Raw genomic sequence first — 61843 nt, 5'->3', positions numbered from 1 at the left:
ATTGTTTGCAGAAACAAAGAGGAACAAGTATTGCAAGTAGATTGTATTCGACAAGAATGGACCGGGGTCCAAGGCCACTATAGGTGTTCCTCCATAGTAGATGAATATGAAGTTGGTGAAATAATCATACGGTAATTGACAAATAAAGAGAGAAAGATATAAAAATATACATATGATGAATATTGAGATTAAATGGTAATAATAAAGTATTATAACGTTTATCCAAGATGCATCTATATTTGTACCTTCAAAGGTCATCCCCAACCTTCCGCATTAAGTTGCAAACAGACAATTGCATTGGCAGGTGCGTAATGTAATCAATAACTACATCCTGGACACCACGCCGTCGTGCTGTCGGATTCAAGAGGAGCTACTACTTCCGCTGCCCGCCTGGAACGGGGAGGTGGACGTCGTCTTCATCAACAACCGAACGTGTGACCGAGTACGGAGGTGCTGCCCGTTCGTGGCGCCGGAACCGATCGTGATCAAGATCTTCTACGCGCTTTGCAAGCGGCAAGTGAACGTCTACCGCAGCAACAAGAGCCTCATCTTGTAGGCTTTGGAATCTCTTCAAAGGTGAGACTCGATACCCCCTCGTTGCTACCGTCTTCTAGATTGCATCTTGGCTTGGATTGCGTGTTCGCGGTACGAAATTTTTGTTTTCTATGCAACGTTATCCTACAGGGATTGGCGGCGGCGTCTCAGTAAGGTTTTCCGTATCGTGGCTCTCGGTACTGGGGGTTTCGCGACGAAGGCTTTAAGTAGGCGGAAGGGCAACGCGGGGGGCCACACGAGGGCCCCACACGCCAAGGCCGCGCGGCCAGGGGCTGGGCCGCGCCGCCCTGTTGTGGCGGCGCCTCGTGGCCCCACTTCCTTTCCCCCTCGGTCTTCTAGAAGCTTCGTGCAAAAATAGGACCCTGGGCGTTGATTTCGTCCAATTCCGAGAATATTTCCTTTGTAGGATTTCTGAAACCAAAAACAACAGAAAACAACAACTGGCTCTTCGGCATCTCGTTAATAGGTTAGTGCCGGAAAATGCATAAATACGACATATAATGTGTATAAAACATGTAGATATCATCAATAATGTGGCATGGAACATAAGAAATTATCGATACGTCGGAGACGTATCAGCATCCCTAGCTTAGTTCCTCGCTCGTCCCGAGCAGTGTAAACGATAACAAAGATAATTTCCGGAGTGACATGCCATCATAACCTTGATCATACTATTGTAAGCATATGTAATGAATGCAGCGATCAAAACAATGGTAATGACATGAGTAAACAAATGAATCATAAAGCAAAGACTTTTCATGAATAGTACTTTCAAGACAAGCATCAATAAGTCTTGCATAAGAGTTAAATCATAAAGCAATAAATCAAAGTAAAGGTATTGAAGCAACACAAAGGAAGATTAAGTTTCAGCGGTTGCTTTCAACTTATAACATATATATCTCATGGATAATTGTCAACATAGAGAAATATAACAAGTGCAATATGCAAGTATGTAGGAATCAATGCACAGTTCACACAAGTGTTTGCTTCTTGAGGTGGAGAGAAATAGGTGAACTGACTCAACATAAAAGTAAATGAAAGGTCCTTCAAAGAGGAAAGCATCGATTGCTATATTTGTGCTAGACCTTTTATTTTGAAAACATGAAACAATTTTGTCAACGGTAGTAATAAAGCATATGTATCATGTAAATTATATCTTACAAGTTGCAAGCCTCATGCATAGTATACCAATAGTGCCCGCACCTTGTCCTAATTAGCTTGGACTACCGGGATCATCGCAATACACATGTTTTAACCAAGTGTCACAAAGGGGTACCTCTATGCCGCCTGTACAAAGGTCTAAGGAGAAAGCTCGCATTTTGGATTTCTCGCTTTTGATTATTCTCAACTTAGACATCCATACCGGGACAACATAGACAACAGATAATGGACTCCTCTTTAATGCATAAGCATGTAGCAACAATTAGTGTTCTCATATGAGATTGAGGATATATGTCCAAAACTCGAAACTTCCACCATGATTCATGGCTTTAGTTAGCGGCCCAATGTTCTTCTCTAACAATATGCATGCTCTAACCATTAAAGTGGTAGATCTCCCTTACTTCGGACAAGACGGACATGCATAGCAAATCACATGATATTCAACAAAGAGTAGTTGATGGCGTCCCTGAAAACATGGTTATCGCACAACAAGCAACTTAATAAGAGATAAAGTGCATAAGTACATATTCAATACCACAATAGTTTTTAAGCTATTTGTCCCATGAGCTATATATTGCAAAGGTAAAGAATGGAAATTTTAAAGGTAGCACTCAAGAAATTTACTTTGGAATGGCGGAGAAATACCATGTAGTAGGTAGGTATGGTGGACACAAATGGCATAGTGGTTGGCTCAAGGATTTTGGATGCATGAGAAGTATTCCCTCTCGATACAAGGTTTAGGCTAGCAAGGTTATTTGAAACAAACACAAGGATGAACCGGTGCAGCAAAACTCACATAAAAGACATATTGTAAACATTATAAGACTCTACACCGTCTTCCTTGTTGTTCAAACTCAATACTAGAAATTATCTAGACTTCAGAGAGACCAAATATGCAAACCAAATTTAGCAAGCTCTAGGTGTTTCTTCATTAATAGGTGCAAAGTATATGATGCAAGACCTTAAACATGAGCACAACAATTGCCAAGTATCAAATTATTCAAGACATTTTAGAATTACTACATGTAGCATTTCCCGATTCCAACCATATAACAATTTAACGAAGAAGATTCAACCTTCGCCATGAATACTATGAGTAAAGCCTAAGGACATATTTGTCCATATGCAACAGCGGAGCGTGTCTCTCTCCCACACAATGAATGCTAGGATCCATTTTATTCAAACAAAACAAAAAACAAAAACAAACCGACGCTCCAAGCAAAGTACATAAGATGTGATGGAATAAAAATATAGTTTCAGGGGAGGAACCTGATAATGTTGTCGATGAAGGAGGGTATGCCTTGGGCATCCCCAAGCTTAGACGCTTGAGTCTTCTTAGAATATGCAGGGGTGAACCACCGGGGCATCCCCAAGCTTAGAGCTTTCACTCTCCTTGATCATATTGCATCATTTCCCTCTCTTGATCCTTGAAAACTTCCTCCACACCAACCTCGAAACAACTCATTAGAGGGTTAGTGCACAATAAAAATTAACATATTCAGAGGTGACACAATCATTCTTAACACTTCTGGACATTGCATAAAGCTACTGGACATTAATGGAACAAAGAAATTCATCCACCATAGCAAAAGAGGCAATGCGAAATAAAAGGCAGAATCTGTCAAAACAAGCAATCACCGTAAAGACGGATTTTATTGAGGCACCAGACTTGCTCAAATGAAAATGCCCAAATTGAATGAAAGTTGCGTACATATCTGAGGATCAAGCACGTAAATTGGCATATTTTTCTGAGCTAGCTACAGAGAGGCAGGTCGAAATTCGTGACAGCAAAGAAATGCATGCTATCGCGCAGCAATCCAAATCTAGTATGAACCTTACTATCAACGACTTTACTTGGCACAACAATGCACAAAACTAAGATAAGGAGAGGTTGCTACAGTAGTAAACAACTTCCAAGACTCAAATATAAAACAAAAATACTTTACTAAAAACATGGGTTGTCTCCCATAAGCGCTTTTCTTTAACGCCTTTCAGCTAGGCGCAGAAAGTGTATATCAAGTATTATCAAGAGACGAAGTATCGACATTACCTTGGGCTTTACCCTTACCTTTCTTGTTCTTTTTCTTACTCTTTGTCTTAGGGAATATATGTCTACCTCCGGGTGTAGAGATGAATTTTAAGGTGCCTTCTCCCATGTCTATGACTGCTCCCAATAGTTTCAGCAGGGATCTTTCGAGTGTGATTTGTCATGTTCCTGCACATTCAATAACAAGATAATCAATGGATATTGTTCTCCCAAGAATGGTTGTATGCACACCCGCAGCTATTCCTTTAGGAATTATAACAGAGTTATCAATAAGAGTTATTCCTTCTCCCCTTCAACAAATCCCCAAAGTTTCAAAGATTCATGAATACTCTTAGGCATTAGGCAAAATTCAGACATAATATCACAATTAGCATGAAGAGTTCGGTCACCGATAGCAATTTTAATAGTAGGATCCCATAATGAAGGTTCAGAGTTCATTAAAGCTTGATCAAGACGGTTACGAACATATCCATAATTTTCATTCAAGCGAGATGCACTTGTCTCAAGAGTGTTTAATCTATTATAAATGCTAATAAGGACTGAATCAAAGTTATTAGCTGAATCATGTGATGCAACCAACTTCTTTATGGCATTAAAAGCTTGATCCCCATTGCAATGAAGGAAATCTCCTCCCACTACAACATCCAAGGCATATCTATAGCGAATCGTAAGACCAAAATAAAAATTACTAAGGAGCAAACTTAGAGTCATTTGAGGTTCAGTTTTACGATAAGAAGTAAAAATTCTGGACCAAGCATCTTTAAAACTCTCCTCATCCCCTTGTTTAAAAGTGAAGACTAATTCCTCAGGTGAAGAAGTAACAGGTGCAGAACTAGACATGGTAACAAAAGTAAAATGCAAGTAACTAATTTTTTTTGTGTTTTTGATATAGAGTGCAAGACAGTAAATAAAGTAAAGCTAGCAACTAATTTTTTTGTGTTTTGATATAATGCAGCAAACAAAGTAGTAAATAATATAAAGCAAGACAAAAACAAAGTAAAGAGATTGGATTGTGGAGACTCCCCTTGCAGCGTGTCTTGATCTCCCCGGCAACGGCGCCAGAAAAAGAGCTTGATACGCGTACAGCACGCGTCCGTTGGGAACCCCAAGAGGAAGGTGTGATGCGTACGTGATGGCGTGTATTTCACACGTTCGTTGGGCAACCCCAAGAGGAAGGTATGATGCGCACAGCAGCAAGTTTTCCCTCAGAAAGAAACCAAGGTTTATCGAACCAGGAGGAGCCAAGAAGCACGTTGAAGGTTGATGGCGGCGGGATGTAGTGCGGCGCAACACCAGGGATTCCGGCGCCAACGTGGAACCTGCACAACACAACCAAAGTACTTTGCCCCAACGAAACAGTGAGGTTGTCAATCTCACCGGCTTGCTCTAACAAAGGATTAACCGTATTGTGTGGAAGATGATTGTTTGCGAGAGAAAACGAGTAAAACAAGTATTGCAGCAGATTTGTATTTCAAGTATTAAAGAATGGACCGGGGTCCACAGTTCACTAGAGGTGTCTCTCCCATAAGATAAAAGCATGTTGGGTGAACAAATTACAGTCGGGCAATTGACAAATAGAGAGGGCATAACAATGCACATACATGTCATGATAAATATAGTGAGATTTAATTGGGCATTACGACAAAGTACATAGACCGCCATCCAACCGCATCTATGCCTAAAAAGTCCACCTTCGAGGTTATTGTCCGAACCCCTTCCAGTATTAAGTTGCAAAGCAACAGCACAATTGCATTAAGTATGGTGCGTAATGTAATCAACAACTACATCCTCGGACATAGCGCCAATGTTTTATCCCTAGTGGCAACAAGCACAACACAACCTTAGAACTTTCCGTCACTGTCCCGGTGTCAATGCGGGCATGAACCCACTATCGAGCATAAATACTCCCTCTTGGAGTTAAAAGCAAAAACTTGGCCAGAGCCTCTACTAGTAACGGAGAGCATGCAAGATCATAAACAACACATATGTAATAACTTGATAATTAACATAACATGGTATTCTCTATCCATCGGATCCCGACAAACACAACATAGAGTATTACGGATAGATGATCTTGATCATGTTAGGCAGCTCACAAGATCCAACAATGAAGCACAATGAGGAGAAGACAACCATCTAGCTACCGCTATGGACCCATAGTCCGAGGGTGAACTACTCACTCATCACTCCGGAGGCGACCATGGCGGTGTAGAGTCCTCCGGGAGATGAATCCCTCTCCGGCAGGGTGCCGGAGGAGATCTCCGGAATCCCCCAAGATGGGATCGGCGGCGGCGGCGTCTCGAGTAAGGTTTTCCGTATCGTGGTTTTTCGCATCGGGGTTTCGCGACGGAGGCTTTAAGTAGGCGGAAGGGCAGAGTCGGGGGCTAACGAGGGCCCACACCACAGGGCGGCGCGGGCCCCCTTGGCCGCGCCGCCATGTGGTCCGGCCACCTCGTGGCCCCACTTCGTATGCTCTTCGGTCTTCCGGAAGGTTCGTGGCGAAATAGGCCCCCGGGTCTTCGTTTCGTCCAATTCCGAGAATATTTCGTTACTAGGATTTCGAAACCAAAAACAGCAGTAAAACAGGAACTAGCACTTCGGCATCTTGTTAATAGGTTAGTTCCGGAAAATGCACGAATATGACATAAAGTGTGCATAAAACATGTAGGTATCATCAATAATATGGCATAGAACATAAGAAATTATCGATACGTCGGAGACGTATCAAGCATCCCCAAGCTTAGTTCTCGCTCGTCCCGAGCGGGTAAAACGATAACAAAGATAATTTCTGAAGTGACATGCCATCATAACCTTGATCATACTATTTGTAAACATATGTAGTGAATGCAGCGATCAAAACAATAGTAATGACATGAGTAAACAAGTGAATCATAAAGCAAAGACTTTTCATGAATAGTACTTCAAGACAAGTATTAATAAGTCTTGCATAAGAGTTAACTCATAAAGCAATAAATCAAAGTAAAGGCATTGAAGCAACACAAAGGAAGATTAAGTTTCAGCGGTTGCTTTCAACTTATAACATGTATATCTCATGGATAATTGTCAACATAGAGTAATATAACAAGTACAATATGCAAGTATGTAGGAATCAATGCACAGTTCACACAAGTGTTTGCTTCTTGAGGTGGAGAGAGATAGGTGAACTGACTCAACATAAAAGTAAAGAGAATGGTCCTTCAAAGAGGAAAGCATCGATTGCTATATTTGTGCTAGAGCTTTTATTTTGAAAACATGAAACAATTTTGTCAACGGTAGTAATAAAGCATATGAGTTATGAAAGTTATATCTTACAAGTTGCAAGTCTCATGCATAGTATACTAATAGTACCCTCACCTTGTCCTAATTAGCTTGGACTACCGGATCTTTGCAATGCACAATGTTTAACCAAGTGTCACAATGGGGTACCTCCATGCCGCCTGTACAAAGGTCTAAGGAGAAAGCTCGCATTTTGGATTTCTCGCTTTTGATTATTCTCAACTTAGACATCCATACCGGGACAACATGGATAACGGATAATGGACTCCTCTTTAATGCATAAGCATGTGGCAACAATTATTATTCTCATATGAGATTGAGGATATATGTCCAAAACTGAAACTTCCACCATGAATCATGGCTTTAGTTAGCGGCCCAATGTTCTTCTCTAACAATATGCATGCTCCAACCATAAAGGTGGTAGATCTCTCTTACTTCGGACAAGACGGACATGCATAGCAACTCACATGATATTCAACAAAGAATAGTTGATGGCGTCCCCTGAAACATGGTTATCGCACAACAAGCAACTTAATAAGAGATAAAGTGCATAAGTACATATTCAATACCACAATAGTTTTTAAGCTATTTGTCCCATGAGCTATATATTGCAAAGGTGAATGATGGAATTTTAAAGGTAGCACTCAAGCAATTGACTTTGGAATGGCGGATAAATACCATGTAGTATGTAGGTATGGTGGACACAAATGGCATAGTGGTTGGCTCAAGGTTTTTGGATGCATGAGAAGTATTCCCTCTCGATACAAGGTTTAGGCTAGCAAGGTTATTTGAAACAAACACAAGGATGAACGGTACAGCAAAACTCACATAAAAGACATATTGTAAACATTATAAGACTCCATACCGTCTTCCTTGTTGTTCAAAACTCAATACTAGATGTTATCTAGACTCTAGAGAAACCAAATATGCAAACCAAATTAGCAAGCTCTAAGTATTTCTTCTTTAATGGGTGCAAAGTATATGATGCAAGAGCTTAAACATGAGCACAACAATTGCCAAGTATCAAATTATCCAAGACATTTTAGAATTACTACATGTAGCATTTTCCAATTCCAACCATATAACAATTTAACGAGAAGAAACTTCGCCATGAATACTATGAGTAGAGCCTAAGGACATATTTGTCCATATGCTACAGCGGAGCGTGTCTCTCTCCCACAAAGTGAATGCTAGGATCCATTTTATTCAAACAAAACAAAAAACAAAAACAAACCGATGCTCCAAGCAAAGTGCATAAGATGTGACGGAATAAAAATATAGTTTCAGGGGAGGAACCTGATAATGTTGTCGATGAAGAAGGGGATGCCTTGGGCATCCCCAAGCTTAGACGCTTGAGTCTTCTTAGAATATGCAGGGGTGAACCACCGGGGCATCCCCAAGCTTAGAGCTTTCACTCTCCTTGATCATATTGCATCATACTCCTCTCTTGATCCTTGAAAACTTCCTCCACACCAAACTCGAAACAACTCATTAGAGGGTTAGTGCATAATAAAAATTAACATGTTCAGAGGTGACACAATCATTCTTAACACTTCTGGACATTGCATAAGGCTACTGGACGTTAATGGATCAAAGAAATTCATCCAACATAGCAAAAGAGGCAATGCAAAATAAAAGGCAGAATCTGTCAAAACAGAACAGTCCGTAAAGATGGATTTTATTAGGCCACCAGACTTTCTCAAATGAAAATGCTCAAATTGAATGAAAGTTGCGTACATATCTGAGGATCATGCACGTAAATTGGCTTAATTTTTTGAGCTACCTACAGGGAGGCAGACCCAGATTCGTGACAGCAAAGAAATCTGGAACTGCGCAGTAATCCAAATCTAGTACTTACTTTACTATCAAAGACTTTACTTGGCACAACAAAACTCAAAACTAAGATAAGGAGAGGTTGCTACAGTAGTAAACAACTTCCAAGACACAAATATAAAACAAAAATACTGGAGTAAAAACATGGGTTGTCTCCCATAAGCGCTTTCTTTAACGCCTTTCAGCCTAGGCGCGAAAGTGTAACTCAAGTATTATCAAAGGGTGGTGCACCTACAGCGGGGTTTGGAGTTTTCTCAACCATGCATAGTATATTAGATACATAAGTTTCAGCGTCTCCCTTTTCATTAGTCTTGGGCTTGCTACTCTCATCAAACAAATTTTCAGGAACAAGCCAAGCATAGTTATTTTCTAGTGCATCATTCATAGCTAGGAGTTTACATGGTATTGGTGCTTTGATCTCCCCACCATCATTAGCATTATTAGTGTACCTTATTCTATCCATATCCATTTTTTCAAGGAGACCAACAAAATTAGTATGAGAACCAAGCATATTAAATTTAGCGAAGACCTTTCTAGCCTCTCTTGCTAGACCACCAAATTCTCTAAGAAGGGTTTCTAAAACAGAATCTTTCTTTTCCCCCTCTTCCATATCACCAAGTGTAAGAAACATGTGTTGGATTATAGGATTGAGATTAACAAATTTAGTTTCCAACAAGCGAAATAAATGCGCAGCAGCAATTTCATAAGTAGGAGCAAGTTCTACCAAGTGTCTATCTTCAAAATCTTCAACGGTGCTAACATGGGTGAAAAATTCTTCTATATTGTTCCTCCCAATTATAGACCCGCGTCCTACCGGTATGTTTTTTGTGGTAAAATTAAAAGGAAACATGATGAAATAAGTAAAGCAAATGCAAGTAACTAATTTTTTTGTGTTTTTGATATAGAGTGCAAGACAGTAAATAAAGTAAAACTAGCAACTAATTTTTTTTGTGTTTTGATATAAGTGCAGCAAACAAAGTAGTAAATAAAATAAAGCAAGACAAAAACAAAGTAAAGAGATTGAGAAGTGGAGACTCCCCTTGCAGCGTGTCTTGATCTCCCCGGCAACGGCGCCGAAAAAGAGCTTGATGGCGTGTATTTCACACGTTCGTTGGGCAACCCCAAGAGGAAGGTATGATGCGCACAGCAGCAAGTTTTCCTCGTAAAGAAACCAAGGTTTATCGAACCAGGAGGAGCCAAGAAGCACGTTGAAGGTTGATGGCGGCGGGATGTAGTGCGGCGCAACACCAGGGATTCCGGCGCCAACGTGGAACCTGCACAACACAACCAAAGTACTTTGCCCCAACGAAACAGGGAGGTTGTCAATCTCACCGGCTTGCCGTAACAAAGGATTAACCGTATTGTGTGGAAGATGATTGTTTGCAGAGAAAACAGTAAAACAAGTATTGAAGCAGATTTGTATTTCAGTATTAAAGAATGGACCGGGGTCCACAGTTCACTAGAGGTGTCTCTCCCATAAGATAAAAGCATGTTGGGTGAACAAATTACAGTCGGGCAATTGACAAATAGAGAGGGCATAACAATGCACATACATGGCATGATAAGTATAGTGAGATTTAATTGGGCATTACGACAAAGTACATAGACCGCCATCCAACCGCATCTATGCCTAAAAAGTCCACCTTCAGGTTATCGTCCGAACCCCTTCCAGTATTAAGTTGCAAAGCAACATGACAATTGCATTAAGTATGGTGCGTAATATAATCAACAACTACATCCTCGGACATAGCGCCAATGTTTTATCCCTAGTGGCAACAGAGACAACACAACCTTAGAACTTTCTCGTCATCGTCCCAGTGTCAATGCAGGCATGAACCCACTATCGAGCATAAATACTCCCTCTTGGAGTTAAAAGCAAAAACTTGGCCAGAGCCTCTACTAGTAACGGAGAGCATGCAAGATCATAAACAACACATATGTAATAACTTGATAATTAACATAACATGGTATTCTCTATCCATCGGATCCCGACAAACACAACATAGAGTATTACGGATAGATGATCTTGATCATGTTAGGCAGCTCACAAGATCCAACAATGAAGCACAATGAGGAGAAGACAACCATCTAGCTACTGCTATGGACCCATAGTCCAGGGGTGAACTACTCACTCATCACTCCGGAGGCGACCATGGCGGTGTAGAGTCCTCCGGGAGATGAATCCCCTCTCCGGCAGTGGTTCCGGAGGAGATCTCCGTAATCCCCCGAGATGGGATCGGCGGCGGCGGCGTCTTAGTAAGGTTTTCCGTATCGTGGTTTTTCGCATCGGGGGTTTCGCGACGGAGGCTTTAAGTAGGCGGAAGGGCAGAGTCGGGGGCTAACGAGGGCCCACACCACGGGCGGCGCGGGCCCCCTTGGCCGCGCTGCCATGTGGTCCGGCCACCTCGTGGCCCCACTTCGTATGCTCTTCGGTCTTCTCGGAAGGTTCGTGGCGAAATAGGCCCCGGGTCTTCGTTTCGTCCAATTCCGAGAATATTTCGTTACTAGGATTTCTGAAACCAAAAACAGCAGAAAACGAGAACCGGCACTTCGGCATCTTGTTAATAGGTTAGTTCCAGAAAATGCACGAATATGACATAAAGTGTGCATAAAACATGTAGGTATCATCAATAATATGGCATAGAACATAAGAAATTATCGATACGTCGGAGACGTATCAGTACGGCGGCAAGTTTTCCCTCAGAAAGAAACCAAGGTTTATCGAACCAGGATGAGCCAAGAAGCACGTTGAAGGTTGATGGCGGCGAGATGTAGTGCGGCGCAACACCAGAGATTCCGGCGCCAACGTGGAACGTGCACAACACAACCAAAGTACTTTGCCCCAACGAAACAGTGAGATTGTCAATCTCACCGGCTTGCTGTAACAAAGGATTAGATGTATAGTGTGGATGATGATTGTTTGCAGAAAACAGTAGAACAAGTATTGCAGTAGATTTGTATTTCAGATGTAAAGAATGGACTGGGGTCCACAGTTCACTAGAGGTGTCTCTCCCATAAGATAAATAGCATGTTGGGTGAACAAATTACAGTCGGGCAATTGACAAATAAAGAGAGCATGACAATGCACATACATGATATGATGAATATTGTGAGATTTAATTGGGCATTACGACAAAGTACATAGACCGCTATCCAGCATGCATCTATGCCTAAAAAGTCCACCTTCAGAGTTATCATCCGAACCCCTTCCAGTATTAAGTTGCAAAACAACAGACAATTGCATTAAGTATGGTGCGTAATGTAATCAATAACTACATCCTCGGACATAGCATCAATGTTTTATCCCTAGTGGCAACAAGCACATCCACAACCTTAGAACTTTCTCGTCACCGTCCCAGATTTAATGGAGGCATGAACCCACTATCGATCATAAATACTCCCTCTTGGAGTTAAGAGCAAAAACTTGGCTCTAGCCTCTACTAATAACGGAGAGCATGCAAGATCATAAACAACACATAGGTAATAGATTGATAATCAACATAACATAGTATTCTCTATCCATCGGATCCCGACAAACACAACATATAGTATTACAGATAGATGATCTTGATCAAGTTAGGCAGCTCACAAGATCCGACAATGAAGCACATGAGGAGAAGACAACCATCTAGCTACTGCTATGGACCCATAGTCCAGGGGTGAACTACTCACTCATCACTCCGGAGGCGACCATGGCGGTGAAGAGTCCTCCGGGAGATGATTCCCCTCTCCGGCAGGGTGCCGGAGGTGATCTCCGAATCCCCCGAGATGGGACTTGGCGGCGGCGGCCTCTCGCAAGGTTTTCCGTATCGTGGCTCTCGGTACTCGGGGGTTTTGCGACGAAGGCTTTAAGTAGGCGGAAGGGCAACGAGGGGGCCACACGAGGACCCCACACGCCGAGGCCGCGCGGCCGGGGCTGGGCCGCGCCGCCCTGTTGTGGCGGCGCCTCGTGGCCCCACTTCCTTTCCCCTCGGTCTTCCGGAAGCTTCATGCAAAAATAGGACCCCGGGCGTTGATTTCGTCCAATTCCGAGAATATTTCCTTTGTAGGATTTCTGAAACCAAAAACAGCAGAAAACAGCAACTGGCTCTTCGGCATCTCGTTAATAGGTTAGTGCCGGAAAATGCATAAATACGACATATAATGTGTATAAAACATGTAGATATCATCAATAATGTGGCATGGAACATAAGAAATTATCGATACTTCAGAGACGTATCATGCGTAATGCAATCAACACAAATATCCTTAGACAAAGCATCGATGTTTTATCCCTAGTGGCAACAGCACATCCACAACCTTAGAACTTTCTGTCACTGTCCGAGATTTAATGGAGGCATGAACCCACTATCGAGCATAAATACCCCCTCTTGGAGTCACAAGTATCAACTTGGCCAGAGCCTCTACTAGCAACGGAGAGCATGCAAGAACATAAATAACATATATGATAGATTGATAATCAACTTGACATAGTATTCAATATTCATCGGATCCCAACAAACACAACATGTAGGATTACAAATAGATGATCTTGATCATGATAGGCAGCTCACAAGATCTAACATGATAGCACAATGAGGAGAAGACGACCATCTAGCTACCGCTATGGACCCATAGTCCAGGGGTGAACTACTCACACATCGATCCGGAGGCGATCATGGCGATGAAGAGACCTCCGGAGATGATTCCCCTCTCCGGCAGGGTGCCGGAGGCGATCTCCCGAATCCCCCGAGATGGGATTGGCGGCGGCGGCGTCTCTGGAAGGTTTTCCGTATCGTGGCTCTCGGTACTGGGGGTTTCGCGACGAAGGCTTTAAGTAGGCGGAAGGGCAGGTCAGGAGGCGCCACGGGGGCCCCACACAACAGGCTGGCGCGGCCAGGGCCTGGGTCGCGCCGCCCTGTTGTCTGGCCACCTCGTGGCCCCACTTCGTCTCTCCCTCGGACTTCTGGAAGCTTCGTGCAAAAATAGGACCCTGGGCGTTGATTTCGTCCAATTCCGAGAATATTTCCTTACTAGGATTTCTGAAACCAAAAACAGCAGAAAACATCAACTGGCTCTTCGGCATCTCGTCAATAGGTTAGTGCCGGAAAATGCATAAATATGACATATAATGTGTATAAAACATGTGAGTATCATCATAAAAGTAGCATGGAACATAAGAAATTATAGATACATTTGAGACGTATCACCCGCCCGCCCCGAGCCCGCCCGGTATGCTCCTTGTTGTTTAATTTTTGCTAATTTTTCTTTTAGCTTCATTGTTGGAAACTCATATATTAGTTTTTGTTGTATTATGTAGATGTACACCGACGATACGGCGTCATTGTCCGATTATTCCGGTTGGTCATCGTCGGATAATTCGGATATTGAGGAGTTGCTTCAAGACGACGATGTCGAGATGGTGAGCCTCCTCATCGACGTGCAAGAGTTTGAAGACCGCAAGAAACTGATGGATCAGAGGAGAGGGTCGAAGATGGGGCGAGTCACCATCTACCGGAACCGCGCTCTCGGCCACGAGAAATTGATGCACGACTACTTCGCGGAGGTACCGACATACCCACCACGCCTCTTCCGGAGAAGGTACCGAATGTGCCGTAGTTTGTTCGTGAAGATTGTCAACGATTGTGCGGTCGCCTCAGATTACTTCAAGCGTCGTAGACCCGGTTTAGTGGGTTCCAAAAGATATCGGCGGCAATGCGGGTGCTCGCCTATGGCATACCCGCGGACTACACTGACGAGTATCTTCGCATTGGACAAGATACAACCACGGAGTCCGTCCGTAGGTTTGCAAAATTGGTCATCCGGTTGTATGGTGATGTGTAACTTCGAGCACCCAACGAAGAAGATACAAAGAGATTGATGGAGATGAATGAAAAAAGGGGATGGTCGGGGATGCTTGGTAGTCTTTATTGCATGCATTAGACATGGAAAAATTGTCCAAAGGCATGGCAAGGCATGTATTGCGGTAAAAGTCGTGATGCAACCATTGTGCTTGAGGCCGTGGCATCGGAGGACACATGGATTTGGCATGCATTTTTTTGGTTTGCCGGGCACACTCAATGATATCAATGTGCTCAATAGGTCTCCTTTGTTTGCAAGATTAGTTTCCGGGGATGCTCCTACTTGCAACTACAAGGTCATGAACAATGAGTACTCAATGGGATACTATCTCACCGATGGCATTTATCCCGAGTGGGCAACTCTTGTGAAGTCCATCAAAGAGAAAAATGGGGTGCCATTAACCAGAAAAGAGGCTCTTTTCACCAAGGCACAAGAGGCAGCCCGCAAGGATATTGAGAGAGCTTTCGGTGTTTTGCAAGCAAGGTTTGCCATAGTTCGGGGTCCAGCTCGTTTTTGGGACAAAAAACCTTGGAGAACATCATGAAATGTTGTGTGATTCTACACAACATGATCCTCGAGGATGAGAGAGGATTAAACCTGCCTTGTTTCTATGACAATGTTGGTACCCGTGTGCAGCCGGAAAGAAGCAGTTCTCGCGTACAAGCTTTTATTGAAGCACATCGTCAGATTGAGAATGAAAAGACTCATGCCCAGCTCCGGGATGATCTAGTAGAGCACCACTGGCAGTTGGATGGCCGGCGACAAGGCCAATGATCTACCATTGTTTTACTTTTCTATGTCCTATTTGATTCGAAATATTATTGTCATTTGCAAAAACATTGTTGTAATAACTTGAATGATTTTATTACGTGCTTGAAACTACTATTCGGTGTTGTAATAATAATTAGAATGATTATTGTTTCTTTCAAACTGTTGTTGAGATGATGAAATTTGTGATATGTCATATGACAGTTTCAAGGGTTGGGGTTGGGGTTGGGGCAAAGACTAGAACCCTTCCGTTATAAGGGTTGGGTTTGAGGGTTCTAGTCTTTGCCCCAGTTTTTCAACATCTAAACGTGCCAAAAAATGCCCATTCTCAACCCTTAAAACGGTTTGAGGGTTTGAGAGTTTAGGGGTACTACTAGTGATGCTCTTAGCTAGACTTAGCTTGCTGCATATGCACATGCGTATACACCTATACACCCGCGCGTCTCTGCAGCAAGTTTGGAGCATACACACGCGCCCAGCGTAGCTAGCTACTTCTGGCTGCTTTAGTGCATGCATGAGAGCTTGTAGTGTAGCGACCACGCTAAACTGATGACACATGGTCCACCGATTATTTCGATGTTGCATGCGCTTAACTATAACAAGAAAATACTTACGATTGGACAGATCATTGGCAAGCAATCGGTCATACAGAGCGAGCAATCGTGCAAGCGTCTCTTCATCATGGTCCAGCTAGATTTTAAGGCTCGTTAGGCTGTAACTGAAGGTTTTTTAATCACGGCTTAGATTAGACCCCTGACATTTTTCTATCACGGGAGTTGATCTAAAGACCAACTAAAGACTCGCTTCTTTCTACATCATTTTTTGTAGTTGTAATCATTTCGACTTTTGTAAAAAATAGTTGACGATTTTTATTGTAATTTAATATGTAGCAAATTAATTGTTGCATGACCACTTTTAATTGTTTGAAAACATTGAAATTTTGTTGTAATCGTTTGCAACTTTTGTAAAAAAAAATAGATAATAATATTTGCTGTAATTTAATTTGTAGCAAATTAATTATTTTTAACCACTTTTGCATTTTCTGCAAGGCATAGATTTTTGCTGTAATAGACCGCAGTTTTTGTGGATAATTTTTGCGACTTTTGTTGTAAATCGATATGCAGAAAACGGTTTTTTGTTTAATCACTTTATTGTAACATTACTTTTTTTTACAAAGACTCGAACGTTTTGTTGTAATATTTTTTTTTAATACATGCGTTACTTTTTTTATTGTAATACGATAAATCAGCACGGTGGCATATTTGTTGTAAATATATAGAAGGACAGAGCCAAAGTTATATAGCTTTTCGGTTTAAGTGGCAAAACCTGGAACTGTGGGTCAATTTTGCAGGAAATGAGGGGGTCAAACTGCAAAAATGCGTTGCATTTGTTGTGAACGTTGGATGTCCATCGGATGGCCGGAAGGACAACCGATTTTGGGCTAAGTATCAGCCCACTGACGCCTAGCGTCCGCCTTTATCTAAACAGGGTATATGCAATCTAAATTCGGATATGACTTAATCATGAGTTTCTTATAATTCTAAAATGTTTATAGCTAAATATGAATCAATTTATCACATTGAGTACAATGCTACATAGTGTAAAATCATGAAATATATGAATCTCATAGCATAATATGGCAATATAAATTGGATTATAGCCCACAGCGGGGAAAACCCCATTGGCGGGTGCACTTTTAGCTGAACTGACGCAGTTCTCACTATGGATTTGTGCTATCTAAGATTCACCCCCCAGACGAAACGCCAATGAATCGTTGGATTTTATGATTCATAGTGTCTCATTTGGGGCACAAATCTTACACTAGCATTAATCAGCTGTGAGAACCTCACTAGTAACGGCTTTTGCACTCTATTTATCAGTATACAATAACTTTTCATGCCAGCTTTTGTGTTACAGTTTATATTATGTTTTCTTTTGCAATGTGGAATGACCACAACTTAATCTTTTGTGCATGTGCATGTGTGTGCTTATGTTATTAGTCAATGATCCGATTTATGGATTAACTAGATTATGAAGATTGAAGGCACTGGAAGTCTGGAACAAACGTTAACATTTTTTAAAAAAAAAAGGAACGTACACACACGAACAAAACACTACAGGAATGGGAGGCTACGCCGAGGGCCAGGCTATAGGCTGATGGCCAAAAGTTGGGGCCGTCGGCGTATGGCCCGGCCAGGCCAGCCTGCCCTTTCGACCCTCGGCGTAGCGTGGCCGTCGGCGTAGCGAGGTCTACGCCGAGGGCAGCCCTCGGTATATCTTTGGCCCTAGGCGTAGACAGGGCTACGCCTAGGGACACCCTCGGCGTAGGCCATTTTTCAAATTTGTCTAATTTTGTAAAAATCATAACTAATTCATGTGATGTTCAGAAAATGCGTATGAGGTATCAAAATATTCAGAAAAACATCCTCAAAATTTCCAAAAGTCGGAATTACGATACGACAATTATTTTGGAAAACCCTTCACAAACAGGGCTATCGCGTCCGGAGTTATATGGCTTTTAGGGCAAATAAGTAGGAAACGGCCCGTGACACCGTATAGTTTATCCGAACGAGGCAATATTTGGCACGTGCGTGATCCCTGGGATGGGAAGCAAGGCTCCGGGAGCGGATTTCCAATCCGACCCATGGGCGATGGTTTTTTTATTTTTGAGGTGCCAAAACGGGCTTTTTTTTAAGCAGCTACATGGGGCGCATTTTAGTATTGCGCGAGACCTCCGCGTAGTAGTAGGACACCGCCTCCGTACCATATATCACATGCCATATGTACGCGCTAGCTATCTGGGAATCCCTGCGGCTTCCTGTGGTGTCCCGCCGAATTCGCTGGAAACTGACCGGATTTGAACTAGGGGTATACTTTCCATCGCTCGATAAATTCCGCAAAAAATGTTTCTAGGTCTATAACACATCACTTTATGTGCTAATTTTTTGTCCGTTTAGCGTGTTGGCGAACGGTGCACCAGCCCGCCCGATACGGCCATTTCGTATCTCCCGAGGGGGCCGTTTTGGCCACATGGTAAATTGGGGGTCATATTTGGATTCCTCTAATTTTTAGGTTCAAATGATGATATGAATGTTATATTTAGATTCCTCTCATTTTTCGATCGATTTAGACATATTATTTGTGGAATTTCGATTTTCCGATTTAAAGATATTAATTATTCCATATTAAATAGAAAAGAGACCAAAAAATAAAATCATTTTATTGTTATTTGAATTCAATATTATTATTACTTATATATTCATTGTTGTCTACTTAAGTAATTGTTTGGGATTCAAAAATAAAGAGGTGTGCATCACGGTTCAAGGGTTAATATGGTTGATATGCTATTATTATCAGCAAGATGTGTCAATTCTATAATGGAAGCTCATCCGAATGGAACCAAGAAGTTAAGCGTGTTGAGGCTGGAGTAGTGTGAGGATGAGTGACCGACTGGGAAGTTTAACCATGATTGTAATTTGACCTAAGATTAAATGTAGTTAGAGTTAAGAGTGTATTGGGTGAAAGATAAACAAGTAAAAAAAGAAAAAAAAATGTGTAAAAGAAATTAAAATTTTAAAAAATTTAAAAGTCTATGCCGAGGGTTTTGCCGTCGGCATATATAAAAAAAATTCGATTTTTTTTGGAAAAGGGAAATTTGAATTTTTTAAAAGTCTATGCCGAGGATAGTGGCTTTGCCGAGGGAGTTATACGCCGAGGAGCTATGCCCAGGGCGGCCCTCGGCGTAGCCTACGCCGACGGCCAAAGCAGGCTACGCCGAGGGTTCCGGCCCTCGGCATATAGCCCCATTCCTGTAGTGAAAATTCCTCAGAAACCAAATGTTATGTACAGATAGTCTGAAGTTGTCGTCTCTAGTTTAGCTTATCTCGATATATCTCCATATTGCTGGTGAAAAAATTACAAAAGATGAAATCTGCACAAACTGGCCTTACTTTGTCCGGGAAAAAGGCTTTGCGATCCTGTCCTCGTAAGTGATGGGTTAATGGCACCAAGATAGGAAACTCATTCTAGAACAGGCTGTCACCGTTCCTAATTGCATGTCCCTCTGTCTCTGAAATGTGCAAGGAGTTGGATGGTTTTACAAGCAATAATCGTTGGCGGAGAACGACATGGAATGGGAAACGAACCTAGATGTCCCTTGCAGGTCGCCAGTAGCGCAATAGTGTCATGTAAGCTCAGTGACGGCAACCGCTGCACCTTTTTTTTCAGAGAATGTAGCTACTTGACAGTAACACGAGACATTAACACATTCCCATTATTACTAATTAGTGGAGTAGTTGGCATAGCAGAACATGTCTCCTAAGTATGTAACCAAGGAGAGCAGAGTTGGAGTACAGATCTGAAATATTGTGTGATGCAGCAAAACAGCGGAATATCTTTTCTTCTCGACATGAATTCAGAATATTATTGCTAGGACTATTCGGACAAATTAAGCTTCTTTCAGTAGCCCTGTTGAGATGAGCATCATGCATGCACTACATCGGTGCTACTGTGCTGATAAGCGTCAATCATACTCTATCGGTTAGGCCAGCCACGACAAGGGTGAGTGGTGATGGACAAGAAGGATCGTCCTGAAAAATCGACGGCTCAACGGAATGTTGGCGCCAAGGGAGGTTGCCCCCAATCTTTTCTCACCTGCCAAACGTAAGAAGGAGCTGTGTGTGTCATAACCGAACTGGAGGCTGCATCACGGGGGCAGGCTCTCACATGACGTGGTTTGCTTCGTAGTATGAGCGACAAGCAACAATTCGGCGTGGGCGTGCCACTGTGCTTTGACCACGGCTGGTGAGGGAATTGAGCCCAGATGGAAAGAATCGATCCGGGCCACCAATTGACAACCTCAGGTATTGATGATTTACTGACTGAAAGCATCATCCGCATTGCAAGTGACTTTCTTACATGCTCTACCGAGGAATATAAAGCAATGAAAACGTTGTTCTGTGTTGTATAACACTTGCTGCCTTCCTGCCAAAGTAGGACATTAACCAAAGAAGACTTGCTGCGCATTGCATGATATTCCTTTTTTTTTGTCATCTATGCATAAACTCCGTGCTTCATTTTAATGAATTTAGATGTTCGGCTTAGATGGTTCTTAAAATCAACCTAGTAGAATTTTTTCCGAGTCGTACGAGAAATAGCAAAATGGCTATCTCCAAATGAAAAAGCAAGTTCAGAAAAAAAATATAGAAGCTGGTACTTTTATTGGTCTAAATGGGCCTCGAGTGGGTTGTAGTTCGAAAAGTCCAGCTCGAGGAGAAACTTTGCATGTGCCAAGTTCACTGTCACACTGATAATTTAGAGAGAGCAAGATCTAAATTTTATACGAGCCCCACAGGTGGCTACCCAAGATGACATAGAGAGATATGTTATATGTAGCCCACGCTCGTCGCTCGGACTCCCTCGCATTCCACATTTAGTCACATTTTACTATGAGCGACTTGTGACCCGTTATCCTTTTACCTTGCGGTGTTTTGTTTAGTCGACACCAAGCTTGCCTCATGTGCAAGCGACATGATCGTTATCATGGGGTTTCCATGTTGCTCACGAATGGATAAATCTCATTGAGAGATGGCTTGGTTCCTGAGATTTAGAGAGTTGAAATTGTGTTGATAGTGGTTTTTTTTTGCGTGAAATAGTATTTATCATGGATCCTTACCTGAGAGACACCCTCCATGTGCTCTGAATTAAAATCCCAAAATTGCAAACAGCTATTTTTTTTTAGCAGTAGCGCACCTCTACATGGTGCGCCATTACTATGTAAAGGGGAGGATGGACATGTTTGGGCATCACTTAGTAGTGGATAAAAGAAATAGATAGAAAATTCAAAAAATTAAATCCTTTGAAATGCCCATGTAATATGTCATCTAGGTTTAGTGAAAATTGAAAAAAATGAATTTTGATATATCATGCAAAATGGCGTCATCTTTCGGTAAAACGGGTTTTCTGGTTGCATACGACCTTCGATGAAAAACTTTTTTATATCAAAATCGATCTACGCGAGCCGTTTGGACGAAAAATGGATTCGTCAAATTCAAAACAGAAACATGAATTTTTTCAGGTTTTAGATTTTGGGCAAAAAATAGAAAAAAAATAGTGGTGGCGCACCCATGCCTTGGTGCGCCACTGCTAAGCTTCCCGCCCACGAATTTCAAAATGGGAGGAGACGGCCACTTAACCCCCTCCTCCCTCCTCCCTCCTCCTCCACATATTCTCCTGCTTTCATTCTCCTCTCCTCCTCCTGCTCTCCTCCTCTCCTCTCCTTCTTTCACTCCGGCGACCTCCTCCTCTCCTCTCCTCCTTTCACTCCGGCGACCTCCTCCTCTCCTCTCCTCCTTTCACTCCGGCGACCTCCTCCACTATGTCGAGCTCCGGTGACCTTACTTTCCGGCGAGCTCCTCCACTATGGTGACCTCCGGTGACCTTACTCTCCGACGACCCACCGGCGACCCTCTAGCCTCCATTACCTCTGGCCTTCGTCCTCTTGTTCATCCTCTCCTACATCTCCTCACCTCTCTTCACCTCTCCTACGTCCCTCATCCATCATCACCGGTGGCTAGGCTAAGAAAAATGAGAATGAACATTGCACATATAATTCTAGCAACAAGAACGAGAAAAAATAACGAGCCAAAAAAATTCGAAACAAAATGTGCCAGATCCAGATCCCGATCCAGATCCAGATCTAGAAATTTCAAATTTTACTAGTGGCGCACATTTTTTCTATCCAGTTGCGCACCTCAGACGTTCAGGAGTGGCGCACCATGAAGCTAGTAGTGGCGCACTACCTGGTGCGCCACTGCTAAGCGAAATAGCAATGGCGCACCACTAGTGCGCCACTACTAAAAGTTAGCAGTGGCGTGATAGCAGTGGCGCACCACTAGTGCGCCACTGATGGGTAAAAGTGGTGCGCCACTGATTGCCCTTTTCCTAGTAGTGTGAAGCCGGTTACTCAACCACGAGGTAAGAAGCAAACCCAATTCCATAATGCACAAGCGGCTGCGAGGAAAGATGTAGAGAGATCATTTGAGATTTTGCAAGCTCAATTTGAGAGGGCCGGCTAGATTTTGGGACCAAGAGTGTCGTTGGTATATCATGACCGCTTGTGTCATCATGCATAAAGTGATTATAGAGGATGATCGTGGGAAAGATGTGGATCATACCCACTACGACTTGATGGGGGTCCCCGTGCAAGTGAGGAGGTCCGCACATAGGATTGTCCGGTTCATTACCTCGTACCATGCCATTCGCTCCAACGACACACATGATGAGCTCCAAAAAGATCTGATGGAAGAATGGTAGAATTGGAATGGACAACAATAGTTGCATACTTATTGTATTTGTTTGAAAACTATGTGTTGTATTGTCCCAAAAGTATGTTGTATTGTTGTATGTTGGTCCGTAAACTTGTTGTATTTGGTGTGAACAATTTCATGTACTTGTTGTATTTGTTGTGAACAATTTGTTGTATTTGTATGGTATATTTTATTTGTGAATTTAGATGGTTGTTTGATCTTCTTTGATACATACTTGTGTGTGTTTGTTGTTTGCGCCGCGCTGCATAATGGATCGTCCGGCGGGGGAGCTTTTTTATCGCGCCAACACGCGCTGCAAAATAGTGCATCCGGCGGCACCCAGATCCGTTTACAGCGTGGCGAAAGCGAGGCTTAGCGCCGAAATGTAGTGTCCCTGTTCACGAGGCCAACTTAAGTCGCTCAACAGTGTAACGCTTCTCCGGGATCCTGACATACAAGGTATAGGAGGAGATTAATTTTACTTACAAGAAGGCCTTGGCACGGACGACCAGAGCAGTGGCGTAGCAGAGGAGCCGCAGCCAGTCCATGGTGCCAATCCTGCAAAGTCGTCACATATGTGAAATTAGATAGTGTATGATGGAAGCGCGTCTTGCATACTAGTACTCCACTCATCAAAAGTGCAATGTAACATGTTAATGGCTAAATCCTTGTAAAAATTTCCGCAACTAAAAATAATGAAGACGTATAGTATCTGATATACTAGCACGGTAAAAAGTTTCAGACCAAGGGGAACAAATTAAACTTGTTTGGCTGATCAAACCACACATTTGGCTGATCACCAGCCTCCCTAGCTAGAATGTGAGCTAGTGAGCTACCATGCTTGATTCTCTGTTACAATACTTGTAATTAACCTTGCCACAAGTAGTAGCCTGAATACTGATATATATCTTGGTAAACCATTAATGCCGCTGTTGAGGAGAAACCAATAGCATTCATTGTTTCAATCCCCTCTTGACAGTCGGATTGAGAAAAAGGGTTTTAACTGGTCTCCCAAGGCACTAGACAGTGGGCTGGCTCGAGGAAGTTGTATAGATACAGGAGCACAGACAGTAAGGCGACAGATGGTTTTAACTGAACTCGAAAACAGAGAATATAAACACAAAAAAGTAGTAGCCTGAATACTGATATCTTGGTAAATTGTTGATGCCGCTGTTGTGGAGAAACCACTAGGATTCATTGTTTCAATCACCTCTTGACAGTCGGATTGAGAAAAGGGAGGTTCTAACTGGTCTCCCGGATGGCCCATCAAGGCACGTGGGCTGGCTCGAGCTCGAGGAAGTTGTGTAGATACATGACCACAGACAGTAAGGTGACAGATGGTTTTAACTGAACTCGAAAACAGAGAATATAAACACACAAAAAGGGGTAGATTTATTCAGTGGATGTAATGTAAGAATTGAACTCTAAATCTCACAGGTAGAGGCGCATGGTTGCTCTGTTACTGTCTAACAATACTCTCAAACATGTATGTTTTGAATAATATGTGCAATTGCAGAACACCAGAAAATGTACATAGCAGAAGATAAAAGTCGACTTTGAGTAACCAAGTGCAAAGTGTCACCAAAATAAACAACAAACTGTAGAAACCAAGGATGGTTCAGGTAACCAGACAGCAATAAAACTTAGTAAGTACATGTATTCCAGTGTTCAGAATGTAAATAAGAGTTACATATGAATACACCATATGCATTCAATGTTGACAAGCACATCTAAAAGCTTTACCTGGTAAGGTACTAGCCAGTGGACTAGCTCGAGGAAGTTGTATATGTTAGGATGATCTCCAACGTGGTCGAACCCAACGGATCGAGCACGACCCTTTGACCTCATCTGCGCCCTAATCGGGGGCGCCCAACCGCATCTCTGGTTGGTGGGCCCCTGTCGCCTGTGCTATATATAGAGTGGTGGGGGCGGTGGCACAGATCACGAGGTTGACTGGAGTACCACTCGCCCCACCAAACAGACCTACCGATCTAGGTCTGCACAGTGCCAACGGGAAGCTCCGCCGCCATCACTTCCTCACCGACGCGCCGCCGTCGCCACCATCTCCATGTCGACGTCCTCCGGCACCTCTGCAAGGGTGAAGGTGACCCTCGATCTCTCTCCCTCTCTCAGTACATGAACACCTTTTGTTACAGAGATAGAAACTACTCGATTAGATCTACACTAGTTGATCCTCGGGATACAACATTGGTATCAGAGCACCAATACTAGATGGTAGATCTTTGTTTCGGGTAGAATAGATGAACAGAAGTTGCAAACCCTATCCCTAGATCGTTCAAAGATCCCCACCGAATTTGAAACCCTAAGCCTAATTCGAAAGAGGGGAAGTGCGGAAAAGGAACAGACCGGCCGCAGCAGCTGCTGCCACGCGGTGGCCGGCAAAGGGTGCCGCCGCTGAGCCGTTTGACGCCGGTGCGCCCACCCTCAGGTGCACGCCCGCGACGGCAAAAGGGTCAGAGGGGCGCCACATTTCTTCATCACCGTGAATCTCTGGGTTCATGAGGTTGAGGACGAAAGTAGAGAGGAGGACGGGGTGCTCGTCGCCGGCCAATGGCTGGGCGGCGCCGTCTGATGACCCACAAGTATAGGGGGTCTATCGTAGTAGTTTCGATAAATAAGAGTGTCGAACCCAACGAGGAGCAGAAGGTGTTGACAAGCAGTTTCGATGAAGGATTCACTGTAAATGCTCACAGACAAGTTTTCAGGGGGTTTTGATATAGCAGATAAATAAAATACGAGTAAGTAAAATGCGGGAATAATAATTGCAGCAAGTGGTCCAATCCTTTTTAGCACAAAGGACAAGCCGGTTTGTTTACTTATGATGACCAAACGTTCTTGAGGACACACGGGAATTTAGTCTAGTGCTTTCGCTTCATATAGTTGATTAATCTTCATTGTTTTGATAAGTGTTGTGTGGGTGAACCTATGCTAATGCACTGCACTTCCTAGGACTAATACATACTTGTGATTAAACCCCTTGCAAGCATCCGCAAATACAAGAAAGTAATTAAGATAAATCTAACCACAGCCTTAAACTCTGAGATCCTGCTATCCCTCATGCATCGATATACCAACGGGGGTTCAGGTTGCTGTCACTCCGGCAACCCCACAATTAGCAAATGAATACAAGATGCATTCCCCTAGGCCCATAAAGGTGAAGTATCATGTAGTCGACGTTCACATGACACCACTAGAAGAATAACACCACAACTTAAATAGCAAACCATTAAATATTACTCAACATAGTTCACTACTAACATTTAGACTTCACCCATGTCCTCAAGAACTAAACGAACTACTCACAAGACATCATATGGAACATGATCATAGGTGATATGATGATGAATAACAATCTGAACATAAACCTTGATTCAATGGTTTCACTCAATAGCATCAATAATAAGGAGTAATCAACACCAGGAGAGTTTCCCCTATGAAATAAGGGTTAATTATTGGTTTGCCACTACAGCCCGCGCAACACTTAGTTTTGCCACTAGAGCAGAATGGTTCTCAGTTTTGCCACTAGTATGTGTGCAACGGCTCGTTCCGTGAGCCTGCCGTTTCATTCAAGTCAAACGTCCATGACTCGGCTGTTTCAGGTGGGACCAGGCGGAGACGCGTTTGAAAAGAGGACCGTTGCTGGCCGTTTCACGTGGGACCCACAAGGTTTGGCTTTGGGCAGATGAGAAGGGTGTTTAAAAAATGGTGAAAAATGAACAAACAAAAAAGGGTGCGGCTGGGACTCGAACCCAAGACCGCTTTGTTTGGTAGCATGAAGAATTGCTCTGGTAACCAGTGGGGCAGATGGAAAGATATTGAAAACCGAAAGGAAGAAATCTAACTATAGTTAGTTCTAGTTCGTGACTTGGTTTATGGTGTAAGGACGTATATGTTTGTTCTTTGTGTTTATGCACGCTGCTTAACCAAAAAAAGGGTGCGTCTTTGTTATTTGAAGCATTACGTGTTTGTGGTTTAGGTTGGAAAAATAATCAAACAAAAAAGGGTGCATCTTTATATTCTTGCGGGGAAAAATGGTGCATTTATCTGATTTCAAGCATTGCGTTTTTGTGATTTTTTGTTTCATACTATGGGTACCCTACTTATAATACATCAAAGTTCATACTTGGATCCATGTTTGTGATTTCATGATTCATACACCCTTGATATATTACATCGAAATCATAGAAAACTAAGATATATGAGATGCAAATATTGGTAGCCAGATCATCACGCAAAATAACTTAGATAAATTCGATACATAAGATGCTTAGTTCCACCATTACACGGAAATAACTTAGATAGATAGATAAGTTGAGTGACACACGACTTGACACGACTCAACACGGAACCACATAGAAAATGAAAACGTAAAGCTAAAAAAAAACTTGACGAGGTTGACGAGAACACATCTTGGCCGCACCACCTGCCGCAGCACCTGCGCCGCACCACCTTCTTCACCGGCGTCTTCACTTGTAGTACGGGAGGCAGTGCATAGGTTTCCCGGAGAAGAAGATGGCGTCGCAATCGGTGAAGACGTTGTAGGTGGTGAAGAAGATTGACTCGCAGCCGCACCAGAAGACCTCACCGAGGAGGGCGTACGCGTCAAATCGGTTGGCGAAGGTGACCGTGAGCAGCTTGAGGGCGACGCCTTCACGAGACTCGTTGACGTAGTACATGACGGGCGAGCCCGGTGGGAGGTGGGAGAAGCCCTCGTCGAGGAAGTCTCGAGTGAGCTCGACCTCGGTCCTCCACCTCGACTTTGCCCACACACGGAGCGTCTTCTCGACGAGGACGTCCGCCGGATAGAGTAGCTCCGTCCTGGTGCGCGGACGGCGGAAGGTCGGTCCCGTGTACTGCATCTTCGGAGAGGCAGAGAGGCTCGCTTGGGTGCGTGGTGCTTTGGAGAGGGAGAGGAAGAGAGGCTCGCTCGGTTGGTGTGTGGGAGAGGAAGAGAGGCCCCTTATAAAGAGGTTGGCTCATAATTGGGTGGTTCCTAATGAATTAACGCGTGGCTAGCCGTCTTCCAAAAATAATTAAGCGTATTGACGATGGCAAAACTGATGCCGCTGCATCGCTGCGAGAGCTGAGACGATGGCAACGCTGAGACGCTGCGTCGATGCATTAAAAGGCGTCGGTGAGTGAGGTACGTGGAAAGGGCCGTTGGCGTGGCGCCTGCATGGCGCATGCATGGCGCATGCATCGCAGGCCTAGACACGCGGGACGGCCCAACGGACATTTCAGTGTTCTTATAGCCCACCGTATGCGTGGAGAAAGGAACCAATGAGGTTGAAGAACGAGGGTGTCCATGGATCGGCCCCGAAACCTTCTAGAAGGCTAGATCGGACGGCTGGCGTTACCGCGAGTGAACGGTCCACAATGCAAAACAGAGCAACCCACGGATCGGTCCGGTTTCCTTCTAGAAGAATAGGGTTAGCTGGTCAAAATTAGGCTTTGACCAAACTTGAAATGAGCATCAAAAATTCAAAAAAAATCGAAAAAATGGAAAACCTTCTCACATAGACTTCTTATGTCATATAGTACCGATTCTAGTTGATAAACATGGTCTACATGCTGTTCAACAAAAAAACCATGTGTCTAATGTGATATCTCAAACACTCGGGGTACAAGTTCGAGGGTGAAGACAAGAGGTTTAGGGTTTGGAACATGAAAAGTTTCAAAAACCTCACCAAAGCTTCATTTTGGAGTGAATAACAAGGATCCATGCTTAGTTTTACAATTCCATGTTTAAAACTTGATAAAATGATGGTCAAAGTTAGGTTTGACTAAATTTGATATGAGCATAAAAAATTCAAAAAAAATTAAAAAAATGGAAATCCTTCTCACATAGTCTTCTTATGTCATATACTACCCATTCTAGTTGATAAACATGGTCTACATGTTGTTCAACAAAAAAACCATGTGTCTAATGTGATATCTCAAACACTCGGGGTACAAGTTCGAGGGTGAAGACAAGAGGTTTAGGGTTTGGAACATGAAAAGTTTCAAAAACCTCACCAAAGCTTCATTTTGGAGTGAATAACAAGGATCCATGCTTAGTTTTACAATTCCATGTTTAAAACTTGATAAAATGATGGTCAAAGTTAGGTTTGACTAAATTTGATATGAGCATAAAAAATTCAAAAAAAATCAAAAAAATGGAAATCCTTCTCACATAGTCTTCTTATGTCATATACTACCCATTCTAGTTGATAAACATGGTCTACATGTTGTTCAACAAAAAAACCATGTGTCTTAATGTGATATCTCAAACACCGGGGTACAAGTTCGAGGGTGAAGACAAGAGGTTTAGGGTTTGGAACATGAAAAGTTTCAAAAACCTCACCAAAGCTTCATTTTGGAGTGAATAACAAGGATCCATGCTTAGTTTTACAATTCCATGTTTAAAACTTGATAAAATGATGGTCAAAGTTAGGTTTGACTAAATTTGATATGAGCATAAAAAATTCAAAAAAAATCAAAAAATGGAAATCCTTCTCACATAGTCTTCTTATGTCATATACTACCCATTCTAGTTGATAAACATGGTCTACATGTTGTTCAACAAAAAAACCATGTGTCTTAATGTGATATCTCAAACACTGGGGTACAAGTTCGAGGGTGAAGACAAGAGGTTTAGGGTTTGGAACATGAAAAGTTTCAAAAACCTCACCAAAGCTTCATTATGGAGTGAATAACAAGGATCCATGCTTAGTTTTACAATTCCATGTTTAAAACTTGATAAAATGATGGTCAAAGTTAGGTTTGACTAAATTTGAGATGAGCATAAAAAATTCAAAAAAAATCAAAAAAATGGAAATCCTTCTCACATAGTCTTCTTACATGGAATTGATGTGTTGTGAACTTATTTGGCCAATTTAGACAAGATCAAAAAAACTTGCTTAGAAATGAGGCCATTTACCCTACCTTTGGAGCTCTTTTTTAGCACATTTTGACATGAGTTTCTCAAAACATGTAATCTCATCATTCCAACATCATTCAAACATAGTTCAAACATGTACTCTAATAATTCCAACATCATTTTGGGAATGTATCTGCCTCTTTTTGCTTGGCCACATTTCTATGCATAATTTTGGGAATACTTCAGAATGATTATTCATAAGCATGTCACATTTTGGGAAATCATTGAAGAAAGCTTTAATCCATGTATTTGGCTGCAATTCCTCCACCCATGCCCAAGCTTCTGCACTGTCCACTTTCATTTTTTCCATATTTCTTTCCCAAGTTGGAATATTTGTAGACCTTGCAACTTCCCATAGATCATTCGTCGTGGAAACGTGTCTCACACAAGTGCCTATGTTCGAATCGGGGAAAACTTTCTTCACTGCATTGATGAGGCCCTGTAATATAGAGACAATGTTAATCAGAGAATATTCTTGTGAATATGGCAGGTCGACTGAAAAGTTAATTATGCCCAAGCCCAATATAGAGAATATTCTTTTCCCTTTTCTGGCTAGACACTACAGATCAAACTCAAGGACTTGTCTATATGTGTTCAGCTAGTGTGCCTTCTGTTCAGCTCGTGTGCTGATGCCATTGCGCTGCATCCTATAAATGGCATCCATCTACTGAACCGGAAATGCAAACAAAGATGGACAATGCCATGAGTTGGAGGAGGAGCACCGGCTCTACCGGTGCCTCCGGCTCCGGAGATGCCTCTCTGTCCGAAGTGCTTCCATGGCTAGGGCGGACAAGCACTTGCTAGTTTATCGTAGGAGAACCTTGGAAGAGAGGGAAGCTCGCTGCCGCAAAGCGCAGGGAGGAGGAAGAAGCCGCTGCTAGGCTGAGGGAAGAGCAACAAGCAGTCGTTACCTCGAAGCAGCCTAGGTGAGTGCTTTAGGACTACACGAGTCATCCAACTTCCAACGAACGGACCAAAACCTACTCCCAAACCGAGAAGGTACCATGTGTCACCAAATCTTGAAGAAAAGGTGAAGGCTGGAGTTATGTTGTGCTTGGCTGAAGAAGGGCATGAAGAAGATGAAAGAGGCATCGAAGATTGGTAGAGGCAAGGACAAGGGCCAAGTTTATCATAGGAAAGGTTAAGGGTTAAAGCATGGCATGTAGTTTGTTGTCTGTTTCGGTCATGTAGTTTGTCCGAATAAGAATGTAAGGCTGTCGCCGCCACTAGCCATTTCGTCGAGCAGGTGGAGGGCGTGCGGCGGAACGAGCGACTACGTCGCAAGACGGTGGGGTAGAGCAGGTGCTCCCGGAGGCGGTGGCGGTGGAGAAGGTGTCCACGCGGGACGGCCGCGCGGCGGCGCGGTGGTGGCGTCGCAGGTGGTGCCGGCAGGGGCGCGGATGGTGGTGGGTGCAGTGGATCGGTGTGTGGCTGTGTGGCGGGAGCAGGGGTAGTTCGGTCTTCACCTACACCTATTTGTCATTGCGCGGTCCTACCTGTAAGATCCGGCCCCACTTTCAGTAACGGCGAGAGACGGAAACGTTTGAAGCCTGGCCGTTTGGCCTCGATGGAGCAGCTGCGCCAGAAGCGGTGGCAAAACTGAGCACCATTCTGTTCTAGTGGCAAAACTGAGTCATGCGCGGACAGTAGTGGCAAACCAATAATTAACCCATGAAATAATCAAGATTCAACCCTAGATGTTACAGCGGAGACGAGGTGCATCGGTGGAGATGACGGTGTCGGTGGTGGTGGTGATGATGATGATGATCCCAATGAAGTCCAGCTTGATGATGGTGATGATGGCGACGATTTCCCCCTCCGGGAGGGAATTTCCCCGGCAGATTTCAGCCTGTCGGAGAGCTCTTTTCTCTCTGGTGTTTTCCGCCCCGCAGAGGCGGCTGCGACTACCCTCGATGTTTTGTTGCACCTTAGGGTTTCTGGGAGATGAAGTATGCGGAAGGGCGATGGCCGAGGGTGTCGTGGGCCCCCTCCCCACATGATGGCGCGCCAGCCCTGGTGGCCGCGCCGGCCTATGGGGAGGGCCCATGGCGGCCCTCCTCGGCCTCCCCTTTTGGCTGGCTCCGTCATCTGGAAAAATAGGAGCTTCGGTATATTTTATGTCAATTGTTGATCTTCAGAAATATTGTAACCTGACGGTGCTTTTTCCAGCAGAATTCTGACTCCGGTGAGTAATTCTCCAATAATCATGAAACATGCAAAATAGGTGAAATAACATAAGTATCATCTCTAAATATGAAATATATCAATGAATAACAGTAAATTATGATATAAAATAGTGATGCAAAATGGACGTATCAACTCCCCCCAAGCTTAGACCTCACTTGTCCCCAAGCAAAACTGAACTCAGTAAACAAGACCACATGTTTATGGAGTGACGAGTCGATAAATAAAATACGGACAAGAAGCATCACATTTATTAATTCACACAAGACATTCTAGTAAACAACTTCCTCATATAACTCAACTTGAGACAAGTAAAGGGAAATCACAAATAAAGGTGCATAGGAAATCATAATTGGTGATGGCAAACTTCGTTCTTGGTCAAAGAACAATTAACAGATTGTACTTATCTTTCGAGCAGAGCCTTTATATTAGAGCTTATATGGCAGATCTTACATGCTCAGTCATAACAATCTCCTCATAATCATTGATAACCTTCAAAACCATATTCATTCAAATAAATTTGTACTAAACAAGGAAGAATAAAAGACATGATTACATAGATCACAATATAAATGGTTGGATCACAACAACTCAATTGCTTGCTTGAGATCGAGGGAAATAGGTTTACTGACTCAACATAAAAGTAAAAGATAGGCCCTTCGCAGAGGGAAGCAGGGATTAAATCATGTGCTAGAGCTTTTTAAGTTTTGAAATCATATAGAGGGCATAAAAATAAAGTTTTGAGAGGTGTTTGTTGTTGTCATCGAATGATAGTGGGCGCTCTAACCCCCTTGCCAAACAGACTTTCAAAGAGCGGCTCCCATGAAGGACGTTATCTCTACCAGCAAGGTAGATCATCCCTCTTCTCTTTCGTTTACACATGTACTTTAATTTTATTTATGGATGACAATCCTCCCAACCTTTGCTTTCACAAGCCATGGCTAACCGAATCCTCGGGTGCCTTCCAACATTTCACATACCATGGAGGAGTGTCTATTTGCAAAATTAAGTTGCTTACTGATGAATCAGGGCAAAATATGTGAAGAGAATTATTAATGAAAGTTAGCAAAAAAAAGATGTGCCGTCTTGGACAGTTTCTAAGAGGGCGGGCAAAAAGTTTAAGCGTAATCTATAAGGAGGAGAAAGAGAAGCTTATCCTTTTAGTAGATGAGCCTTCATTTGAGAGTAGAATCAACCCCTCTCGATGGAGTGAGAGGGCAGCGAAGAAGTGACGAATATAAATCTTGCTAAAACTAAGACATAACAAAGAGATTTGGTGGGCTCAGCGCGCCGAAGTTAATCATATTCAAGAGGGGGAAATAATACGAAGTATTTTCACCTTATTGCGAATGGGTAGCATCGAAAGAAAAGAATCTTCTAGCTTGAACAAGACAAGTAGTCTATATTAGGTCAAGAGAACCTAAAATCTTTATTACGAAGTAATACAAGAAATTATTTAAAGTAACGAAGCCAAGAAAAATTCAACATAGGTGCCATTGACAAACCCCTCCAAATAATGTCTGCCTAGGAGAGGTAAGATTTGCGCACGCCAATGAGTAGAACAGTGATGACGACAATACAAGTACATAAAGTTTTTTTTTTGAAATGGAGGAAATGTATATAAGGCATATACAGAAGCTTATACACAATATTGAAATGGGAGTATCACATTAATTTCCATATTTGAAACAAACTTTAAAAGTACAGCTCGGTCATATGACCAGCGCCGTTATTGGGTACGCGAAAGATTGAGTGAGCCGCCACAAATCAAATGACTACTCCATAGCCTGAACGATTATGAGACGATACAACAGCAATCAATCATCTTATTATTTGATCGCATAGACACATCAGACGCGCGCCCCAAGAGACGAGAGTCAGCGCCTCATGAAGCCACGATCATGCGATGCGGCGGCAAAGCGTGATGCCATCGGCGATTGGGAGCTGCACGGGCTCCACACGCGCATCGGCGGCGATCCTTGCGTTGAACTCCCTCATGGCGTCCCTTACATCGATGTCGTCCTCCGTGAGCGGCGTGTCGTCGGGCATGGCCACTGAGCCGCCCCAGAGCGTGTTGTCGTAGGCGAGCACGCCGCCGACGCGCACCAGTCGCAGCAGCTGCTCGTGGTACTTGCCGTAGTTGGGCTTGTCGGCGTCCACGAAGGCGAAGTCGAAGCTCGCCTCGTGCTCTTCGTCGGCGATGAGCCCGTCGAGGATCGGGCCGGCGGGGCCCTCGCGGAAGTCCACCTTGTGCGCGACGCCGGCCTTCTTGATGACGGGGAGGCCGAGGTTGAAGTACTCCCTGCTGACATCAATGGCGACCACCTTGCCATCGTCCGGGATGGCGAGCGCCGTGGCGAGGACGGAGCAGCCGGTGAAGACGCCGACCTCGATGGTGTTCTTGGCGCCCATCACCTTGAGCAACAGCGACAACAGCTGCCCCTCGTCCGGCGGCGACGACATAAACCCACTATATATGTACACACAGATAGAGAGAACCCGATTCATCAATCCACTATGATCTGCAATTTCCCAAGGGTCAGGCTGCAAGTGGGACACGATGCGGGGGCCCGCATGTTTCCCGCATGGGCCCGCAGCAAATCAGTGGGACGCCTGCGGCAGCCCGCATGGTTCTCGCGTGTGTACGCGGAGACCGCTTCTGCCGCAGCTAAACAATCGCGCGTGTAGCATTAATTGCAATGACAGAGCATTCTCTCTGCTTCCTTCCTTGTACACGCATCTGCTAATCTGAATATCGCTCCATGGGCGCGCAGCAGAGCCAGCTTCCGCCGCCCAGGGCGCGCCGACGCTTCTTGTCGCCGGCGACGGAGCGCGGGCGCCTCGCACGAGGGAGAGCAGAGCGCAGCTGTCCTGGTCATCTCTTGCCGCTGTTCCCGTCGTCCACACCTCCGCGACGGAAGCTGGACTCGGGCCCAAGACCCCCGTCGACACAGCGGCGGGACAGGGAGCGCAGCGCGGCGGCGGAGGCTCCCGGCAATGGACGCAGCGCTGACGCCGCCGCTTGGGTTTGCGCTTGCTGCCCTTGACCCGGACCTGGACGATGCAGTTGACCTTGGGAGAGGAGGTATCGGCGGCCTCCATCCTACCGCGCCGGGCCTAGACGCCGCCATCGTACCCATCGGGAAGATGAGCGACTGGCCCCCGTTGAGGCTCCCGGCAATGGACGCAGAGCTGACGCCGCCGCAGCCGGGGCTGAAGGCTTTGGAGGATTTGCGGAACAGATGCGGTAACCGCGGGCCGGCCCGCATCCGCCGTTTTTTTTTCTTCATTTTCTGTGGGAGTCCGCATATGAAGGTAAATGGGCCTAAATTTGCGGCGCCGCTGACGGCCCACTACCGCTTGCACCCTGACCCAAGGGAGAGAAAAGGAAAGGGATTTATAGTCATGCATGATACGTACTAGGTGTGCTCCTTGGTGATGAGGCGGAGCTCCCGCAGGAACTCGTTCTCCCGTGGGTACACCATCGTCTTCAGCATGTACTGCAAAACGACACTCACTTGATGCATTGCTTTGCAGATATACAAATTCAGCTGGGAGAGAGTGATGATCGATCCTGCGCGCGCGCGGCCGTGCATACCTCGTAGAGGGCGTCACTCTTGAGGAGCGTCTTGGTGCTTTCGCTGTTGTGGATGTCCTTGACATCCCCGTTCGAAGCCATAGCCGCGCCGCTACTGCTGCTGCTAGCCCGGCGAAGAAGGAACCGCCGCCGCCGCTCAAGACTCGCACCGTTCTACAATATGCACACAACAGGCGTCACGCAGAGAGAGAGAGAGAGAACACGAGTTCGGTGCAGGCGAGTCGTCTTGTCTAGTAGTAGTATTTATGCTCGACGAGTACGCCTCGGTACGAGTGAGCTGTTGGATCAATAAGACATCTCCAGCTGACTATCCATGGACCGTCCGAAATAGTGGATAAGTAGTGCACGTTTCCGGCGACGTATCCTTCCGCTTTCTTTCTTGGCTGACATCGCGATTATTACCACCTCGGGCCCTTCGGCACACGAGACACAAAGAAGCAACTTCCTACCATAAATCTTCGGTCGCAATCTCTGTCGCTAGCCCAGGCTGCGCCGCCATCTGCGCTTTGGGTCACCGTTGCCGTCGCCAGTTTCCACTGGATCCTGTTGCAGCTGCGGTGGCGCACAAGATCTCGGCTGTGCGCTGCCATGGCGTCATCGCCTCGCTACGAAACGAAACGCGAGCCGTTGCGGTTTATCCAGGTCACTTATTTGGACCTGAAAATTTCTTTTATCTTCTCAGATCGGCAGAAATGCGGAATGGTCTGCCTGATATGGGCCGTAGCTGCTGTATGTAGAGCACATGGCCTGGCCCTGGTTGCCTTGATCCAAGTGCCGGTAGCTTCTAGTCCTGCGTCTGTTCGGCCACGTCGCGTGCAACGTCATCAGACTGTCCGAGTGAGAGGAAGAGGAATGTCGGAGTCTCGGACATATACTCTACTGATTGAGCTCTCGGGCACTCCGCTAACTGAGCTTGCATATCACACAATTAATGTCTTGAACATGAGAGTTTCAGTGGCTTGGCTTGGCTAACAGGAGATTTTAGATCCTAATCCAAGACCAAAGAAAAGAATGGCCTACCAATGCTAATTTTGGAACAAGTATGAACAAGATTAGGGGTTCAGAAACTGCCGGCATGTGTAACGAACTGAGATCTAATTAAGTCGATTAGTGCGGGCGTCTATATGCAAATGCAGAGGTTCGAGAGTGTCGCACCTTGTCAGCGCCCATGGCGCATGCGGTTTGCCGCCGGTGACTCGGCCAGGCCGCCGCCTCACCGCACCGGCTGCTGGGAAAAACGGCGCGCGGCCCGCCTCCGGCGCCATTCCGCACGGCGGCGCGCAGCCCTGCTGCCGCCCGGACTGCCAAGCTGCCCTTCATGTGTCGCCAGGCGCGCGGCCGCGGCTGTCGGCTGCTAGCCTACCGGATGAACGACGTTGAGCACGTCGAAAAAGACCTTTCCTTTTGGATCCAAACGCTCAATGATTGATCTTCTTCTTCCTTTGGCTCCGCCGTGGAGCCAGCCAACACGTAGCGAAGTGGGCGAGAGCATGCCACGGACAGAGATGGGCCGGGCCAGCAACGCACGTTTCTCCTGCTCCGTCTCTCTTGTACTCTCGTCACGCAAACACTAAATTTGGAAATTGCTCCCTAGCGCGCGCGCGCGTCGTAGCACCGGTTCGCTAAAGTATCTTCGTTCGTGGGCCGGTCTGTTTATTCCGCGCGATGCTTCAGGGTGGATTCGTTAGTTAGTTTTGGTTCTGCTTACGTACAACCGCTTGTACGTGCCTCCTTGGATTAGCTTTGCGGGATGTCTGTGCTATGTTTTCCACAATCGTGAGGTAGTAGGACAAGTCCAGGTACTTTTTCCTTTATTTATTTCTTTTCTTTGGTACTATTTCTTCCTCGTTTACCTTTATTTTTTTCCTTTTTTCTATGGTCTATTCCATTTCAAGTACTTTATTATTTCTTCTTAGTTAACATCTTTAGTTATATTCCATTTCAAATATGTTTTATTCCTTCAGGGCTTCTGGACCTAAATTTCTTGCCGCACTCTCTAGTCGCGTTTTTTTAGTTTTGATTGTTATGTGGGTTTAAAATGTTGTTCCTCGTGTAGGTGTGATTTTTTCCGCGGGTCTAAAATGTTGTCCCTCGTGTAGATGTGATTTGTTATGTGGGTTCAAAATGTTGTTCCTCGTGTAGATGCGGTTTGTTCCGCTGTTCTAAAATGTTGTTCCTCGTGTAGATGCGGTTTGTTCCGTTGTTCTAAAATGTTGTTCCTCGTGTAGATGTGATTTGTTCTCCCAGGTCTAATATGTTGTTCCTCGTGTACGTGCGATTTGTTCCCCCGGTCTAAAATGTTGTTCCTTGTGTAGATGCGATTTGTTCCCCGGATGTAAAGTGTTGTTCCTCTTGTAGATGCGATTTGTTCCAGTGTCAAAAATGTTGTTCCTCGTGTACATGTGATTTGTTCCCTGGGTCTAAAATGTTGTTCCTCATCTAGATGCGATTTGTTCCCTGGGTCTAAAATGTTGTTCCTCGTGTATATGTGATTTGTTCCCTGGGTCTAAATGTTGTTCCTCGTCTAGATGCGATTTGTTCCCTGGATCTAAAGTGTTGTTCCTCTTGTAGATGTGGTTTGTTCCCCTGTCAAAAATGTTGTTCCTCGTGTAGATGTGATATGTTCCTGCAGTCTAAAATGTTGGTCCTCATGTAGATGTGATTTGTTCCCTGTATCTAAAATGTTGTTCATTGTCTAGATTGCAATTTATTCTCCCGGTCTAAAATGTTGTTGCTCGTGTAGATGTGATTTATTCTCGAGGTCTAAAATGTTGTTCCTAGTGTAGATGCATAAATGTGACGGGAAAATATAGCTAGGCATCTATTTCCGTACGAACCATGTGCTAGGACAAAAGAAGTAGCTACGAGCAACCTTGACAGCTGGCCAAAAGGTTCGTACGTACAGATTAGGCGGCCGGACCTTGGCATGGTCATCTCTCGCATGCATGCATTAGACGATCAGGACGTTGCATGCATGGATTAGGCGGCAGAAGTACCTATGCGGCTATGCGTGCATGGATTAAGCGGCCGGAGCGTCGTATGCATGGAATAGATCAATAGGAGGCTTACGTACGCAGCGCACCACGTTTCCAACCGCAGCGCAACTTTTTTAGTCCCACATCGCCAACCGATGAGCATAAACACCAGCTTAAATACACCCGCGCGGTTACAGTTGCCAAGCAGTATTCGGTGCCAGCGTGGTTACAGCTCCTTACAGAAGGACCAGGACCGATCTCCTTGCCTGATTAAAATGGGCCGCCAAATTGAAAGCCCACCTGATCGATCCTTGCGCGATAGGTACGATGGAGAGCGCGCGAGCGCTAGGAAGGAGGACCCCTAAATTTCGCTTCTAGCAAGCGCTATTCCTGCTCGCATGCGTGCGGCCTAGGTGAGTGTTTTTTTTTCCTTCTTTTCGCTTTTGCTATTTGCTGTTTCTCTTATTCCTTTTTTTATTCGTTTTCTTTTTTCTTTTTCCTTTTTATTTTTATTTATGTTTTTAATATTTTTCATTATACTCTTTTTCATTTTTTTTCATTTTTTTTCTATTTATATGGTGAAAATTTTGAACCTTTTTTTGAATTTGAACTATTTTTAGCTGTGTGAAACCATTTAATTGGGTGATCCATTTTCGATTTTGAAACATTTTTTAATCACGAACAATTATTGAAACCTAAACTTTTTAGAAACTTCATTTGTCCGTGAATAATATTAATTTTTTTCTTTTTTCCTAGTGAACTATCTTTAAAATTAGAACCTTTTATAAGACGGTGAACTATCTCATTAGTTTCCTTTAATTCTTAAAATGCGTATAAGAAAATATCAATCAATTCGTCACACCGAATAAAATGCTACATAATGTAGAGTTATAAAATATATGAATCTCATATAATAATATGACTACACAGAAGTAGGGTTATAGCCCACCAGCAGGCATAAAAATCTGCACTATATTTGCGAATGAACTTTTACCGGAACCGGTACCTAATATCACCAATACCATTGATTTGTGTCCTCAAACTTATAACCTGGGGCACAAATCTTATAGCATGAATCAAGGGTGAAAATCTCTTCGGTCGGTACCAATTCCAGTAGAATTTCTGGGTTGCGCCCTTTTTTTCTACCATTACTTTTCATGCCACTTATGATGTAATTTTTTTCGAAACGGGCTACCCCTTGCCATTACTGCATAATAAAAATACAAAGTCTTTGAATCAACCAACACAAACACAGAAAAAGGGAACGGGAAAAAGGTTATCCTCGCATCACCAGGAAACCCGTTGACGTTGAGTACCCACTACAAGGCAAAAACCCTATGACAATACAACAAACACTAACAGAAGTTTAGAACATAACACAAACATAAGACCTAAGAGCACCACAACCCACTACAAAAATATAAATCAAACTCAAGGTGCTTGGATCGGCAAGAACTGGAACTGCTTGAGCTTCATCATCCCTTGCAATGAAATCTTTGGCTAGCTTAGTTGCCTTGTCAATTGACTGCTTGTCCCATCTTGATCTTCACAGGTTCCTTCTTCAAGTACAGACCTGCCCAATAATTCAAGAACAAGCAAATAGTGAAGATCACTGCCACAGGAGACTTGAGGACAAAACCCTCAAAAGTAACCATGTTTCTCGTAGTCCAAAGCTCCAAATAGCCCAAAAAAACAGCATCAGTTAGCATAGCAAAAAAAAACTTCTTGTTCCTTTGCATATAAGCATCTAGCCAAGCGAAACATCCCTAAATATTTGAAGGAAAACTATTAGCACCCACGCAAGAGCCAATAATACCGCAAATCACCTTAGCCACAACAGGTAATTGACATTCTCACATTAATTACAGAAGGAACAACTGGGAGAACCAAACCATTACCTTTTTTTTAGATTGTCTATGGTTAAAATAGCATTCAATATAATTGCCACAAAAAAATCTTTATTTTCGAAGGTAAGTTCAATTTCCAAATCCATCTTTTATGAGGACTTATCACTGACCTAATCTTGCATACATGTGTGTGCTTCTGTTTTGCAGTGAATGATCAGACTTACTGATTAACTAAACAATGTATGTGAGAACGAAGTCACCGAAACAAGCACAAACAACCAAAACTCGAAAGCTGCATCAAGACACTCTGTAAGGGTACATTGCCAATGTGTGGTTTTGGTAATTAATGATAACCTCTATGGACTAATGTTTTCATTGAGTTTATATGAAGAAATATTACATAGGTAATAGTTGTAGTCCATGTGTTGGATTCAACTATAGATGCCATGAAGATAAAAGATATACCTTGAGTATTAGCATCAAGATCATCGATTTGAAGACATATATGTGATATGATCAAGAAGAAGAAATGAAGATGGAGTTCTTGTGTGGAACTCCATATTAGCCATGCTCCAACTTATGTGTTAAGCAATGAATGATAAAAATCTTGAGTGCTTGATTCCAACTGAAGAATTCAAGATATGGCTCTAAGTCGGTGTCATGGTAGTCTCATAAATTGAGCTATGGTTGACTAATTTAGAGCATGCAAACAAATGAAGAGTTCTTTATACACCTCAAGATAGTATGATAAAGCATGAGAATATACAAGGTTGACCAATACGAAGACTGAGGAATAGATTCAAGTTTGGTCAACACATAAGCATGAAGAATGTGCCACATTAAGTCATGTGGTATGGTAAGCTTTGTCAATTATGCTTTATATGAACTAACCCATCATATGTGTGCCTTTGTATTGTCTATGTGGGTTAGGTATCTTTTCATGGGCGTGCATCAAAAGTGAGATTTAGTATAGCCCATGAGAGGATGATATCAAGTGGTGATCATCATCAAGGTTGAGTTGGGCAAGTTCAGGATGAGCATCTCAAAAGGATCATATGCTTGAAGCTTTGCCATCCATTTGATGATAATGGACATGTGAAGATGTGCATCAATGGAGCTTTCCCATCATAGTGTATGAGGGAGCATTTGTGAGTTTTCACGAAACAACAATGATCAAGTGAGGCATTCCGGCTTGAGTGGGGCTTGAAGAGTTATCATCAAGATCAAGGGGGTGCGCAAGATAAAGGTATGGCCTTACTAGGTTTTCCTTTTACCGGTCTCAAGGTGGTTGTTGGGAGACCGGGCTATAGGATAGATAGCCGCACTATCAAGAGGGGCTTGCGGTTGGGTAACTTGATCACATCGTCTTAGGATCTCAAGCCTTTGCATGCTTTGCATTCCATAAATCTTGTTGCTTCTTGGTGTTTCTCTGTGTGAGATTCTTGAGCTTGTTTCTAGCATTTCAACAAGACCAGGTTCATCGAAAAGGAATCCGCATGCATCTTCTATTGTTTTCGAGTTTGGATGCCGTTACCGTTTCTTGACGTTGGGAGGCTCCCTCTCTAAAATCATCTATAAATATTTTGTTGGGGTTCTATTCATCGTTATCTTTCCAACAAAATTGTTTTCATCTAAATCGGAGTTCGGGAGCATTTTCTGTTAAAACTAAAAAAAGAAAAGTTTTCTGACCTTCAGGGGTCCTGCGAAATCCGGCCCACCGCCTGGCCTCGCCGAGCCCCCCACCGCCTGCCCGGTGGGAACCGGCTGCTAGGCTCATGCACACCGGGCCCGCTCCAGGGGTCCCCCGGCCCATGACTGGTTCCTAGCCCGGTGGCCGCCGGACCGACGGGCCTGCCCCCGGTTGGGCCCTTGGCTGCTGCGCGGCCTGCCTTCGCACTGTCCGGTGTGTCAGCCGGCGCTGTCGGCCCGTGCGCCAGCCTGTCCGGCGCCCGGCCCGGTGGACCGGCTGGCTGGCCGGCTGGGTCGTTTTTGTGCCTGTCTTTTTTCCCAATGGCTCTATTTTCTCCTTGACTATAAATAGGCCTTCTTCCACCTTGGACTGGGTAGGTTCTTCCACTCTCTCTCCTCCATTGTTGCCTTTTAAGAACTTGCCCTATCTGTTGATTCCCCCCCCCATGATTCTTGCTCATTCTTGAGGGATTTAAGAGAGGAGATCTAGATCTACAATATCCACCAATCCATTTCTCCTCTAAGTGAGGGGAACCCTTTGGATCTAGATCTTGGAGTCATTTGTTGATTTCCTCCATTATTCTTCCTCTCTAATTACATCCTAGCATTTGTTGCTTTGGTGGGATTTGAGTGTGAAGGATTTGAACACCTTTGGTGTTCTTGCTTTGCATCATTGCATTGTATGAACTCTCCACCACGATTGGTTTGAGTGAGAGACCGTGAGCTTGTTACTCTTGGAGGGTGACCTCCTACTTGGCGTGTTACATTCAGCCTCTACAACAACGCATTGCCATAGCGGCCCTATTGATGCACACAACTCAGAAAAAGAAGAAAAAATACAAAGAAAAGTTTCACTGCAATGATCAATTCCTAGTAGCAGCAGACCTAACACTCCAACACAGCACCGAAAGTCTTGTTTCTCCAAAAGCAATGTCTCCAAAAAAATAGTGCACAAGTGTTATCGTCGCCCGATCATGGATCATATGTTTCACCCTGAAGAAACTCCTTGTTCACAAAACAATGCCTTGAACGTCATTGCTAGACAAACAATTAAGGTCAGATCTTGGATTTTCACCCTACAAGATAAGATTTAGAACTTCTCATGTATTATCGCAGACACTTATAATGCCGCTCCTCCAAGTCACAAATCACCAAGCCAGTTCATCATCATCACAAAGAAAAAAACCACCATTGCTAGTCGCTTAGTCCTCATATCTTGGTTGTCCTGGCATTATCTGCTTCACCATGGAACATCAAACACGTGTCCCATGATGGTAACAGATAGTAGAGCTTCTCAATGCTCCAGGTGAAACCAAACAGTCAGAAAAAATACATGTGCACATGGCCAAATTCGATCCGATCGAGCGATCTCTAGTCTTGAGGCACCCATGGGAGTTCATCGGCGGAGCCTTCCGGAACTCACCGCCCAGGCTAGCTCAGTGAGAGGAGGCATCAAACCGATCTTCGTCTTCCTACGGAAGGAACCCTAGGACCGCATGCCTCCTTTATTGTGCAAGGCATGGGATCCCGTGATCCACCATGTCTCGTTGCCCACCTCTGGCGAAAGGAGGAGGCTGTCGCCGCCATGCCTAGGCTGGCGCCCTGATGCCCAGGTGATGCACGCAGAGCAGCAGACCATTGTTTCCATGTGCAGGACCAACAAGGTGAAGGAGTTCGGCGCCCTCTAAGCCCATGGGGGTCCAAATCCGGCCCAATTAACCTCCCCGCTGCCTCTGCCACCGCCTGTCACCGCCTGCCACCGCCGCGCCTCTGGCCGTCGTTGCCAAGCACCACCGCAGCCAAAAGAGTAATTGTGTGCGTCGCCACCTCCACGCCTGGCCGCAGTCAACATGCCTCCACCGTCGGCGTGGCGCCTCCGGTGGCAGCAGCGGGAGAAGGTGAGGGGAGAGCCCCTCAAACGCCGAGAAGGGGAGCCCTGGTGCGGTGCGCGGCGCCGCCCCACGGTGGTCAGGTCAAGGGTATAGACACATTTAGTGGATAGACACACTTAAATTTAGAAAAAGCTCTCGTATCTTTTTATGGACGGAGGGAATATGCCACAACGGACGTGCTGAGACAAGAACAAACACAAAAACTCGAAAGCTACATCAAGACACTCTGAAGTCTGTTAGAGTATAATATGTATTAGTTGTATTTGGTAGTTTAAGATTGTAACCTAGATCTATCTCTACTAGGCTTATTGCCCTCCAAATGTTTTCTACTATATAAACAGCCTAAGAGGCTCAATGTAATCAGCAATGATCATAGATTAATACAAAACAATATTTCTGCAATTCATCATGGTATTAGAGCGGTTCTTTCCCCAACCTAGAGTTTAGCCACCCACCGCATCCACCACCCTGTTCCGTAGTTTTTTAGCAAAATTTTCGTTCTCAATGCCAAGCCAAGCTACAAGTACTGCATGTCTACATCGCCGATATACCCCAAGCTGATCTACTTCTCGTCGCCAACACTTACGGTCATCGTCAACACCAACGGGGATATTTTTTGACACTGCGACAATCCACGTGGTTTAATCCCCGAAATCTACTTCAACAACTACTTCGCCGTCTTCTTCCACCATGATGGCGCGTGATGCACACGTCCGTTGGGAACCCCAAGAGGAAGGTGTGATGCGCACAGCAGCAAGTTTTTCCCTCAGTAAGAAACCAAGGTTATCGAACCAGTAGGAGATGAAGGCCACGTGAAGGTTGTTGGTGAAGGAGTGTAGTGCGGCGCAACACTAGGGATTCCGGCGCCAACGTGGAACCTGCACAACACAATCAAAATACTTTTCCCTAACTTAACAGTGAGGTTGTCAATCTCACCGGCTTGCTGTAAACAAAGGATTAAACGTATGGTGTGGAGAATGATGTTTGCTTGCAAAGAACAACATAGAACAATGATTGCAGTAGGTTGTATTTCAGATGTAAAAGAATGGACCGGGGTCCACAGTTCACTAGTGGTATCTCTCCAATAAGATAAATAGCATGTTGGGTGAACAAATTACAGTTGGGCAATTGACAAATAGAGAGGGCATAACAATGCACATACATATCATGATGACTACTATGAGTTTTACTTAGGGCATTACGACAAAGAACATAGACCGCTATCCGAGCATGCATCTATGCCTAAAAAGTCCACCGATGTCTATGCACGCTTCTATTCCCGTAGACAGTGTTGGGCCTCCAAGAGCGAGAGGTTTGTAGAACAGCGAGCAAGTTTCCCTTAAGTGAATCACCCAAGGTTTATCGAACTCGGGGAGGTAGAGGTCAAAGATATCCCTCTCAAGCAACCCTGCAATTAAGATACAAGAAGTCTCTTGTGTCCCCAACACACCTAATACACTTGTCAGATGTATAGGTGCACTAGTTCGGCGAAGAGATAGTGAAATACAAGTAATATAGACGATTGTAAGTAGTAATTGCAATCTGAAATAAAGATGGCAGCAAGCAAACATGTAACAGAACTTGTTGCAAACGGTGTTTGAATGCTTAGAAACAAGGCCTAGGGATCATACTTTCACTAGTGGACACTCTCAACAATGATCACATAACTGAATAAATAAATGCTACTTTCAAACACTCTCTTGTTGGATAATAAACACCATTCATTGTGTAGGGCTACAAGAGCACCCTCAAGCCGGAGTAAACAAGCTCCACAACTTCATAAAGGAATCACACACGATGCGCACACTGTCACCGTCACATCGTGGAGAGTAATTCCGGAGTTCATATTAAAGTAACCTCTAGAGTGCATAGTAATAGTTAACTTCATAATCTACAAGGGATTACAATCATAACCTACGCCAAGTACTACATGATGCACACACTGGTCAACATTACATCATGGAGGAGGAATAGACTACTTTAATAACATCACTAGAGTAGCACATAGATTAATAGTGATACAAAGCTCATGATCACATAAAGATCACACCATGGGAGAGAGAGATGAACCACATAGCTACCGGTAGAGCCCTCAGCCTCGGGGGAGAACTACTCCCTCCTCATCATGGGAGATAGCAATGGCGATGAAGATGGCGGTGGTGTCGACGGAGATGACTCCGGGGGCAATTCCCCGTCCCGGCGGCGTGCCGGAACGGAGACTCTGTCCCCGAAACGGAGTTTCGCGATGGCGGTGGCGTCCCTGGAGTCTTTCTGGAGTTTCGTCAATTGGCGTAGGGTTTTTACGTCGCGAGGGACTTTATAGGTGAAGAGGCGGCGCAAGGGGGTGCCTGCGGAGCCCACCCCATAGGTCTGAGAGCCCTGGGCCTCCCCTCCGGCTCTCTTTCGGTGTTCTGGTCCGTCTCGGTGAAATATGATGTTTGGCCTTTGTTTCGTCGAATTCCGAGAATATTGCCCGAACAGCCTTTCCGGAACCAAAAACAGCGAGAAAACGAGAACCGGCACTTCGGCATCTTGTTAATAGGTTAGTTCCGGAAAATGCATGAAATCATTATAAAGTGTGAGCAAAACATGTAGGTATTGTCATAAAACTAACATGGAACATAAGAAATTATAGATACGTTGGAGACGTATCAAGCATCCCCAAGCTTAGTTCCTACTCGCCCTCGAGTAGGTAAACGATAACAAGGATAATTTCTGAAGTGACATGCTATCATAATCTTGATCAATACTATTGTAAAGCATATGAAGTGAATGAAGTGATTCGAAGCAATGGTAAAGAAAATGATTAAACAACTGAATCATATAGCAAAGACTTTTCATGAATAGTACTTTCAAGACAAGCATCAGTAAGACTTGCACAGGAGTTAACTCATAAAGCAATAGATTCTTAGTAGATAGTTTTGAAGCAACACAAAGGAAGATATAAGTTTCAGCAGTTGCTTTCAACTTCAACATGTTTATCTCATGGATATATCTCATGGATAATTGTCAACTCAAAGTAATATGATGAATGCAAATAAGCAAGTATGTAGGAATCAATGCACACAGTTGACACAAGTGTTTGCTCCTAAGATAGAAAGAAGTAGGTGAACTGACTCAACATAAAGTAAAAGAATGGACCCTTCGCAGAGGGAAGCATGGATTACTATTTTTGTGCTAGAGCTTTTCATTTTGAAAACATAGAAACAATTTTGTCAACGGTAGTAATAATTCATATGTGTTATGCATAAGACGTCCTATAAGTTGCAAGCCTCATGCATAGAGTACCAATAGTGCTCGCACCTTGTCCTAATTAGCTTGGATTTACATGGATTATCATTGCATAACATATGTTTCAACCAAGTGTCACAAAGGGGTACCTCTATGTCGCCTGTACAAAGGTCTAAGGAGATAGATCGCATTTGATTTCTCGTTTTTGATAGATCTCAACTAAGGACATCCATACCGGGACAACATAGAAAACAGATAATAGACTCCTCTTTAATGCATAAGCATTCAACAACACATAATATTCTCATAAGAGATTGAGGATTAATGTCCAAACTGAAACTTCCACCATGATACATGGCTTCGGTTAGCGGCCCAATGTTCTTCTCTAACAATATGCATACTCAAACCATTTGATCATGATAAATCACCCTTACTTCGGACAAGACGAACATGCATAGCAACTCACATGATATTCAACAAAGGTGTAATAGTTGATGGCGTCCCCAGAAACATGGTTACCGCTCAACAAGCAACTTATAAGAAATAGGACACATAAGCAACATATTCAATACCACAATAGTTTTTAAGCTATTTTCCCATGAGCTATGTATTGCAAAGACAAGGAATGAAATTTTAAAGGTAGCACTCAAGTAATTTACTTTGGAATGGCAGAGAAATACCACATAGTAGGTAGGTATGGTGGACACAAATGGCATAGGTTTTGGCTCAAGGATTTGGATGCACGAGAAGTATTCCCTCTCAGTACAAGGCTTTGGCTAGCAAGGTTGTTTGAAGCAAACACAAGTATGAACCGGTACAGCAAAACTTACATAAGAACATATTGCAAGCATTATAAGACTCTACACTGTCTCCTTGTTGTTCAAACACTTTTACCAGAAAATATCTAGACTTTAGAGAGACCAATCATGCAAACCAAATTTCAACAAGCTCTATGGTAGTTGTTCATTAATAGGTGCAAAGTACATGATGCAAGAGCTTAAACATGATCTATTTGAGCAAAACAATTGCCAAGTATCAAATTATTCAAGACAATATACCAATTACCACATGAAGCATTTTTTGTTTCCAACCAAATAACAATGAACGAAGCAGTTTCAACCTTCGCCATGAACATTAAAAGTAACGCTAAGAACACCAGTGTGCATATGAACGAGCGGAGCGTGTCTCTCTCCCAAACAAAGAATGCTAGGATCCTATTTTATTCAAACACGAACAAAAATAAAAACATACATACGCTCCAAGTAAAGCACATAAGATGTGACGGAATAAAAATATAGTTTCACTAGAGGTGACCTGATAAGTTGTCGATGAAGAAGGGGATGTCTTGGGCATCCCCAAGCTTAGATGCTTGAGTCTTCTTGAAATATGCAGGGATGAACCACGGGGGCATCCCCAAGCTTAGAATTTTCACTCTCTTTGATCATATTGTATCATCCTCCTCTCTTGACCCTTGAAAACTTCCTCCACACCAAACTCAAAACAAACTCATTAGAGGGTTAGTGCATAATCAAAAATTCACATATTCAGAGGTTACATAATCATTCTTAACACTTCTGGACATTGCACAAAGCTACTGAAAGTTAATGGAACAAAGAAATCCATTCAACATAGCAAAAAGAGGCAATGCGAAATAAAAGGCAGAATCTGTCAAAACAGAACAGTCCGTAAAGACGAATTTTTTAGAGGAACTTAACTTGCTCAGATGAAAAAGCTCAAATTGAATGAAAGTTGCGTACATATCTGAGGATCACACACGAAAATTGGCAGATTTTTCTGAGTTACCTACAGAGAGGTCTACTCAAGTTCGTGACAGCAAGAAATCTGTTTCTGCGCAGTAATCCAAATCTAGTATGACCCTTACTATCAAAGACTTTACTTGGCACAACAATGCAATAAAATAAAGATAAGAAGAGGTTGCTACAGTAGTAACAACTTCCAAGACACAAAAAAACAGTAGCAAAATAAACACATGGGTTATCTCCCAAGAAGTGCTTTCTTTATAGCCATTAAGATGGGCTCAGTAATTTTAATGATGCTCACATAAGGATGAGAGTTGAAGCAAAGAGAGCATCAAAAAGCAAGTATGAAATAAATTTAAGTCTAATCCACTTCCTATGAAAAGGAATATTGTAAATAAACAATTCATGTAGGCATAATGCAACAAGCATAGAAAAGTAACACAAGATTCTCAACATAAAGAGGGGAAACTTAATATTATTAAGATGCATATAACCATGTTTCCCTCTCTCATAATAACTTTCAGTAGCATCATGAACAAACTCAACAATATAACTATCACATAAATCATTCTTATTCACATGCATAAAAGTATCATTACTCTCCACATTAGCATAATCATTACTATTAATTGTAGTGGGAGCAAATTCAATAGAATAGCTATCATTATTATTCTCATCACCATAATCATCATATATAGGAGGCATATTGTAATCATAATTAATTTTCTCCTCAATAGTAGGTGGACTGAAAATATAATAGTCATCTTTGTAATCATCATATATAGGAGGTAAAGTATCATCAAAGTAAATTTTCTCCTCCATGCTTGGGGGACTAAAAATATCATGCTCATCAAAACCAGCTTCCCCAAGCTTAGAATTTTCCATAGCATTAACAACAATGGTGTTCAAAGCATTCATACTAATAACATTACCATTAGCATGCATATAAAGTTCCATTGGTTTTTTAATTTTCTCTTCAAACACCTCATGTCCTATCTCAAGATAAATACTATAAAGATCTCTAATTTTTTTGTTGTTTTCCATTATGCCTAACTAGTGAAAATAAAAACAAGAAACAAAAAGATGCAATTGCAGGATCTAAAGGAAATAGCTTCGAGCACTCACACACCGGCAACAGTGCTAGGAAATAGCTTAGTAGTCGGAAGATGTGAATACCTTTTACCTTACCTCCCAGGCAAGGCGCCGGAAAATAGCTTGATGTCTACGCACGCTTCTATTCCCGTAGACGGTGTTGGGCCTCCAAGATCGAGAGGTTTGTAGAACAGCGAGCAAGTTTCCCTTAAGTGAATCACCCAAGGTTTATCGAACTCACGGAGGTAGAGGTCAAAGATATCCCTCTCAAGCAACCACCGCAATTAAGATACAAGAAGTCTCTTGTGTCCCCAACACACCTAATACACTTGTCAGATGTATAGGTGCACTAGTTCGGCGAAGAGATAGTGAAATACAATTAATATGGATGATTGTAAGTAGTAATTGCAATCTGAAATAAAGATGGCAGCAAGCAAACATGTAACAGAACTTGTTGGAAACGGTGTTTCAATGCTTAGAAATAAGGCCTAGGGATCATACTTTCACTAGTGGACACTCTCAACAATGATCACATAACTGAATAAATAAATGCTAATTTCAAACACTCTCTTGTTGGATAATAAACACCATTCATTGTGTAGGGCTACAAGAGCACCCTCAAGCCGGAGTAAACAAGCTCCACAACTTCATAAAGGAATCACACACGATGCGCACACTCGTCACCGTCACATCGTGGAGAGTAATTGCGGAGTTCATATTAAAGTAACCTCTAGAGTGCATAGTAATAGTTAACTTCATAATCTACAAGGGATTACAATCATAACCTACGCCAAGTACTACATGATGCACACACTTGTCAACATTACATCATGGAGGAGGAATAGACTACTTTAATAACATCACTAGAGTAGCACATAGATTAATAGTGATACAAAGCTCATGATCACATAAAGATCACACCATGGGAGAGAGAGATGAACCACATAGCTACCGGTAGAGCCCTCAGCCTCGGGGAGAACTACTCCCTCCTCATCATGGGAGACAACGATGGCGATGAAGATGGCGGTGGTGTCGATGGAGATGACTCCGGGGGCAATTCCCCGTCCCGGCGGCGTGCCGGAACAGAGACTTCTGTCCCCCGAAACGGAATTTCGCGATGGTGGCGGCGTCCCTGGAGTCTTTCTGGAGTTTCGTCAATTGGTGTAGGGTTTTTACGTCGCGAGGGGCTTTATAGGCGAAGAGGCGGCGCAAGGGGGTGCCTGGGGGGCCCACCCCATAGGGTGGCGCGCCCCCCCTCTAGGCCGCGCCAGCCTATGGTCTGGGAGCCCTGGGCCTCCCCTCCGGCTCTCTTTTGGTGTTCTGGTCCGTCTCGGTGAAATATGATGTTTGGCCTTTGTTTCGTCGAATTCCGAGAATATTGCCCGAACAGCCTTTCTAGAACCAAAAACAGCAGAAAATAGGAACTGGCACTTCGGCATCTTGTTAATAGGTTAATCCCGTAAAATGCATGAAATCATTATAAAGTGTGAGCAAAACATGTAGGTATTGTCATAAAACTAGCATGTAACATAAAAAATTATAGATACGTTGGAGACGTATCATCCACCTTCGGGTTAGCATCCGCACCCCTTCCAGTATTAAGTTGCAAACAACAAACAATTGCATTAAGTACTGTGCGTAATGTAAACAATACAAATATCCTTAGACAAAGCATTGTTGTTTTATCCCTAGTGGCAACAGCACATCCTCAACCTTAGGGGTTGCTGTCACTCCCCCAGATTCAATGGAGACATGAACCCACTATTGAGCATAAATACTCCCTCTTGGAGTTACAAGTATCAACTTGGCCAGAGCCTCTACTAGCAACGGAGAGCATGCAAGATCATAAACAACACATATATGATAGATCGATAATCAACTTGACATAGTATTCCATATTCATCGGATCCCAACAAACACAACATGTAGCATTACAAATAGATGATCTTGATCATGATAGGCAGCTCACAAGATCTAAACATGATGGCACAATAGGAGAAGACAACCATCTAGCTACTGCTATAGACCCATAGTCCAAGGATGAACTACTCACGCATCAGTCCGGAGGCGGGCATGGTGATGTAGAGCCCTCCGGTGATGATTCCCCTCTCCGGCAGGGTGTCGGAGGCGATCTTCAGGACCCCTCGAGGTAGGGTTAATGGCGGCGGCGTCTCAGTAACTTTTCTCGTATCGTGGCTCTCGGTACTAGGGTTTTCGCGATGGAAGGATTATATAGGCGAAGGGGCAGAGTCGGGGGACGCTCGAGGGGCCCACCCCATATGGCGGCGCGGCTAGGGGTGGGGCCGCGCCCCCCTATGGTGTGGCCGCCTCGTGTCCCCTCTCCGTCTCCTCTTCGGTGTTCTGGAAGGCTCCGTGGAAAATAAGACCGTGGGCTTTTGTTTCGTCCAATTCCGAGAATATTTCCTGTGTAGGATTTCTGAAACCAAAAACAGCAGAAAAGAGGAACTGGCGCTTCGGCATCTTGTTAATAGGTTAGTGCCGGAAAATGCATCAAAATGATATAAAGTGTATGTAAAACATGTGAGTATTGTCATAAAACTAGCATGGAACATAAGAAATTATACATACGTTTGAGACGTATCAAGCATCCCCAAGCTTAGTTCCTAGTCGCCCTCGAGTAGGTAAACGATAACAAGGATAATTTCTGAAGTGACATGCTACTATCATAATCTTGATCAATACTATTGTAAAGCATATGAGATGAATGAAGTGATTCAAAGCAATGGTAAAGATAATGACTAAACAACTGAATCATATAGCAACGACTTTTCATGAATAGTACTTTCAAGACAAGCATCAACAAGTCTTGCATAAGAGTTAACTCATAAAGTAATAGATTCTTAATAGAAGGTTTTGAAGCAACACAAAGAAAGATTTAAGTTTCAGCAGTTGCTTTCAACTTTCAACATGTATATCTCATGGATAATTGTCAACACAAAGTAATATGATGAGTGCAAATAAGCAAGTATGTAAGAATCAATGCACACAGTTGACACAAGTGTTTGCTTCTAAGATAGAAAGAAGTAGGTAAACTGACTCAACATAAAGTAAAAGAAAGGCCCTTCGCAGAGGGAAGCAGTGATTACTCATGTGATCGAGCTTTTTATTTTGAAAACATGGAAACAATTTTGTCAACGGTAGTAATAATTCATATGTGTTATGCATAAAACCTCCTATAAGTTGCAAACCTCATGCATCGAATACTAATAGTGCCCGCTCCTTGTCCTAATTAGCTCGGATTTCCATGGATTATCATTGCATTACATATGTTTCAACCAAGTGTCACAAAGGGGTACCTCTATGCCACCTGTACAAAGGTCCAAGGAGATAAATCGCATTTGATTTCTCGATTTTGATAGATCTCAACTTGAGGACATCCATACAGGGACAACATAGAAAACAGATAATGGACTCCTCTTTAATGCTTAAAGCATTCAACAATAGATAATATTCTCATAAGAGATTTGAGGATTAATGTCCAAGCTGAAACTTCCACCATGATACATGGCTTTGGTTGGCGGCCCAATGTTCTTCTCTAACAATATGCATACTCAAACCATTTAACTCATGGCAAATCTCCCTTACTTCAGACAAGACAAACATGCATAGCAACTCACATGATATTCAACAAAGGTGTGACAGGTTGATGGCGTCCCCAGATAACATGGTTACCGCTCAACAAGCAACTTATAAGAAATAAGATACATAAGCGACACATTCATTACCACAATAGTTTTATAGGCTACTTTCCCATGAGCTATGTATTGCAAAGACAAGGAATGAAATTTTTAAAGGTAGCACGCAAGCAATTTACTTGGAATGGCAGAAAAATACCACATAGTAGGTAGTTATGGTGGCACAAATGGCATAAATTTTGGCTCAAGGTTTTGGATGCACGAGAAGCATTCCCTCTCAGTACAAGGCTTTGGCTAGCAAGGTTGTTTGAAGCAAACACAAGTATGAACCGATACAGACAAAACTTACATAAGAACATATTGCAAGCATTATAAGACTCTACACCTGTCTTCCTTGTTGTTCAAACACTTTTACCAGGAAATATCTAGACTTTAGAGAGACCAATCATGCAAACCAAATTTCAACAAGCTCTACGGTAGTTCTCCACTAATAGGTTCAAACTACATGATGCAAGAGCTTAAACATGATCTACTTGAGAGCTCAAAACAATTGCCAAGTATCAAATTATTCAAGACAATATACCAATTACCACATGAAGCATTTTCTGTTTCCAACCAAATAACAATGAAGCGGCTTTCAACCTTCGCCATGAACATTAAAAGTAAAACTAAGAACACCAGTGTTCAATATGAAAAAGCGGAGCGTGTCTTTCTCCCACAAGGAATGCTAGGATCCGAATTTATTCAAACACAAACAAAAATAAAAGCACACAGACGCTCCAAATAAAGTACATAAGATGTGACGGAATAAAAATATAGTTTCACTAGAGGTGACCTGATAAGTTGTTGATGAAGAAGGGGATGCCTTGGGCATCCCCAAGCTTAGATGCTTGTGTCTTCTTGAAATATGCAGGGATGAACCACGGGGGCATCCCCAAGCTTATACTTTTCACTCTTCTTGATCATATTATATCATCCTCCTCTCTTGATCCTTGAAACCTTCCTCCACACCAAACTCAAAACAATCTCATTAGAGGGTTAGTGCATAATCAAAAATTCACATGTTCAGCAAGGACACAATCATTCCCAACACTTCTGGACATTACCCAAGGCTACTGAAATTTAATGGAGCAAAGAAATCCACTCAAACACGAGTAAAGGAGGCAATGTGAATAAAAGGCAGAATCTGTCAAAAGCAGAACGATCAGTAAAGACGAATTTTTTCGAGGCACTTAACATGCTCAGATGAAGAAGCTCAAATTGAATGAAAGTTGCGTACATATCGGGGGATTACTCATGAAGTTTTACAGAATTTTTAGACTCTCTTACAGAGAGATCAACTCAAATTCGTGACAGCTAAAAATCTGTTTCTGCGCAGAAATCCAAATCTAGTATCAACTCTCTATCAAAGACTTTACTTGGCACAACAATGCAATAAAGTAAAGATACAAAGGTATTGCTACAGTAGTAACAAGCACCTTGACTCAAATATATAACAATATTTCAATGGTGGCAAGTCAAGCATATCATAGAGTTTCTTAGGCATAACAGAAATACTTGCACCAAGATCACATAAAGCATTACAATCAAAATCATTGACCTTCATTTTAATGATGGGCTCCCAACCATCTTCTAACTTCCTAGGAATAGAAGCTTCAAGTTTTAATTCCTCTTCTCTAGCTTTAATGAGAGCATTTGTAATATGTTTTGTAAAGGCCAAGTTTATAGCACTAGCATTAGGACTTCTAGCAAGTTTTTGCAAGAACTTAAAAATCTCAGAGATATGGCAATTATCAAAATCAAAACCATTATGATCTAAAGCAATGGGATCATTGTCCCCAATACTCTGAAAAATTTCAGCACTTTTATCACAAACAGTTTCAGCAGTTTCAGACAATTTTGCATGCTTTGTATTAGAAGTAGAAACATTGCCAACACCAATTATTTTACCATTGATAGTAGGAGGTTTAGCAACATGTGAAGCATCAACATTACTAGTGGTGGTAATAGTCCAAACTTTGGCTACATTATTCTCTTTAGCAAGTTTTTCTTCTCTTTCCCACCTAGCATGCAATTCAGCCATCATTCTAATATTGTCATTAATTCGAACTTGGATAGCGTTTGCTGTAGCAAATGACTTAATATCTTTAGTTTCATTAGGCATAACTTTGAGTTTTAAAAGATCAACATCAACAGCAAGACTATCAACCTTAGAAGCAAGAACATCAATTTTACCAAGCTTTTCCTCAACAGATTTGTTAAAAGCAGTTTGTGTACTAATAAATTCTTTAAGCATGACTTCAAGACCAGAGGGTACACTCCTACTATTGTTGTAAGAATTACCATAAGAATGTCAACACCCGGATTTTTAAGTCCAGATGCCTATTATGCCATTCCTCGCAATCCCAGGAATATTGTTTTTGCGAGACATAATAGATTGATATCACAACACATCATTCATTACAACACATAATAGTCTTACAAATTAAAGGATCACATGATCCAGTCTCATTACAATAATAGATGATCTATTGATCAATTACAAAACACATAGCGGAAGCGAAGTAGCGTAGTAGTAGTCCATTTACTCCACGAGCAGCTGTTGACGTCAGGAGTGATCCTAGTTGTCGTAGACGTCTTGCTGTCCTTCTTCCGGGTTCTGATACTCCTCTTCATAGTCTGGCCATTTGAATAGCCAGGGACACAGCCATGAGTACTTTAAAGTACTCACAAACTAAAACTAGTGTAAGTACTATCAACTATAATAAGGGGGTTCTAAGCTCTAAGTTTATTTGCATAAAGTCATTTTTATTTCATAAGCACTTCAATAATCAAAGCCTCTTTATTTAACTCAAGTGGGAACATTAGTGTCATTCCCACAACTCAGTTGTGATTCAAAGTCAAAGTCACCTTTCAATTCAAGTCACAAGTCACCATTCATATTTTTAGAAAAGTTCTGATGACGGAACAGTATGGCCTTTCCAACTGTCCATGACCGCGGACGCGGCTATTCGAATAGGTTTACACTCTGCAGAGGTCGTACACTTGTGCTACAATAATTGCAATAGTTCGTCAGGGGTAACTGGCCCTGATTTATCATACGCAGTACGCGAACTACCAATCCTAACCTTTCATTTACATACCCTAGTATAGGCACCTCTCCCCATGAGCTTGGCCTCCCGGTGAAAACAAAACCGTCAACCCGGGAACTGCACAGGGCTTGGGTAGGACATTCACCTCATTTCACGTCATTTCACTTTCGAGGGAGGCAGCCTCGGCATAACCCCTATGATGCTTGTTCAGAGGGAACCCATACTAAAATACATAAGTTTCCAGTTAAGCCTTACCCAGATTCAGGTATTGTGGGGATACTTAAGAATTGGAATGGTATCGCATCCGAACCCAACCATCAGTTTTTGGTAAGTTTCACCTAGTCCTTCACAAGTCATATTCACCTTCAAAATCTTTCAATAGAATGACTCATCATTCCAAGGTTTTCAAAGTCATTGGTTTTTCACAAGTTCCCATCTAGAGTAGTCAATTTTAGTTTAGCACTAGCAACTAGTCATGAGGGTGCTAATCACTTGTATTGCTCTAGGCTAAGTTTGATGCTCTTGTACTACTCCATAACTAAACCCAAGTGAGTCATAAATCAAAAAGTAACTTTGATAAACAAAGATTTAATAAAGCTTGCAAAGTAAAAAACTTGGAATAGGATCATAAGGCATAAAGTAAAATGTAACGGTGCCTTGCTCTTGTAGAGCTTTGCAATAATCTAGCTTGCATTGGTAATAGCTTGCCTTGATTGGGGAGGTGATCAAAGTTTTCTTCTCCTTCCTCTTGGTAGAAGACCTCTTCCTCTTGATAGTCTCCGGTACTGATGTCTACGCACGCTTCTATTCCTATAGACAGTGTTGGGCCTCCAAGAGCAGAGGTTTGTAGAACAGCAGCAAGTTTCCCTTAAGTGAATCACCCAAGGTTTATCGAACTCAGGGAGGTAGAGGTCAAAGATATCCCTCTCAAGCAACCCTGCAATCACGATACAAGAAGTATCGTGTGTCCCCAACACACCTAATACACTTGTCAGATGTATAGGTGCACTAGTTCGGCGTAGAGATAGTGAAATACAAGTAGTATGAATGTATATGAGTGGTAATAGCAATCTGAATAAAATATGGCAGCGAGTAAACATGCAACAGAACAGTAAATAAACGAAGATTCGATGTTTGGAAACAAGGCCTAGGGATCATACTTTCACTAGTGGACACTCTCAACGTTGATCACATAACTGAATAAACAAATACTACTTTCTCTACACTCTCTTGTTGGATGACAAACACCATTCATTGTGTAGGGCTACAAGAGCACCTCAATGCCGGAGTTAACAAGCTCCACAACATTCGATGTTCATATTTAAATAACCGTAGAGTGCATGATAGACCAACGCAATTATACCGAGTACTAACATAGCATGCACACTGTCAACATCAACTATGAAAGGGGGAATAGATCACATCAATACTATCATAGTAATAGTTAACTTCATAATCTACAAGAGATCACAATCATAACCTATACCAAGTACTTCATGATGCACACACTGGCAACATTACATCATGGAGGAGGAATATACTACTCTAATAACATCACTAGAGTAGCACATAGATGATATTCAACTAGATGACAAAGCTCATGATCACATAAAGATCACATGGGAGAGAGAGATAAACCACATAGCTACGGTACAACCCTTAGCCTCGGGGGAGAACTACTCCCTCCTCATCATGGAGACAGCGATGGCGGTGAAGATGGCGGTGATGTCGATGGAGATGACTCCGGGGGCAATTCCCCGTCCCGGCAGGGTGCCGGAACAGAGACTTCTGTCCCCCGAGTTGGAGTTTCGCGATGGCGGCGGCTCTGGAAGGTTTTCTGGTGTTTCGTCAATCCGTGTCGAAGATTTAGGTCACGAGGCATCTTATAGGCGAAGAGGCGGAGTCAGAAGGGCCACGGGGGTCCCACACACTAGGGGGCGCGCCCCCCCTTGGGCCGCACCGCCACCATGTGTGGTGGCCCTGGGCCTCTCCTCTGGCCCCTCTCCGGTGTTCTGGAAGCTTCGTGGAATTATAAGATACTGGGCGTTGATTTCGTCCAATTCCGAGAATATTTCCTTACTAAGATTTCTGAAACCAAAAACAGCGAGAAAACGAGAGCCGACACTTCGGCATTTCGTCAATAGGTTAGTTCCGGAAAACGCATAAACTCATCATAAAGTGTGAACAAAACATGTAGGTATTGTCATAAAAGTAGCATGGAACATAAGAAATTATAGATACGTTTGAGACGTATCAAGCATCCCCAAGCTTAGTTCCTACTCGCCCTCGAGTAGGTAAACGATAACAAGGATAATTTCTGAATTGACATGCTATCATAATCTTGATCAATACTATTGTAAAGCATATGATATGAATGAAGTGATTCAAAGCAATGGTAAAGACAATGAGTAAACAACTGAACCATATAACAAAGACTTTTCATGAATAGTACTTTCAAGACAAGCATCAATAAGTCTTGCATAAGAGTTACTCATAAAGCAAGAAATTCAAAGTAAAGGAATTGAAGCAACACAAAGGAAGATATAAGTTTCAACAGTCGCTTTCAACTTCAACATATATATCTCATGGATAATTGTCAACACAAAGTAATATAACAAGTGCAATAGGTAAACATGTAGGAATCAATGCACACAGTTTACACAAGTGTTTGCTTCTAAGATAGAAAGAAGTAGGTAAACTGACTCAACAATAAAGTAAAAGAATGGCCCTTCGCGAGAGGGAAGCATGGATTACTATTTTTGTGCTAGAGCTTTTCATTTTGAAAACATAGAAACAATTTTGTCAACGGTAGTAATAAATCATATGTGTTATGTATAAGACATCTTATAAGTTGCAAGCCTCATGCATAGTATACCAATAGTGCTCGCACCTTGTCCTAATTAGTTTGGATTAACATGGATTATCATTGCATAGCATATGTTTCAACCAAGTGTCACAAAGGGGTACCTCTATGCCGCTCGTACAAAGGTCTAAGGAGAAAGTTCGCATTGGATTTCTCGCTTTTGATTATTCTCAACTTAGACATCCATACCGGGACAACATAGACAACAGATAATGGACTCCTCTTTAATGCATAAGCATTCAACAACATATAATATTCTCATAAGAGATTGAGGATTGTTGTCCAAACTGAAACTACCACCATGATTCATGGCTTTAGTTAGCGGCCCATTGTTCTTCTCTAACAATATGCATACTCAAACCATTTGATCATGAAAATCGCTTACTTCAGACAAGACGAACATGCATAGCAACTCACATGATATTCAACAAAGGTAAAAGTTGATGGCGTCCCCAGAAACATGGTTACCGCTCAACAAGCAACTTATTAAGAAATAAGATACATAAGTACATATTCTTCACCACAATAGTTTTTAAGGCTATTTTCCCATGAGCTATATATTGCAAAGACAAAGGATAGAATTTTTAAAGGTAGCACTCAAGTAATTTACTTTGGAATGGCAGAGAAATACCATGTAGTAGGTAGGTATGGTGGACACAAATGGCATAGTTTTTGGCTCAAGGATTTGGATGCACGAGAAGAATTCCCTCTCAATACAAGGCTAGGCTAGCAAGGTTGTTTGAAGCAAACTCAAGTATAAAACGGTGCAGCAAGACTCACATATGAACATATTGTAAGTATTATAAGACTTTACATCGTCTCCTTGTTGTTCAAACACCTTAACCAGAAAATATCTAGACTCTAGAGAAACTAATCATACAAACCAAATTTTAACAAGCTCTATGTAGTTCTTCATTAATAGGTGCAAAGTACATGATGCAAGAGATTAAACATGAACTATATGAGCACAACAATTGCCAAGTATCAAATTATTCAAGACCATATACCAATTACCACATGCAGCATTTTCTGTTTCCAACCATATAACAATTAACGAAGCAGTTTCAACCTTCACCATGAACATTAAGAATAAAGCTAAGAACATATGTATGCATACGAAACAGCGGAGCGTGTCTCTCTCCCAAACAAAGAATGCTAGGATCCGATTTTATTCAAACAAAACAAAAACAAAAACAAACAGACGCTCCAAGTAAAGCACATAAGATGTGACGGAATAAAAATATAGTTTTGACTAGAGGTGACCTGATAAGTTGTCGATGAAGAAGGGGATGCCTTGGGCATCCCCAAGCTTAGACGCTTGAGTCTTCTTGAAATATGCAGGGATGAACCACGGGAGCATCCCCAAGCTTAGACTTTTCACTCTTCTTGATCATATATCATCCTCCTCTCTTGACCCTTGAAAACTTCGTTCACACCAAACTTCTCATAAACTCCATTAGAGGGGTTAGTACTCAAAAAAAACTTTAATCCACCTTGGCCCTGTAGTGACACATTGCAAGAACTCAATAAAACATTAGCTACAACTCTCCACGTCTAGAAAGCCTCACTTAAAGTCCACAAGAGACAATGCAAAAAACAGAGACGGAATCTGTCAAAACAGAACATCCAGTAAACACGAATTTTTAAGAGGTACTTCCGTTGCTCAAATCGGAAAACTCAAAACTAATGAAAGTTGCGTACATATCTGAGGATCACTCACGTAAATTGGCAGATTTTTCTGAGTTACCTACAGAGAATCCTACCCAAATTCGTGACGAGCAAGAAATCTGTTTACGCGCGAGAAATCCAAATCTAGCATCAACCTTCTATTAGAGACTTCACTTGGCAGAACATTACAATAAAATAAAGATAAGGAGAGGTTGCTACAGTAGTAACAACTTCCAAGACACAACAAAATAGTAGCAAAATAAAAACATGGGTTATCTCCCAAGAAGTGCTTTCTTTATAGCCATTAAGATGGGCTCAGCAATTTTTGATGATGATGCTCTCATAAGGATGAGAATTGAAGCAAAGAGAGCATCAAAAAGCAAGTATGAAACAAATTTAATCCTAACCCACTTCCTATGGGAAGGAATCTTGTACACAAATAAATTCATGAGGAGCAAAGTGACAAGCATAGGAAGATAAAACACGAGTAACTTCATGATTCTCAACATAGAGAGGGGAAACTTAATATTATTAAGACGCATATAACCATGTTTCCCTCTCTCATAAT

The 61843-nt window shown here is 42.9% G+C and overlaps 1 protein-coding gene across 1 annotated transcript; it reads right to left on the bottom strand.

The window, feature by feature from the left end:
* Positions 1-33811: 33811 nt before the first annotated feature.
* On the bottom strand, positions 33812-35652 carry LOC124677111 (tricin synthase 2-like). The gene is made up of 3 exons (XM_047213108.1): positions 35511-35652; positions 35333-35412; positions 33812-34382 (listed from the first exon to the last, which is right to left on the bottom strand). Exons 1-3 carry the CDS (start codon positions 35589-35591, stop codon positions 33812-33814), a joined length of 732 nt encoding a protein of 243 aa, XP_047069064.1. The 5' UTR covers positions 35592-35652.
* Between the last annotated feature and the right edge of the window lie 26191 nt (positions 35653-61843).

Source organism: Lolium rigidum, chromosome 1 (assembly GCF_022539505.1).
Source record: "Lolium rigidum isolate FL_2022 chromosome 1, APGP_CSIRO_Lrig_0.1, whole genome shotgun sequence".
Lineage (NCBI taxonomy): Eukaryota > Viridiplantae > Streptophyta > Magnoliopsida > Poales > Poaceae > Lolium > Lolium rigidum.
The sequence above is the reverse complement of the archived record's forward strand: the minus strand, read 5'-3'. Positions and strand labels throughout refer to the sequence as shown.

Bases quoted from the DNA above. Each gene is read 5' to 3' on its own strand.
- LOC124677111 (XM_047213108.1), bottom strand. From the start codon at position 35,591: ATGGCTTCGAACGGGGATGTCAAGGACATCCACAACAGCGAAAGCACC. The intron at 35,413-35,510 runs GTATGCACGGCC...GTCGTTTTGCAG, and splicing joins AGAGTGACGCCCTCTACGAG to TACATGCTGAAGACGATGGT. The intron at 34,383-35,332 runs GTACGTATCATG...GTACATATATAG, and splicing joins ATCACCAAGGAGCACACCTA to TGGGTTTATGTCGTCGCCGC.